At 37.3% G+C, this 72,089-nt stretch overlaps 3 protein-coding genes and 1 long non-coding RNA gene across 4 annotated transcripts; 2 read left to right on the top strand and 2 right to left on the bottom strand.

Annotated features, from left to right (window-relative positions):
- Nucleotides 1-34,606: 34,606 nt before the first annotated feature.
- Nucleotides 34,607-37,322, bottom strand: LOC138873858 (uncharacterized). The gene is made up of 2 exons (XM_070152342.1): nt 37,211-37,322; nt 34,607-35,067 (listed from the first exon to the last, which is right to left on the bottom strand). The coding sequence occupies exons 1-2, from the start codon at nt 37,320-37,322 to the stop codon at nt 34,607-34,609; spliced, it is 573 nt and encodes a 190-aa protein (XP_070008443.1).
- Nucleotides 37,323-40,955: 3,633 nt separating this feature from the next.
- On the top strand, nt 40,956-42,639 carry LOC104230129 (uncharacterized acetyltransferase At3g50280). Its single transcript, XM_009782868.2, has one exon. The coding sequence runs from the start codon at nt 41,040-41,042 to the stop codon at nt 42,435-42,437; it is 1,398 nt and encodes a 465-aa protein (XP_009781170.1). The 5' UTR covers nt 40,956-41,039; the 3' UTR covers nt 42,438-42,639.
- Nucleotides 42,640-50,199: 7,560 nt separating this feature from the next.
- LOC104230128 (sulfoquinovosyl transferase SQD2-like) lies at nt 50,200-56,040 on the bottom strand. Its single transcript, XM_009782867.2, has 11 exons — nt 55,670-56,040; nt 54,176-54,242; nt 53,706-53,776; nt 53,417-53,534; nt 53,223-53,296; nt 52,915-52,970; nt 52,743-52,826; nt 52,458-52,545; nt 52,289-52,366; nt 52,086-52,142; nt 50,200-50,929 (listed from the first exon to the last, which is right to left on the bottom strand). The coding sequence occupies exons 1-11, from the start codon at nt 56,005-56,007 to the stop codon at nt 50,434-50,436; spliced, it is 1,527 nt and encodes a 508-aa protein (XP_009781169.1). The 5' UTR covers nt 56,008-56,040; the 3' UTR covers nt 50,200-50,433.
- Nucleotides 56,041-66,389: 10,349 nt separating this feature from the next.
- Nucleotides 66,390-68,523, top strand: LOC138874204 (uncharacterized). Its single transcript, XR_011401251.1, has 2 exons — nt 66,390-66,880; nt 68,452-68,523. It is a non-coding gene; the product is annotated as an uncharacterized lncRNA (long non-coding RNA).
- Nucleotides 68,524-72,089: the final 3,566 nt, after the last annotated feature.

Raw genomic sequence — 72,089 nt, 5'->3', positions numbered from 1 at the left:
GAAAGTGAAAGCCAGGCTTCCGAGCGAGCTACTCCAGTGTCTGGTGCGTAAGATATTCCAGATGATGGAAAAGGGGGAGAATGTACATTTATTGGGTTGAGCGGACAAAGAAGAAGGAAGCATGGGAAGACAAATTTGTGAGTTTGGCTGTTTTGGCTGATATCTGGATGCGGTGGCCGATGAGATCATTGACACATGAGAGGCAGTTTCTGTTGAGGGATCTTGATAGATACAACCCTGCAGTTTTGGAGCAGTTCAGGACGAGAAAGGGATGGATGTTGTTTACTGAGAAGGTCTAGGATGTCAAGGAGCACCTTGTCCGCGAGTTCTATGCCAACATTTCACACATTCACAAGGGAACAAAGGTGACTAAAGTACGCAACCTTAAGGTGATGTTTGGTCAGCACACACTGAACGTGTACTTGGGTTTTGAGGACGTGGAGCCAAAGGAGTACCTAGAGAAGTTGGCATTGAAAGAAAAGGCCTGGTCGTGGCTTGCTGAGATCTTAACACCGGGACCACCTCTACCATGGATCATGGCTGGTGTACACATTCAGTGGAGTACATTGAGCTTTGAGGCAAAAGGTTCGCAGACCTCTGCGTGAAGCAGGCTTGACCCGTGCTAGAATGTGAACAACTTGTCTATTCCACGTACAGTTCTAGTGGCTTCTATCATGGCTGGGTATCTGATCGATGTGGCCGTCCTGATATTGGCTAACATCACTTTGGTAGTGCAGCAGACTAACACAACTTACCCTTACCCCAACACCATTAAAGAGTACTTCACAGATGCAAAGGTAGAGCCAAAGCCATTTAATACGAAGGTGAGGCCAAAAAAGCTGTTTTATGGTACTCGTTGCAGGATTTGACCAACCTGAAGAAGAGTGTTCAACCTTCTACTACCACAGGCCAGTCTGATGAGCCGATAGTGGTATTTTCTGACACAACTGATATTCCATCTACATCAACTGAGCCCTCTACCAGTGCAACAGTTATGCCTTCGCCGTTATCTTCAGCTCCGTCCACAGCTCCTAGGGCAATCCCTACTCCGACTCTGAGGCTTGTGCCCATGCCTACAAGCCCACTTTCTACTCTGTGAGTCTCCTATATATTGGTGAGTCTCAACAACTGGATGTAGGTAGCTATTTCAAAGCTGTCTAAGATATCTAGTACTATTGCAGTGCAATCATCTCCACAGGCACCGCAGGATTTTACTGATCTTGATGAGCTAGGCAAGATTCTGGACAAGCAGAGGGTGATCATGGACACTCTAGTACATTATGGTTCAGTTATTGAGGACTAGACCAAGCAGGTCAAGAAGATAAGGAAGTCTTAGGCCAGCAAGAAGTCTGTGGACAAGCTACGAGCTAAGGTGACCCGGCTAGCTACAGCTGGGGATTTACTATTTGATATGATGCTTGACACAAACCAGCCCACCCAGATCCATCTGCATAGGTTGCACTAGTTGGCCAGTCCGAAGAGGCATGCGTCGCCGCCGACACTGCTGACATAGTACGTGCGATGTTTGCCACTCCTACCGCTCCCGGATATGATGATGATATACAGTTGGCTGAGCCAATAGGAGTTGATGCTGCTGGGGGCACTGAGATGTCTAAGGATGCTTAGGGAGTTTCTTCGCCCTCTCTCCTTTCACTCTTATTTTGTTAAGCATTAGAGACAATGCTTACTTTTATTTGGGGGAGGGGGGATGGGTAGAGTTTACTAATGATACATTTGACATATTTGGATACATTTGGACTGTAATAATTGGATGATTCTGTTTCTTTTTATTTTATTTTATCTATCTTTAGTAAGTTATTGCTTTCATTAGCTTCTTCAATTGTTTACTTTGATTTTTGTTTTGTTAGTAGCTTCTTTTTATTTAGTAGTTTTCATGTTTTTCCTAGTAGTATGGATAATACGTTATTGATTTTCTTAATACCGCGGTTCTTTTAAAAGGTAGTCTTTTGTGTGAACCGGGTGACTCTTCCCAAGGATGGATGGTGTGACAACTTTCTTAAGGGAATGAGTCCGTTTTTGTATTTTGGTAATAATAATAGTAGTTGTAATTAATAAAAGCCCTAATCAAGTCATTCTCTAAAAAGAGTTATTCATACTTCATTTGGCACCAACACACTTAACTGTGTGCTTATGGTTTGAAACAAGGTTCTTGAAACCAAATAGCTCTAGTTAGTGACTTTGAGCCTCTTGAGTTGACTTTCATAATAATTGAGTGGTTAATTGGACCATAGTGATCTTTAACTTGATTGTGATTGTTGTATGCTTTAGAATCTATCCTCTTTTACGGTCTAGTGGCATGAGGGGTGATGTGATTTTTGTTGCTAGTCCAAGTATTTGTGTGAATGGTCTAGAACTTGCCCTGAATATGCTTCAAGACGAAATCCTAGGTTTGCTTGGTTTGGAAGATGATTATAGGCTTTTCTTGGTCCGTTTGAGCTTTCTATTGCCACCCAATGCTTTTTTTCAACCCCCTTTGAGTCTTTAGCCTTTTTTAATTGGTAACCATGCTACAAGCCTTTACCTGTTTTGTTATAATCTTCTCTTGGCACCCGGGCTTTCCTTAACACTTTTATGAAATAAGTGGCTTAAGGCATAAGTTTAGGGGGAGAGTTGAGGAATTTGAAAGAGGTATCAAGGTACCAAAAAGAGAAAAGAAATGATCTCCATAAAAGAGAAGGCAAGAAAAGAAAAAGAACAAAAAGAAAATGCTAAAAAGAGAATAAAAAGGAAGGTTGATGAAATCAAAAAGAGACAACTATCTCTAGTACAAGAATCAAGGGAGACAAAGAATGAAATGAACAAGAAAGAGTGATGTCAAGTCTCTCTAAACCCCAAGAAAAGGAAATACTTCTAAGAGTTGGTAAATGTAAGCCAAAAAGTAAAAATGTAGAGAGCTTAAGGAAGGGTGTAGCCGCTTATCCCATATGGTATCCTACCCCATCCAAAAGCCTTTATTACAGTCATAAAGAAGTCCTACTTGATTTTGAACCGACTGAGCTTACATTAGTGGTGATATACATGAGGGGCAAGCCTATGGTACTTGAAGCCTTACTTGTGACATTCTTTTGTGAGAGAATAATGAACCTTTCATTTATCTAAAATTTGAGTGCTATTTTTTGAAGTGAGATTGGCAAATAGAAGGTAGATGAGGAAGAGTTTGGAATCCACTATGATCTACATAATTGAGCAAGAGTTCTTAATGACTGAAGTCAATTCTTGAAGGTCAAGTGTCACATTAGAGTTATATGTGCAAAATAGTAATTTGTCACCTTGTTGAAAATACATGAGTATTGTGGGTATTATTGGTCCCAACTGAATATGGATGGCTTACAATTGACTCTTTAAAATGACCTTTCACTTTGAGGAGGTGGGAACTAATCTATTTGTTTGAGGACAAGTAAAGATTTAAGTTTAAGGGAGTTGATAAATGTAGATTTTAACCACTTATTAGTACTTTCTTGCTTTAATTTTAGTCTGAAAGTGTTCATTTTTGTTCTCAAAACTAATGAAATTGTGCTAATTGTAGGCATGTTGGAGAATTGGATCTCAACGAAAAAATCCAACTCAAAAAGGAGTGTTCCGGCTCATAAAGCAAGAAAGAGTGCAGCAAGCCAAAAGTGCAGTCCGCAGAAGAAAGTGCGGACCGCAGAATTACCTCTACAGCCACAGATCTGGTACCTAAAATTCAGAGGATGCTTGAAAAAGTGCGGACCACAGAATGACCTCTGCGGCCCCAGATCTGGTACCTGAAACTCAGAGAATGCTTGGAAAAGTGCGGATTATACACAATTTGTGCTGCCGCAAAACATGGTCGCATTGACAAGAATTCAAAAAGATCAGAGAATGTGCAAAACCATCAAGTGTGAAGCCTCGCCAAAAGTGCAGCCGCTGAAGGAAAAGTGCAGTCACAGAAGGAATATTGTTACCGCAGACTGAATTATGCGGCTGCAGAATCCTCCACTTGCAAAGCTAAGAAAAGTCCGGACCGCATATGGAATTGTGCAGCCGTAGAAGCTTCCGAAGGGTATTTTTGTCAGCGAATTTTGGCCATTATAAATAGACAAGAAAAACTATTTTAGGGTAAGTTTTGTAATTTTTAGTGCTCTTGCCGTTATACTTTACTACGTAATTAGTGAACTTTTTGGATGAAGAAACATTAATTTTATCAATTTTATTTTATTTTATGGCTTTAATTAGCTCTTCTTCTTTGTTTTTGTCACTTTCTATCATGAGTAGCTAGATTTTCTCTAGGGTTGTGACCCAACCCTAGTGTGTAAACTTTATGGGTGATTAATCTAATGCTTGTTTATGATTGAGTGTTTATTATTTAGTCTTGTACATGCATTATTTCTAGAATTAATGGTTGCAAACATTGATTCATGCCTATTTGACTTGGTTCTTACTGAGAAAGAGGGATTTATTCTAGAGAAATTTGGCTAACAAGAAATTGGGCTAGTTAAGGTTTTCGCTAGCCTAATTAAAGGGATTGAACTAGAGATAGAAAATATCCGACTTGAGATCATATCAATTGTTTGAATTGATACCCAATTGAGCTTGAGAAAGCCAATTTGGGCTAAATCACTCTATAACCAAGAGGTATTGAGTGGGTAATTTAAAATTGAGAGTAGGTCATTGAAACAAGAATTAACGTGATTTACCCATTTGGCTAACACTTAGGTGAATGTTACATTTGTAACCCTAGGCCTTTTACCCATTTGATAAAAGTAATAAAAATAATTACTCGTTTTCTAGTCTCTTTTCTTGAGTTGATCATTGCTAGAGTCAATTTTAGAAGTAGAACACAAAACCCCTTATTTGAAAGAGCAATTGAGCTATTTAATTTACGCTCGTCAAGTGTACACCCTAACACCCATGTTTAACTTCCTGTGGAAATCGACCCCGACTCTTGTTGGGTACTATTCTTCCAACGATCGTTTCCACTCACTATTGAGTGTGGATTGGGCGTGGATCAAGGATCAAAGACTCTACCCCACAGAACCTTTTGCTTTTCTTCAAATTAGCCCTTCTCTCTAGTTTAGATAATTCCACCCTTGGCCTTCTGGAGGAACCAAGTTCCTCACTAGTACTCTGCCTCTGTCTTAGAGGCTTCCCTTTCTCTGCCTTCTCTTTTTCCACTTCTTCTCCTCCACTACATTATCACTCATGTAAATCACTGGTTCTCTGTCAGAAACTGCCTTCTTCTATTTAGCAACAATAGTTTTCTTTGAGTTTTTTCTTAAAAATGGAGCGAGTTCCTTAACAGACTTCTCATCATCTACCTCCACTACATCAGCAGGAGGCACATACTCCTCATCAATCAGCCGACCTTTCATAAGTCTCCTTCTCTTCTCCTTTTCCTTATTTACTCTAAAAGCACTATCAAGTGCAGCCTTTTCTATTGTCTAGTGGTGGGGGCATTTGGGGAGAATCCTTTGTGGCCCCCCCAGCAGTTATGAACTCCATTATAGGCAAATTATCAATTTCATCTTCACTATCATCATACTCACCTTCGGATACAGACTTTATTTCTGGGTAAACAATCTCCAATGGAACATTAACAGGGTGGTCAATTTGGGTCCACAAACTTGTGAGACAAAAAAAGACCTTACACAACTAGTATCAATTGTATAATTGTATGAAACACAAAATAAAAAAATTTCTAATCTCTCAAGACGTATGACTTTGTTTTTCTCTATTTGGGGTTTTCCTTTTCCCCTTTTTTTTTAAAGTGGAAGGTGGTGTAATTTCAGATGATAGAAAAGAAAGAAATAAATTTGCAAGTGGACAAAATAATTCAATAATTATCAACAATAATGATTACAATGATAAGGTTGATAATGCACCGTATTAATGAACGATTAGACAGTGATAATCCTGTACGCATATTATTAGTGGGTTTGTCGGAAACCAGACAGAGAGAAAAGGTTAATATAAGAAGATATGTTTGTGTCATTTGTGTGCTAATTAACAACTAATTTTCCAAGATTAAGCTTTTGTACGGGCATAATATGTCCATACAAAGGGGTCAACGGGTAAATTAAATAAATACCTATGCGCCCACCTCTATCCTCAGATGCATGAACCAGCACACATAAGTAAATTTTTTATTTAAATTAATCTTTTTCACTTGATTTCGTCACTCAATCCAGCACATAAAATCTAATGCCAATTGGCACAGTTTTCTTGGGTACTACTGCACAAACCTATATGTAGGGGAAACCGTCACAAATAGCCTAATTTACAACTGGTAATTGAAAAATAGCCACAGTTTTATAAGTAATTGAAATTTAGTCAATTTTTTTATGTACAAATAAAATCTTAACAAAAACACCCTTAAAATCCGAAAAAATTCCTGCATAATATGCTAGAGTTTGAATTTTTTACAAATGAGATTCCAGCATAATATGCTGGAATTTCATATATAGTGCTAAAATTCTAACATAATATGTTGGAAGTTTATACGTAGGAGCTCTATAATCCAGCATATTATGCTAGAACTTTCGTGTGCTGGATTTCTAACATAATATGCTCTTTATATGCAGGAGCACTATAATCCAACATATTATGCTGGAATTTTTCATGTTTCGACAAAATAGTAATTATTTTTAATGACTTTACAAATGCTGACTATTTTTTAATTACCAGTCTAAAAACTGGCTGCCTGTGCTATTTTCACACATTGTAGGGGCGGATTCAGAGTCTAAACGTCTAAAGTAATGAATTGAGCTTTATGTTGAAAGAAACAGGTTTTGAATTGTATGTCTAACTATCTCTATATTTATTTTCGAACATAAAACGTATTGGTAAGGATTCATACATTGAATTTTTCATTATTATACCATTTTTTGGAATAAATTTCTAAATTTAAGATAAGAAATTATAGAAAAATACTACAAATCACAAGGTTTTATAGTTAATAACGTATCTAAAATATTTGAAAAGTTGTAGTCAAATTATAATAACAGTGACATTAGAAGAAAGTGCCATTGTTCTATATATCCAGCTTTATCCAATAACTAGTCGACAGCTATTTTAGATTTTTCCACAAGAATATGACTACCAGTCAATTAGCCATCCCCCTCTTCCGAGTGGGCTTAAAAATTTTCAAGTGTGTAATAACATATAGTTTGATTAATATATGGTATTGCAATGTCTCCTTGTGTGGAAATTACTAGAGTGGGAGATGATAAGACAATTGTTTTTTGTTTAATTATCAGCTAGTTTAACAATTTTGGCCTTGACTTCACTTGCAAATACATACTAAAGTCATTATTTGCCGTTGAAGTTCGAGCATTAGTATTTGCATATATTGAACTTTAGTATTTAAAATATAGGTGAAATGCTGAAAAACTTGTTTGATGATCATTTTAAATCAAATACTAGTTTTCACTTTTCACCCACAAAATTTCAAGTTTTTTTTTCCAACTAAAATTCATATCCAAATACAATTTCACCAAATACTCTTATAGAATATTTATTTCACGTACTCTTTGTTAGAATATGCACAACGAAAGCAGACATAAATACAGGTATCATATACATGTAATCTAGACAATGATTTAATGTCAGAGATTAGAAGCTAGCACTAACCTCTCGAAACTGTTGCACAACTCGTTCAAAGGGCAAGAATCCAGGACTGCAGTCTTCTGCTATGCTCCTCGTAAGCCTTAGACGAAAATACTTGTGTGGAAAAATATTACTACTCTGAAGAGTGAGTTATTAGGTAAAACTAGTCTTCTATTTGTAGACCACAAAATTAAGCCAAAACCCCCCAAAAGAACGTGTAGGATTCTGCTAGGATAGTAGAATCCTAATCCAACCCAAATAGACAACTTTTCTTCCAAGTAACTTCTTTCCCAATTCTGTCAAGGTTTTTACTAGGTATAATAGGAACCACAAAAAATAATAAGATGCTATCAATTATAGTATTAATTTAAAATTTTAGAGTGAATTAATTTCTGTTAATTTTAGTGCTCTTATGAATTACTAAAGAACTTGGTTCTTTATAGTATTCCTTAAACGTGAAGTAAAATAAGCAGTAAAGTAAACATAATGATTTTACGTGAAAAATCACCCGGCTCAAAAGGTGCAAAAACCACGACATATTGCATAGGATTTTCAACTTCAACTCCACTAGAGCAATGAGCCAAAATGTATCGATCACAAGACTGTAATTCAATACGCTCAAATACTCCTACTATGACTATTTGATTTACAAATTACTCTAACCTGTAAAGCAAACACTCACTAAATGTTTGTGACACTTTGATTACAACTCAATTTCCTAAAACACATTCACTAGACTGACTCAAGAAGAACACAACACTGATACTCGACTAGAGTGTGTAAAATGTCGTTCTTCAGTTGATGTGTCAAAGGATATCCTCAGCAGTCCAGATGGATAATATTTAAATTCTTGGTCCAAGATCTTCTAGGAGTCCTATGCGTAGTCAGCTTCTCGTCTGATAGGACTCTTATTATTCTAAGGACTCCACAAGTCCTGGGGCTCTTGTCACTTATTTATTTGTATCTTCTTGGGAAACAACCCTTATCATGTGTAGCAGCTTTCTTCCACCAAACTCGGACCTGGGTAGCTTTGAGATAAAGTTACTGTCTTTCAAGACGTAGAATCGTCAACCATTAGGAGCTGGTCCTTTACCTCGAGGAGCTAGTTCTTAGAATAGTTAAGCAGCTACGTTGAGGACCTGGTTCTTCGAACATTGCATCTGAACAAACTTTGTTAATCATCAAAATCTCAATACTCAACAAATCCTACTATACTTAATCACAGTTTATTTCACTAAAAAAAACTACAGTTGAACTCCTCAATATAAATTTCGAAAATCCACCAAAACTTATTTTAACTCCCCGTGTTAAGATTAGAAGTACCGGTTAATTAAACTAAATCACTAACAATTAAATTTAATCAACTAATTAAATCCTTTAAAATTCTGATTAAATTATTTCATGTGATGGATACAAAATTAACCGTCGGAGTTTTTACATGAAAACTTATAAATTTACATAAAGGGATATTATCAAACTCAAGGTCGAATAATGGATTTTATCAACTAATTATTATTTCAGAAATGTCATTCATTATTGTCCGATCTACTAGGCATACACTAACTCAAAATAGAGTTGTACCTTTTGATAAATCAAAATTATGAGTATGAGCTCATTTAGAGAATCAGAGAAAATATTTTATATATTCAGTACAAAAATATCTTTTTTCTACTTGGTCCATTCAATATACACTAAGTATACTAGCATAAGAAGCTGGAGTAAAACCACTCTCATAATCAAAATAAATTATACTTTAATCTTGTGCTACAATTATCAAGATATTTTGCCTAACAATATCTTCTATTGTGAACATAATTTATTAATTATGAGAACTGTCACGACCCGAATTTCCCACCCTTAGGAGTCGTGATGGCGCCTACTCGTCAAAGCTAGGCAAGCCAACTATTAAGGTTCTACACCTTAACATTCAACCCAAACGGTTATAAACAGTAACTATAATTAAACAAATGAAAAGGCACAAGAGTTATAACAAATCCAAATACTCCAACACATGTCTAACCATGAATCTGGTGTCACAATTTCATGAACATATACGAGTTACTACAAATACTGGCCTGAAAAGAAAAGTACAACTATTCTCGGAAATAAAAGAAACAACAGAAAACTAAAACAGGGAAGGGGGACTTCAGGATCTGCGGACGCCAGCACATCTACCTTGGTCAGCTACTCACCGGGTTCGGTACCGAAATCTGTACAAAAGAGTGCAGAGTGTAGTATCAGTACAACCGAACCCATGTACTGAGTAAGTGTCGAGCCTAACCTCGGCGAAGTAGTGACGAGGCTAGGACACGATAATCATATATACCTGTGCAGTTAAATCATATACAGATAGAATCATAATAACAGGAATCAATAGAATAAGGTAGGAAAGGGACATGATGCGGGGAATAACAGATTCTAGCAATAAGCCAATAAAGGAGCATCAATAAAGGAGCATAATGAACATCATATCTAAATCAACAAAAATAATGAAACGGTAACACGCGCATGACATCACCCTTCCTGCTTTTACTCTCATCCCCACCATATGAAACAACAGAAGCGGCACAACATCACCCTCCATGCATTACCTCACATAATCATGGCACGACATCACCCTTCTTGCATTATTCCTCACAATTTCGATACGGTATCATCCTTCGTGCATTAACTCTCAAATCATGGCACGACATCACCTTTCGTGCATTAACACTCATAATATCGGCACGGCATCACCCTTCGTGCATTACACTCACTCACAATATCATGCACGACATCACCATTCGTGCTTTACACTCTTCCTCACCCAAATAATATAAACAATACGTCCCAGCAAGGGAATCAACAATATCACAATAACATCCGGGCAAGGGAATCAACAATATCAACAATAACATCCCGACAAGGGATTCAGCTATAACCAATCTCGTTTCCAATAATTACCTCACAAGATGAAATTCAACTTGAGCCAATACTCAACAATAATCAATTACCAAGGAACTTTCATAAGCTTTGTTCAACATTAATAATCATCAATTTGAGCATGATCGGTACGTAAAAGATTCACAAAAATCATGATATAAGACTCACGGGCATGCTTGACACCAACGTATAAATATTCGTCACCACACCTATACGTCGTACTCGATACTAACACATAGCAAATAGACCACAACTCCTATTTTCTCAAGCTAAGGTTAGGCTAAACACTTACCTTTAATCTACGAACAAGATTAAGCCTCAACTACCATTTTACCTCTCGGTTCCACTTCCAATTCGCTTGTATCTAGTCATAATTTACTTAATAACGTTAATAAATGCTAAATAAACCAATTCTAATGCATGCAAATCAGTTCCCCATTATGTTTCCTAAAAAGTCAAAAATTGACCCCGAACCCACTTGGACAAAATCCGAAGTTCGAACCAAAACCCGATCACCCATTCACTCACAGACTCAAATATGCAATTAGTTTTGAAATTGGACCTCAAATTGAGGTCCAAATCCCCAATTTGAAAATCCTAACTTCTACCCCAAAACACCCAATTTCCCATGAAAACCCCTAGATTTTGAAGTGAAATCTTATAAAAAGATGTTATAGATTGAAGAAAATAAGTTAGAAATCGTTTACCTATGATTTAGGGAAGAACTCTTTTCAAGAAAATCGCCTATGGGAGTTTAGGGTTTGAAAAGTTGTAAAAATGAAGAAGAATCCTGTAAAATCCCACTTAACAGGACTCAGATGTCGCAATTGCGACCAGGTGTTCTTCGCATTTGCGAAGGAATAGTCGCATTTGCAATGAAGGGAGTTCGCACTTCCCAGCCCTGAGGTCGCAATTGCGATGAGGGCCTGCCCAGGCTTGGTTCGCAATTGCGACACTTTGGTCGCATTTCCCAAGCTTAACCACTTCGCAAATGCGAAGCCTGATCTCGCAATTGCGAGATCAGAGGCCTGGGCAAAAATACCAGATGCCAGCTGCAATTTTTCTAAGTCCAATTCACCCCGTGGCTTATACAAAACTCACCCGAGCCCTCGGGGCTCCAAACCAAACATGCGCGCAAGTCCTAAAACATCATACGGACTTGCTCGTGCGATCAAATCATCAAAATAATATCAACAACTACGAATTTAACCTCAAATTTATGAAATTACTTAAGAACATTGAAATTTTCATTTTCTCAACTAAAGGCCCAATTTATACCAAACCAACTCCGATTCTTACCAAATTTTACATATTCAACTTAATTATTATTTTAATCATGTACCGGGCTTCGGAACCAACATACGGGCCCGATACCATCAAGAACACACATCATTTCATTTCAAAAAGCCTTTATATTTTCTAGCCAATAATTTTCTTTAAAAATTCTTTTCTCGGGCTAGGGATCTCGGAATTCGATTCCGAGCATACAACCAAGTTTCATATTTTAAATACGGACCCTACGGGACCGTCAAATTACGGGTCCGGATCCGTTTACCAAGAATGTTGACCAAAGTCAACTTTAATCAATTTTAAAGGCCAAATTCATTATTTTTCTATAATTTCACATAAAAGCTTTTCAAAAACGCGCCCGGACTACACACGCAAATCGAGGTGAGACAAAAAGAGGTTTTTAAGGCCTCGAGACATAGATTTGACTTCTGAAACAAAAGATGACCTTTAGGGTCATCACATTCTTCACCTCTAAAACAATCGTTCATCCTCGAACAGACATAGAAAAGTATCTGAGTCGATGAAAAGATGAGGATAACGGCTCCGCATATCGGACTCGAACTCCGAGCTCGCTGCCTTAATAGGCTGACCTCTCCACTGCACACGATTTGAAGGGAAATTCTTCGATCTCAACTGACGAACCTGCTGGTCTAGAATAGCTACTGGCTCCTCCTCATAGGTCAAGTCCTTGTCCAACTGGACAGTGCTGAAATCTAACACGTGAGATGGATCGCCATGATACTTCCGAAGTATGGACACATGAAATACTAGGTGCACAGTTGATAAACTCGGCGGCAACCTCTCCCACTCGATCAAGAATCTCAAAAGGACAAAATGAATCCAGGGCTTAGATTGTCTATCTTCCCAAATCTCATCACGCCCTTCATGGTCGATACCCGAAGCAACACTCGCTCTCCGATCATGAATGCCACATCACGAACCTTGCGGTCGGCATAACTTTTCTGCCTAGATTGAGCTGTATGAAGCCTATCCTGAATAATCTTAACCTTGTCCAAGGCATCCTAAACTAAATCTGTACCCAAAAACCGAGCCTCTCCCGGCTCAAACCATCCAACCGGCAATCGACATCGCCTACCATATAATACCTCATAGGGATCCATCTGGATGCTCGACTGGTAACTGTTGTTGTAGGCAAACTCCACTAATGGCAAGAACTGATCCCACGAACCTCCAAAGTCAATAACACATTCTCGGAGCATATCTTCCAAAATTTGAATAGTACGGTCGAACTGCCTGTCCGTCTAAGGATGAAATGTTGTGCTCAACTCGACCCGAGTACCCAACTCATGTTGAACTGCTTTCTAGAAATGCGAGGTAAACTGCATACCTCGATCAGAAATAATAGACACAGGCACACCATGAAGACAAACAATATCCCGGATATAAATCTTTGCCAACCGCTCAGAAGAATAGGAAACTCCACAGGAATGAAATGTGCTGACTTAGTCAGCCTATCCACACTAACCCACACTGCATCGAACTTCCTCTAAGTCTGTGGGAGTCCAACAACGAAGTCCATAGTTATACGCTCCCACTTCCACTCGGGAATCTCAATCTTCTGGAAAAAACCAACAGGTTTCTGATGCTCGTACTTTACCTGCTGACAATTCAAACACCGAGCTACGTATGCAACAATATCCTTCTTCATCCTCCTCCACCAATAATTCTGCCGCTAGTCCTGATACATTTTAGCGGCGCCCGGATGAATAGAATACTGGGAACTATGGGCCTTCTATAGAATCAACTCACGAAGTCCATCCACATTAGGCACACAAATACGACCATGCATCCTCAAAACTCTATCATCACCAACTGTAACCTGCTTGGCACCCCCGTGCGGCACCGTGTCCCTAAGGACAAGCAAATGAGGATCATCATACTGCCGATCTCGGATACGCTCAAATAATGAAAGAACGAGCGACTGTGCAAGCTAGAACATGGCTGGGATCAGAAACATCCAACCTCACGAACTGATTGGCTAAAGCTTGAACATCCAAAGCAAGCAGTCTCTCACCGACTGAAATATACGCAAGGCTACCCATTATGGCTGATTTCCTACTCAAAGCATCGGCCACTACATTGGCCTTTCTCGGATGATACAAGATGGTGATATTATAGTCTTTCAATAGCTCCAACCACCTCCTTTGCCTCAAATTTAACTCCTTCTGCTTGAACAAGTATTGCAAACTCTTGTGATCCGTGAACATTTCACACGACACGCCATATAAATAATGCCTTCAAATCTTCAACGCGTGAACAATGGCTGCTAGCTCCAAATCATGAACTGGATAATTCTTCTCGTGGATATTGAACTTTCATGAGGCATATGCAATAACCTTGCCATTCTGCATCAACACCGCACCAAGTCCAATACGATATGCGTCACAATACACTGTATATGGCCCTGAACCTCTAGGCAATACCAACATCGCACCGTAGTCAAAGCTGTCTTGAGCTTCTGAAAGCTCATCTCACACTCGTCCGACCACCTAAACTGGGCACCCTTCTGGGTAAACCTGGTCATCGGGGTTACAATAGATAAACTGCCGCAATCTTCTTAGGATCCACCTGAATACCCTCTACTGATACAACATGACCAAAGACTGCAACTGAACTCAACCAAAACTCGCATTTCGAAAACTTAGCATATAATTGACTATCCCTCAGAGTCTAGAGAACGACTCGAAGATGTTGCTCATGCTCCTCCCGACTTTGGGAATAGATCAAAATATCATCAATGAAGACAATTACGAAGGAATCCAAATAAGGCTTGAACACTCGGTTCATCAAATCCATGAAAGCTGCTAGGGCATTTGTCAACCCAAATGACATCACTAAGAACTCATAATGCTTGTACCGAGTGCGAAAAGCTGTCTTAGGGACATTGGATGCCCTAATCCTCAACTGATGGTAGCCAGATCTCAAATCAATCTTCGAAAATACTTTGGCACCCTGAAGCTGATCAAACAAATCATCAATCCTCGGCAATGGATACTTATTCTTGATTGTGACCTTGTTCAACTGCCGATACTCTATGCACATCCTCATCGATCCATCCTTCTTCTTAACAAACAACACTGGCGCACCCCAAGGCGGGACACTAGGCCTAATAAAGCCTTTATCAAGCAAGTCCTTCAACTATCTTTCAATTCTTTCAACTCTGGCAGGGACATACGATATGGCGGGATAGAAATGGGCTGAGTGCCCAGAGCCAAATCAATGCAAAAGTCAATATCCCTATTGCGTGGCATCCCCGATAGGTCTGAAGAAAATACCTCTGGAAACTCACGATCAACGGGCACAAAATTCATAGAAGGAACCTCAGCAGTAGAATCACGAACATACACCAAATAAGCCAAGCACCCTTTTTCAACCATACACCGAGCCTTTATATAAGAACAACCCTAGTGACATTATGACTAGAGTCCCTCTCCACTCCAATCGAGGAAAACCCGGCAAGGCTAAGGTCACAGTCTTGGCATGACAGTCCAATACAGCATGATAAGGGGATAACCAATCCATCCCCAAGATGACATCGAAGTCTACCATATCAAGAAGTAGGATATATACACGGGTCTAAAGACCCCCAATAATAACCACACACGAGCGATAGACTCGATCTATAACAATAGAATCACCTACCGGTGTAGACACATATACAAGAGCACTCAAAGAATCACAAGGCATAACAAGATAAGGGGCAAAATAAGATGATACATAGGAATATGTGGACCCTAGATCAAATAGAACTGAGGCATCTCTACTGCAAACTGAAACTGTACCTGTGGTAACTGCATCAGAAGCCTCAGTCTCAGGTCTGGCTGGAATGGCATAACATCGGGGCTGGGCCCTATCACTCTGAACTATATCCCGAGGACGGCCTTCTGCTGGCTGGCCTCCACCTCTAGCTGCCTGACCTCCACCTCTAACACCTTGACCCCTACCTCTAGCTAGCTGAGTGGGTAGTGGAACACTTGGTGCCTGAACCATGTCACGGAAACCCTGATACTGAGAGCTGCTCGGTGCTCGAGGGCAAAATTTAGCAATATGCCTCGTATAGCCACAAGTATAACAAGCCCTCAACTGCTGGGACTGCTGACCTTGATGGCCTGAGTAACCACCCTGAAAACACTGGAGCAGCGGTGCACTGATAGGAGCTGGTGGTGCACTGTAGGGCAACTAATCAGAATACTACATATGAGAACCACGGCCACCTAGAGCACCGTGAGAAGCCTGAAGTGCTGAATGAAACGGCCTGGAAGGATGGCCTCTACCAAAAGAATCCTTGCCTCCAGACGAGGCACCACTGAACCTGCTAGAATGACGGGGCCTCTTGTCAAACCCCTGACCACTATCCTGTGATAGAACTATCTCAACTCTCCTAGCCACATTGGCCGCATCCTGAAAAGAAATCTCGCTCCCCGTCTCCTTAGCCATCTGCAATCAAATCGGCTGAGCGAGTCCCTCAATGAACCTCCCCACCCTCTCTCTCTCGGTGGAAAGTATGATAAGAGCATGACGGGCCATGACAATGAATCTGGTCTCATACTGAGTGACGGTCATAGAACCCTGCTAGAGGCACTCAAACCGCCTCTGATAGTCCTCCCTCTGAGTGATAGGTAGAAACTTCTCCAGAAATAGCTGAGAGAACTGATCCCAAGTCAAAGTCGGTGTACCAGCTGGTCTAGCCAAACAAAAATCTCTAACTTGTTTACCTTTTGTTTTTTTATTTTTATTATTCTTATCCCCTAAGGTTGGTTCGCACATACTGGCATCATCAGCATATCACACTAGATCTAGAGGTCTTCCACCTCCTCCTCCTCCAAGTAATCTGAAGAGCAGAGGAAAAGCTAAGACTGATGACTTGAGTGGTATCCGAAAAGAAAATGCTGAGAATATTGAAACTTCAGACGGTCGGAGTACTCAAGCCCAAAATGATTTGGTCCTCCACCAAGTCTTGGCGGAACCTGACAGACGAAAAGTAGCGAAGTCGACCCTATTGGTCTCCACTATCCCTATGTTCTGAAGAACCTCGTGACAGCTGTCCAAATAGTCCTGGGGATCCTCTAAAGTAGTACCACCATAAGTAGTAGTGAAGAGCTTGGTGAACCTATCCAACCTTCACAAAGCATCAGTAGATATAGCTGCTCCATCACCGATCTGAATCACAACATCTGGCTAAACTACCCCAACTAGTTGAGCTGCTGGAGTCTGAAACTAGGGAGCCATCTGCTCCGGAGTGCGAGTAGCGGGAGTCTGTGCTCCTCCCCCAGCCTGAGAGATGGCTAGTGCTACAGGAAGTAAGCCTGCCTGGGCGACACTCTCCATAAGTCCTACTAGATGGACCAAAGCATCCTGGAGTATCGGGGTAAGGCCCTCTGGGACCTGAGTTGGCCCCGCTGGAACGGTGTAGGCTGGAGCCTCCTCCTCGAACTCTACATGAGGCTCCGTTGCTGGAGTTGCTGCTCTGGGCTGAGCCGTGTCCCTACCTCGGCCTCTGGCACGGCCTCGGCCTCGTCCTCTGCCCTTTGTAGGAGCTGCCATTGGAGCTCGGGCTGCTGATTAACGGATGAAGAAGCACGTGTTCTTGCCATCTGCGAAAAAAATAGAGTAGAAGTTCAATTATCATTGAGAAGTCAAATCGCACGACAGAGAAGAATAGATATGAAGTTATTCCTAAACTCTGTAGCCCTTGGGGGAAAAAGCACAGACGTCTCCGTACCAATCCCTAACACTCTACCTAGCTTGTTCGTGAATTGTGAGACCTAAGCAACCTAGAGCTCTGATACCAACTTGTCACGACCCGGATTTCCCACCATCAGGAGTTGTGATAGCGCCTACTCGTGAAAGCTAGGCAAGCCAACTATTAAGGTTCTACACCTGAACATTCAACCCAAATGGTTATAAACAGTAACTATAATTAAACAAATGAAAAGCGTGGAAGAGTTATAACAAATCCAAAGACTCCAACACATGTATACCCATGAATCTGGTGTCACAATTTCACTAACACCTACGAGTTACTACAAATACTGGTCTGAAAAGAAAAGTACAACTATTCTCGGAAAGAAAAGAGACACCAGAAAACTAAAACAGGGAAGGGGGACTTCAGGCTCTACGGACGCCAGCAGATATACCTTGGTCAGCTACTCACCGGGTCTGGAACCAAAACCTGCACAAAAGAGTGCAGAGTGTAGTATCAATACAACCGACCCCATGTATTGAGTAAGTATCGAGCCTAACATCGGCGAAGTAGTGATAAGGCTAGGACATGACAATCATATATACTTGTGCAGTTAAATTATATACAGACAGAATCATAATAACAGGAATCAATAGAATAAGGTGGGAAAGGGACATGTTGTGGGGAATAATATATTCTAGCAATAAGCCAATAAAGGAGCATAATGAACATCATATCTAAATCAACAAAAATAATGAAACGGTAACACATGCACAGCATCACCCTTCGTGCTTTTACTCTCATCCTCACCATATGAAACAACAGAAGCGGCACAACATCACCCTTCGTGCATTACCTCACATAATCATAGCACGGCATCACCCTTCTTGCATTATTCCTCACAATATCGACACGGCATCATCCTTCGTGCATTAACTCTCAAATCATGGCACGACATCACCCTTTTGTGCATTAACACTCATAATATCGGCACGGCATCACCCTTCATGCATTACACTCACTCGCAATATCATGCACGACATCACCCTTTGTGCACTACACTCTTCCTCACCCAAACAATAAAAATAATACATCCCAGCAAGGGAATCAACAATATCACAATAACATCCGGGCAAGGGAATCAACAATATCAACAATAACATCCCGACAATGAATTCAGCTATAACCAATCTTGTTTCCAATAATTACCTTACAAGATGAAATTCAACTTGAGCTAACACTCAACAATAGTCAATTACCAAGGAACTTTCATAAGCTTTGTTCAACATTAATAATCATCAATTTGAGCATGATCGGTACGTAAAAGATTCACAAAAATCATGATATAAGACTCACGGGCATGCTTGACACCAACATATAGATACTCGTCACCACACCTATACGTCGTACTCAATACTAACACATAGCAAATAGACCACAACTCCTATTCTCTCAAGCTAAGGTTATGCCAAACACTTACCTCGAATCTACGAACAAGATTAAGCCTCAACTACCATTTTACCTCTCGGTTCCACTTCCAATTCACTTGTATCTAGTCACAATTTACTTAATAACGTTAATAAATGCTAAATAAACCAATTCTAATGCATGCAAATCGGTTTCCCATTGTTTTTCCCAAAAAGTCAAAAATCGACCCCAGACCCGCTGGTGAAAATCCGAAGTTCGAACCAAAACCCGATCACTCATTCAATCACGAACTCAAATATGCAATTGGTTTTGAAATTGGACCTCAAATTGAGGTCCAAATCCCCAAAATTTAAAAATCCTAACTTTTTCAAGAAAATCGCCTATAAGAGTTTAGGGTTTGAAAAGTTGTAAAAATGAAGAAGAATCCCTTTAAAATCTTACTGAACAGGTCTCAAATGTCGCAATTGCGAACCCTTTGAAATCCTGTCATCTTCGCATTTGCGAAGGAATAGTCGCATTTGCAATGAAGGGAGTTCGCAATTGTGATGAGGGCCTGCCCTGGCTTGGTTCGCAATAACGACACTTTGGTCGCATTTCCCAAGCCTAACCACTTCGCAAATGTGAAGCCTGATCTCGCAATTGAGAGATCAGAGGCCTGGGTAAAAATACCAGATGTCAGCTGCAATTTTTCTAAGTCCAATTCACCCGATGGCCTACACAAAACTCACCCGAGCCCTCGGGGCTCCAAACCAAATATGCACGCAAGTCTTAAAACATCATACGGACTTGCTCGTGCGATCAAATCATCAAAATAACATCAACAACTATGAATTTAACCTCAAATTCATGAAATTACTTAAGAACATTGAATTTTCCATTTTCTCAACTAAAGACCCGATTTATACCAAACCAACTCCGATTCTTACCAAATTTCACAGATTCGACTTAATTATTATTTTAATCTTGTATCGGGCTCCGGAACCAACATACGGGCCCGATACCATCAAGAACATGCATCATTTCATTTCAAAAAGCCTTTATATTTTCCAGCAAATAATTTTCTTTAAAAATTCTTTTCTCGGGCTAAAGACCTCAGAATCGATTCCGGGCATATGCCCAAGTCCTATATTTTACTACGGACCCTATGGGACCGTCAAATCATGGGGCCGGGTCCGTTTACCAAGAATGTTGAACAAAGTCAACTTTAATCAATTTTAAAGGCCAAATTCATTATTTTTCTAAACTTTCACATAAAAGCTTTCCGGAAACGCGTCTTGCGCACACAAATCGATGTGAGACAAAAAGAGGTTTTCAAGGCCTCGGGATGCAGATTTGACTTCTAAAACAAGAACCGACAATTTAATCTTCTTTGCATGAGCTAGACTCCATACACTAAATCGTCTACTATATAATTAAAAGACTCACATATAACAACTGATTTATTTAAAATAATATTTTATTGAATTAAATAATTAAATAAATAATTGTTCCCTAAAAAATAAAACATAATACTATAGCTAAACCGCATGATTAATATTATATTCCAAACACTCTTTTTTCAACTTTCCAAAATATTGTACGTACAACTGCCTAATTAGATTTCTCTTTAAGAATAGACGCAAGTGAATAGTAGATAATTAGATATTACAAATATTAAACTGAGATATCTCTTGGAAACAGTTGTTTTGTTCTTGAAGATAAACAGACACAAAGGATAGTGGAGACTGTATATAAACAGTAAACAGATATATCTCCTTCTGTCGCACCTTATCTGATTTTATTCTGATGATTTGAGACACCCGAATTAGTTTTTCTAAAATGTATATATGTTACAATGACCAGATAGAGAAGACGAGATTTTTTGTAAAAATAACTTAATAACTTGGGATTTTTTTAGTTTTCTGTGCTAGAGTCGGACAAAGAGAGAACATCTCTAAGTAATCGTCCCATGCGGCAAATTAACCTCATATACTAATTTTAGGTGTTTACTCTTTTTTTTCCCCCTAATAATCGTGATGTTAAGATAGTTTGTATGTATTTTGATTAATTTCACTTAGTATCTTTTACCTCACACCTATACAAATATGGATTAACTCTATTCATCAAGCTTAGAACATATGAGAAAAAATTATCTGTTATTTTTTTGCTTCCGCTGAAATTAAAATTAAGACAGCATGGTTCAAAAATACTCTTCCGTACATTTAAAAGGTGGTTAAACAAAATACCAGGTCTTTTGGTTGGGAAACAAGTTATAGGAGAATTAATTATTTCGAAATTTGTTATTCCGGAATTGTTATCCCACCCTCTCATAGGGATAAAAATAACACTACAATCCAGGGATTACTCATCCTTGAATTAGTTATACTCAGGGGCGGATGTAAAGTTTGGCCACGGGATTCATCTGAACCCAATACTTTCAAAGGAGAGCATAAATTTATGTATACAAATCATTAAAATTGCAACAAATGGTAGGTCTGAACCCATAACTTTAAAAGTACAATGCGTACAATGCCAAAACCTTAAAAATTGAACTCAAAAAATCTAAATCCTGAATTCGCCTCTGATTATACTATGATTTTATGTCAATCAAACGTAAGATAAAATTATTTCAAATTTAATTTCAAAATTAATTATTGATTATCCCTGTACCAAACGAGCCCAAGTCTACAGGTAATTAAGCAACAACAAGGATAATAATGAGCTGTGTCAGGCCGTATACCAGGTTGCTACTTCTATATTTCGAGCATTCCCACAATAAAGGTGGCCTTTTGTTTTTAGCTCACGCTTTTAATTAAAACAGATAATAGTGACGTGCCTAACTACATGATTGATGGGGCACAAACACGTGGGGCAAATGGGTAATAGATCCTCTAATTGCTTTAATTAGGCAATTAAAGATATTAATCATGGAGCAAGATATTAATCATGGAGTGGTAGATAGTGGTTCACCTTGATAGCTACAGCTTATATAATTAGAGAGGCTTAATCTTATGGTGCAGCACTCAGAAGAAGGAAGTAGAAAAAGAATCAAAGAAATTTAAAAAGAAATAAATATATACAATGATAATTTGCGTCTTCGTTACAATTGTAAATAGGAGTGTAAAATCAATAAAGGAGTCTCAACATCCATTTTCCAGGCTTTAAAAAATGCTATTTCGGTTTAGATTTAAATATTCACTAGATTGTTGTATGACCCAAAATTTAGATCTAGGCTTATACAATCAAATTTTATAATAAAGTTGTGTTAATTTTAGTCAATATTAATATTCAAAAGATAGACTAAATATTTTTATAGTAAGATCCCACATGTGCTATGATCAGTAATAAATAACAACAATAACGGTATAATCAATGATCCAATAATATAGAAGATTGCAATAAATAATAATAAATGACATTTACGTAAATAAATGGATATGAGTCACCCTAAAAGGATGAGATAATATTTCTTCTGACAAGGATAGATAATGATAAAGCTTTGAATATTCTGATCCTCCTTGGATCGAGGGAGAAAGTATAGATAAATATCTGAGAAAAAGGTGGACTTTGTATGTGTATGATAAAGTAAGAATCCTCAGAGAATGTCAATGTATTTTTTACAATGAGCGCCCAATCCTATCTATAACTACATATCTTTCTATTATAAGGGTACATGTACCACAAAACTCTAAATAGTACAACTGCGAGGAATATTCACTGGAACATTCTCTGCGGAACCATCAACACAAAACTAGCCGTTACTACTCTAATAAAATGAATGTTCGTCCTCGTTCTCATCCTCCATTAAGCCATCTCAACCTCGAAGACGACATGTTGTTTTCTTATGACATCTCCCTTTCGAAGCCAAATTATTATATCATGTTGACGACACGTGGAAGCCTTCGAAAGCTTTATTAATGTCGACTTGAACCACATATAATTATGATAATTTTAGCCTATACAGTTAGTCCATCCGCTTGTTGAGGTCGTCCCCGTGGATGAGTTCAATAAGCGAATAACAGCGGTCACTGTTGTTGTGAAAAATAGGCAACGTGGCACTTCGCGGACCGCATATCTCAAATATTAAATTTCCCAGGTGATTTAACGGAACCATCTTATCAAAGAGAATATGTGACGTCGTGACATCATTCGTCATGATGACGCCAATTTGCGATGCATTGCGTCGATTCACACGCAGCCCCTGATTGATCTGGCGTTTCGATTCTATTGACAATTATGACGAACTGTTTCGGGTTCGGTGCCCTTTTCTCTATAAAAAGGGGTGGCTTCACCGGAATTCAAACTTTACATTCTCTAAACTTCTCCTTTGAATTTCTTTCTTTTGCTTCATAACAGTTCTTCATATTTCCAGCTTTGCTCTCTTCACTTTCTGAGCTTCCATAACCATGTTGAGCCTTCCCTCTGATGTAAATAAGAAGAACCACTCTATTCCCCTTGGCTGTTGTATTTCCCGTTCACGGGGAAGTCACCATCGCTGCCGCTGAGGAGGAGGCTCTCCCTTCAGTAGAAGAGATCATCCCATGTTATCTTGATGCCAAACCTGACCTCCAACGGCTGCCGGAAGTGTCGATCGAGAAATTCTAATCCATGATGACAGCCAGGCGCTTGGCTGAGTTTAAAACCAAATTTGCCTTCCTGACCACATGGAGAGAGTTCCCGCTGGTAGTGACAAAGTACACATCCACCATCCTAGGTACTATTCTCTCCATGCTTACCCATTTTCCGTCGGTTATTCGTTCCCCCTCCTTACGCTGGTGGAGGAATTTTGTCACTATTACAATGTTTCCCCTACTCAGCTTGCCCCTTATGTTTACAAAGTGATTAAGATGTTGTCGAAGTTTGCCGAACTAGTCGGGGTCGAGGTCACGGTGCGTCACTTGGTGTTTTTTTTCCCATCCCATTTTTATCAAGGAACGATGTTGAATCTTCGACATCGTGGCAAATATTTGATTGTGAAAATGGATGATAAAGGTATCTGGAAGTTCTGGCTCGATTATTTCTTTATTAAGACCGAGGTTGTCGTAGCTGATGTTATTGGTTTCACCCTAGCTTGGAACCATACTCGTAAGTATTATTGTTTTCGCTTTAACCCTTTCAAATATTTTGTTCATCCCGAGCTGGTCGAGTAATCCTTTTTTTCTGCAGCCATTGGTCGACCCCTTCAATTGGTGACGTATCTCACCGATTGGGTCAGGCAGGTTCTCCCCTGCACCGTGGGGATTCGTGATTGGTCGATCTTCTTTCAGAAGTTCAAACGACCCTCCCTTCGATAAGTGATTCCCTTTTTCTGGTCGTCATCGTACTCGTATTAGTTTACGTCATCGTGCTTACTTTTTGTGTTTTCTTTAGGTTTTGTCGGGGGCTAAAAGAAGGAACAAGTCACTTGTGCCCTCATTCAAGAGGTGAAGGGTCGCTACACCTTCCGCCTCCGCCCCAGTCTTATTCAACGAAGATGATGAGGTCTCTCCACGTGATGCGAACCTGAGGCCCTACAAAAGGAAGACCGTGGATGTACGAGGAGGAGTGCCCTCGGCCATCGACTCATTAGGGAATGAGTTCGTGATAGGGAGACAATGACGATATATATTGGGGATGATGTTGGGCCAACCTCTGAGGCCCTCAGTTATAAGAGACCAATGTTGGCGTGTTTTCGCGTCTCAAGGAGGAGAAGGTAGTAGAGGGGACATTTGGTGAAAGCCCCGCGCCTTTAGGGCAAGAGGAGGCCTCTTCCTCTAGGCTGGCAGGGGATATTTTTCTTGTCAATGGGGACAAAGGCAAGGGTGCCATCAACAAGGGCGACAAATTGGGTTCTGACATGAACCATAATGATCTTAAGATGATTGACGAGGGGACTACCCAGATCAAGGTGATGATGGAGGGGGGTTCAAGGACTATCATGATTCCTAGGGATCGTGATCTGTTGAAGAATACCAAGGACGTTGTCAACGCTCTCGGTCCTCTCTGCTCTGAATCTGAGTTGGTGACTCTCAAGGAACTGATTGATGACACCTTGTCGAAGAGCATTGTCGGCCTCGCTCTCAAGGTAAGTATAGTCGTTCCTCATTATTTTTTCTTTGCTTTGACTTGCTTCTAGGCTCTAACTGTTACTTTTCCTTAATTTGCATACTATTATCTGGAGATTGAAAATGTGCGAGGGAGAAGAAACATAAAGATATTTATCATAGGCTGAAGGGCAAGTACCAGGAGTTCCGTAAAGAGTATCGGGACGCCCAGAGGTGGCATCGCAAGGAGGGAGACATATCGGCCGTGAGGGAAGAGTTGAAGAAAAATGATGCGGAGCTGATGGCGGTCGTGAAGAGGTTCAGTGTTCTTGAGGAAGCTTTGAAAAGAAATGAGGAGGAGCTCGAGCTGAGCAAGGGCGTAGAGGCCCAATGCAGCGACCTCCAGAGTCAGGTGGTTCAACCACAAAGTCAGTTGGATGGGTGCCAATTTCAAATGGATGCTCTTTGGGGGAGGAGGCCGAGGAGCAATAGATGTTTGAGCAGGCGGAGTCCTCCCGACTAGATCTAGGAGGAAGGTTGACATTCTAGAGTTGGCAAACTTCTGTTCTAAACGAGATAACATTAAATCAGCGGCATAAGCTAAAGAAGCCATGCTCGAGGAGAGGATTGGAGAGTTGGGTAAGGGAACTCTGAGCTTCTCGAGCGAGTTGCTATTCTTGAGGTTGAAAATGCCCGATTGCTCGAGCGACCCTTTACATCTCATGCCTCTGAGTTTTCTGACATTTACCAAGAGAGATACAAAGACTGGATCCATATTGATTTCTAGTTAGGCGTGATCCATGAATTGAACAAGACGGGGTCTATCTCCGAGACGGCCCTCGAGGAGGCTCGAGTTAAAGCTCGTGAGGACCAGCTTGCCTGTGACTACGATCCTGCCACACCTCAACCCGATTCTAAGGAAGATAAAGCGGGGGTGTGGATCACTTTGTGGATAGCACTTGGTATGATTCCGCTTATGGTCGAGGCGAAGATGGAGAGGAAATTGGAGACCAGGGTGGTGATGGCCACTAGATATTATTCCTTTGTTTTTGTTTAACTTCTTGTACTTTTGTTGGCATCTTCGAGCTCCTTTGTAAAGTCTCTTTATTTAAATATCAAAGTTGGCTTGTGTTTTATACGCACCTTTCTTATCTTTGTGTGTTTTGTATCTGTACTTGTGTCTTTTGCTTCCGTACTTCTTTTCTTTGTTGTTATCCTCTAGGTTGCGATAGTCGTGGGCCGTATCGTCCTTTATTCGAATCAATTGAATATGCCTCTTAGTTGAGATACGGCCAGGGGTCAATATGTGTTTTTTGATCTGATGTAACATGCCCTTAAGTTAAGTCATGGCCAAGGGCCGATAGGTATTGTTCGAGCTGGTCGAATGTACCTTTGATTAAGTCATGGATGAGGACCAATAGGCGTTGTTCGAACTGGTTGAACGTATCTTTGATTAAACCATTGCCAAGGCCGATAGGTGTTGTTCAAACTGGTCGAACATACCTCAAATTAAGTTGCGACTGAGGGACGATAGGTGTTGTTCAAACTGGTCAAACGTACCTCTGACTAAGTTGTGGCCAAGGGCCAATAGGTGTTCTCGTCCGATAGGTATTGCTCGAACTGGTCGTACGTACCTCTGATTAAGTCGTGGCTGAGGGTCGATAGGTGTTGTTCGATTTGGTCGAAGATATATTTTGAAGAGCAGTTTTGATCAGGCATGCACCTTTATTATTTCAACATTATTGTTTCAATTACATCATTTTTCCCTTAGGCGGCTTTTGGAGTAAATTACAAGTTTCGGGTGTTGGCCGGCATTCTGTTCCTAGTCCCAATATATCTAGTCCCTTCATTGTTCGACTTCGAAATTCTTGATGAGTCGGGCAATGAAAAATACGTCTGCTCTTATGTACTCCAACTCGAAGTGTCCCACTCGCCGCCTTGTTAAAAATCTCCATGAGAAAACCTTATTGGGACAAAATTCAAGTGAGGGAAAAATGAGAACAACTTATGGGGCATTTCTTATTTTTCAGAACTTTAAGTACTTGAGATGGCTGATATTCCAATTGTTTAGTAAGAGCTTCCCTTCCATAGTTTCTAATTAGAACGAACCCTTGTTTTTTTTTGGCCTATAATTTTCTATGGATGTCCCATTTGGTTCCCAACTTGCCTTTTCGTGGGTTCCTGTTTTCTTGGGACTTGGTTTTGAGCACGTAGTCCCCGATCTTGAGCAAGCGAACCTTTGCCTTTTTGTTGTAGTAGCATTCTGCTTGTTGTTTCTGAGAGACCATCATTATGTATGCCACGTCTCGTCGCTCTTCAACCTCGTCAAGATCTCGTCTCCTATTCTCATCATTATTGGTGTCGCTTTCATAAGACTACCTCAGGCTAGGTTCTCCAACTTCGACTAGTATAACTGCTTCCGTTCTGTAGACTAGATAATAAGGCATCTCTTTTTTGCTCGGCTTTTGGGTAGTTCTGTGTGCCGATAATACTTCTGGGAGTATTTCCGGCCACAATCCCTTGGCCTTTTCGATTTTCTTCTTCATGATGTTTAAGATAGACTTGTTGGAGGATTTTTCTTGTCCGTTGCCAGTTGGATGGTAAGGAGTTGAAAGTATCCTTTTAATGTGCCACTTCTCAAAGAACTCGGTGGTTTTTCTCCGAGTGAACTGGGGACCGTTGTCACAACTTATCTCTTTAGTTAGGCCGAATCGGTAGATGATGTTTTTCCATATGAAGGGGATTATTGCCCGCGAACTTGGGAGAATGCTCCTGCTTCCACCCACTTAGAGAAATAGTCAATCAAAACTGGAAGGAATTTCATGTTACCCCATCTTGGTGGAAGCGGTCGCACGATGTGCATTCCCCATTTAATAAATGGCCATGGGGAGGTAACAGAATGGAGGTGTTTGCCTGCTCGGTGGATTGTTGGGGCATATATTTTACACTGCTCACAGTTCTTTACAAATTCTAAGGTGTCTTTTTTCATGGTGGGCCAGTAATACCTGGCCATATGAGGCACCTGACAATTGCTCGATCACCAAAATGAGCACCGCGATGAACTTCGTAGATTTCCTCAAAAACGCGTTGGGTTTGGTTTGGGCCTAAACATATTGCCAAGGGGTTTGGTTTGGGCCTAAGCATTCTAGGCACCTTATGAATTAATGAATTATTACACTGGTGGGAACCTCGAGTACGAGTACCAGTCCAGATCCACATACCCAAAGGTCCTGTGTTTGAAGAGAAGCTTGAGCGGCTTCTTTTTTAGCCTCATGCTTACTTTTGCAGTAAAGTCTGCACCAAAGTCAGTGAGCACTTGCGACTTTATTGTTGTGCAAGGCTGATAAGCGATGTCGTGCTCACTTAATTCAATGGCCCACTTGGCCATCCTCCCCCACAGATCGGGTTTGTGCAATATGATTCTTAAAGGGAAAGTGGTGACGACCGAGATCTGGTGGCACTGGAAGTATGGTCTGAGCTTTCGTGAAGCTACATCTAGGGCCAGGGCTAGTTTCTCGAGCTGAGGGTACCTCGTCTCGGCGTCAACAAGTGTTTTACTAATATAATAAATAAAGAATTACGGCCCTTGTCACTTGGCCTAACAGCCCAACCGAAAATGGCCCAGATTTGAAGCTCTTACCCTATTTAGCCCATGTTGTACATAACTTGAAAGAAACTTTTCATCCTTTAGCCCATTATTAAAGACACACTTTTAGGGTTTTTATTATTTTCTTCTTTATTCATTCCCAGCACACAAATTTCTCTCTCACCGCCTCTCGCTTCTTTCTTTCCAACCCACATAGATCCATCATCCTCTCTTAACCTAGCCCACACTATTCCTTCTCCCATACCCCCTACGCAGTTCTGCCATCAATGGCTCGAAGAAGGCCTAGGCTCCTACTCCGTCGTCCATGGTGGCAAACAGAAGAATATTGAAGATTTTTGAAATTGGGTCCGACTCTTTGCAGTTTGAAACCTTAGTTTCCAATGTCTGGTCGAGATCCGAGGAGAAAAGATCGGAAGTTAAATCATTTATTCCCAAGTTATTAATTCGGAAGCTAAATCGGAAGTTTGAAACCTTAATTTCCAAGTTATTGATTCCCGTGATATGTGTGTTGTCCTCCTTGAAGTCTCGAATCTGAAATTGGGTGTATCGTATCTGTGCATTGAATTCTGAATCGTTGGCGCAAAATTGCTAACCTATACACGAGTTGAATCATCCAATACCTTCTACTACAACTCGAGGCTTGGATAAAAATCATAACTATGTAGCAGTTTGTATAAACACTGTACAATAGTGTATAATTGTGTATATGAATATACAAACACCTCTTATACACTATTATACATGTTTATACAAGTTATACAATATTGTATAATTGTGTATAAATGTGTATATTTGTGTATAATGTTGTATAATTATATATTTTTTTCAGTTTATAAGGATGTATATACATTGTTAGTGTGTAAGAGGCCTCTACGGAAGTTTGACACTTCCTTCTCTTCTTCTTTTTCGTATATGTGCTGTATAAAAAAGATTTGTACGTGTTGGAGGGATTCTACAATTAATTTACCAAGTTTTTATTTTTTCTTTTATCCTGTTGGATTGCTTCAGCAATTGCACATAATAGTATATGAACACAACTGGTTGTATAAAGAGGGAGCAATAACCATAGTTGATTATGTGAAATAAGCTGTCTTTCGGGAATTAGCCTATTATTTTTGGGCTATAGATTTGCAAAGTGGTATCTAGGCTATCATGTTGCAAGTCAGGTATGTGAGCTGTATTTATGTGAAATTATCCCTATAATAAATAGGAGTTTGTGTACTTTTATTTTCTCGAACCAGGACCGCACTTTCCGCTACTTCTGAGATGGTGATGTAAATGAAGAGGCACTTCCAGGATGGGACTTTAAGAGCAAGGATGGTGACGACAGATACTCCTTCAGTTCTCATAACGCTTATACACACTCGGGCATCCATTCGAGGTCGTTGTCCTTTTTGAGTACGTTGAAAAATTTAAGACACCTATCAGTCTCTGGACTTGCTTCTTAGTGGTCAATTGTTCTGGTATCCCATCGATAGCCCTAATTTGATCTGGGTTGATCTCAATCCCTTGCTGTGATACCAAGAAGCCCAAAATTTTCCTTGTGGCTATGCCAAACATGCCTTACTCGGGGGTTTAATTTCATCCCATTCTTTCTTAGTATGTCGAAGGCTTCCTTAAGGTGTTCTATATGATCCTCTGCCTTCACGGGCTTGATCAACATGTTGTCGATATATAGGTCCATGATTTTGACGAGTTGATCCTTGAACATTTTCGTGACCAGCCTTTGATAGGTAGCAATTCTTAGTAACTAATGTGAATTTATTTGCCTTTAGCCATGCAGATATGTCAGGCATCCCCAAGGAAATTGCCACGCACAAGATAAATGTCAACCCCTTTTACCGCCCTCCCTAGTAAGACAGGTCTAACGAAAGTTCAACCCTACAATCAATGAGTCTATCCACGAAGAAGTAGAAAAGTTATTGGCCAACGGTTCTATCAAGGAGTCGAAGTACCCCAAATGGATTGCCAATGTGGTGATAGTTAAAAAGAAAAATTGGAAATAGAGGATGTGTTTGAACTTCACAGACCTGAACAAAGCATGCCTAAATGATTCATTTCCGTTGTCACACATCGATCAACTCATCGATGAAACAATAGTACACGGGATGTCAAGCTTTTAGGATGCCTACTCAGGTTAAAACCAAATACTCATGGAGGAAGAATGTAAGGCCCCGAAAAATTTTGCTAAGTAATTTAGGATTTCGTGGTGCCAGGTAGGCCAATTATAATATTTTATGTTCTATTAAAATGATGTATGTCAGTTGGATATGGTAAATAAGTGTATAAGTCATATAATAAGTAATTTGGGGTCCAAAGAAAGGCCTAAGTCCAAGTCAAGTTAGAAAATTACATAATGGGCTAAAATTCCAAATAAGTTTGTACAAGTCCACACTTTGAACGAGCATATCTAAATATATATATATATATATATATATATATATATAAGGTTTTATGTGATGATCAACCTATCAAATGAATGATCTGCGAGTCTAGTTTCTAACGCTTCAAACCGTTCGTCATTTGGACATTCCTACACAAAGTTATGATCAAATTACCAAACGCTGGATTTGCAATCAATTTCGCGATCGCAAAAAGACTCTGCGGACCGCATACGCGCCGCATAGTGAAGCAGAGTCAGGCAAAAATTATGCTATCGTATATTGATTTTGTTGTCGCATAATTGATTATGCTGTCGATTATGCTATCGCATAATGATTATGCTGTAAGTCTGCTGCCCACATATCGATTATATTATAGCATAATTGCACCACATAATTGACTTTGGGGGTCATTTTTGGAAATTTTTATATTTGAACCCACTTTGATAAATAAGCTTTGGGGCTTCATTTGGGGCTATTTTATACTAAATCTAGAGAGAGGTGAGAGCATTTTAGAGAGAGAAGGAGGAAGCCTAACATTATAATCATTCAATCTTTCATCAATCTTCAAGAATCAAGGAAACCAATCACAAGATCTTCATCTAAGAGGTAAGGTTCTATACACTAGACTTTAATTTCGAGTTTGGGGTATAAGCAGTGGCGAAGCTATGTTGGCCCAAGGGTGGTCAACTGACCACCTTTCGCCGAAAAATTATACTACGCATAAGGTAAAATATTACTTGTGATTGATTAAAAATAGACTTTGAACACCCTTGCATAGGCCACTGACACCCTTATTGAATTTCCTGGCTTCGCCACTGGGTATAAGATGGGTTATTGAGGTATGATTCTTGGGTTTAATAGTATTATGTATACATGCATGTACAAATTAGGTTTGTGGGAAGATTGTTGAACACAAATAAGTAAAGATTGGGTTGGGGAATAAAGGGAATCTTGCAGAAGAGCTTTGAAATCAAGATGCATAACTAGTGTTTGATAAAATGCTCAAATAAGCTAAAACCATGAATATCTTCCTAATTCGTGTTCGATTTTGTTATGTCTCGAGGTAGATTAGGATTGCTAAAATTTTCGGAACGTTGTAGTAACTTAAGGAAAGCTTAAACAAGGTATGTTGGCTAAACTTTCTCTTTTAGAATCGAATTCCATAAATATTTTCATAAGTTCAAGTATGGTTGGCTCAAAGTTCATAAATCTTATATTTCGGGTTATTACCCATAAATATGATTATTCCGAAATGAGCTTTATGTATATATATATTCTAAGTATGAGTTGTGTATTTAAACATTACAGCTTTGAGTCGTGTTTCAAATAAAGGCTAGTATGCCAAATTATGTGAGAAAACTCGATATGGTTGATACTCCTAATTGCTCTTATGTATACTAAATGTATTTGATTGATTGTGTCTAGTTGTTGGTAATATGTGAAGATGTTTGAAACAAATTAAATGAATTTGGGAAATAGAGTGTGGCTAACGTGCCGAGAACTTGAATTATAATTGTGCCTGGTGATGCCTATGACATGAAAAAATGTGAATAGATTATGAAATGAGCCTTGACTCAACGGTTTTAAGATGACTTCAAAAAGTAGAATTTGCTTAAACGCTCTATTGAGGTATGTATGGCTAACCCTCTTCTTCTTATAATTTAACTCTTGGTGTCTGAATAGTTGGCGTGAGTTTTGACTTGATCATGCTAGAACTGATTGCCTTAATGTATTGGGTTGAAAGATTTATGTTTCGTAATTGTTCTAAATGTTTACCATGTAATCATGCTATTTGAGAACGTGATTATGATTTCCAAGCTCTTTTCCTTACGTGTGCAATACCTTATGTGATAGAAGTTATTGACATGAATGATACTGTTATTCAAACAAATAAAAAGGGAAAGACTTTAATTATAAAATGTGTCCAAGTGCCAAGAACTACTTAATAAATGGGGTTGTTTGTGCCATGTAATGGAAGATGGAAAGAAATGTGAATTAAATGGATAATTGAAAGAGGTTATGTCCCAAGTGAAATGTCTTAGCCGGGCGGGCCGAGACCAGACTCCGTATAAGAACACGGTGGCATTGTGGATGAAATTGTGAATATGGTTACGTCTCACTTGAGATGGCTTAGCCGATCGGGCCGAGATCGGACACCATGCTGTACACATGGTGGTATTTATGTTGGATTTCTTATTATCATTGTGAATTTGGATATGTCTCACTTGGGATGGCTTAGCTGGTCGGGCCGAGACTGGACTCCGTGTAAAAACACGGTAGCATTATGGGTTGTGACACTTAGCGCTAAAGATTATTTAACCTAAAGAGATGAAAAGATTGAATCGAAACGATGTGGTCCTTATTTGGTGTTTCCTTGTAATCCTGTGAAGTGCTTATTGATTATTTTAACTGCCTTCTATTTGTTTTCACTATTTATTCTATTAAGATTTGTGTTTGCCTTACATACCAGTACTATTCGACAGTACTAATGTCCCTTTTGCCAGGACGCTACATCTTTAAATGGATGTAGGTGGTTCCAAAGCATACAGTGTTGGTCGCAGCTAGTGGCTCATCCTCTTTTTAGCCGACTTGATGAGCCCGAATTCATTTCGGGGTCCTGTATCATTGTTTATCATGTACTTTGTATTTTGAGATATAGCCGGAGCCTTGTTGCCGGCATTTCTATATTACTCTTCAATTGTATTTAGAGGCTCCGTAGAAAGGTTGTGGGTGGTGTTTGGTATTGAAAATTAAATCATAAATATTGGTATTTTACAAATATATTTTTTCTTCACGTCTATAAAAATTGTAATACTTTGGATATTATGGTTGAAACTACTAATGGAAACAAAATGGAAGTTGTTAATGAAATATTTACAAAGTATGATAGATGGAGTTCATCTCCTCTTTATTCATGAATTAGTTTGGGTAGAATGAAACCTCACACGCTTGCTCAGTCGGGTTTACTCGGTTGAGCGTCGGTCGCGCTCCTCGATTTTGGGGCGTGACAAAGAAGACCATTGTTCATCACCCACAGGGGAACATATAGTCATAGAGTCAAGCATTTCAGGTTGAAGAATGCAGTTAACTGGGTCTCAGAGTTTGCAGCCGATATAGGCCTTTTTGTTGAGGTCGCTTTGATCTAGCTGTACGGGGTCAAGGTCTTCTATGGTTGACCCTTCGGCGTCGACCATCTCTGGACCATAATGACTTCTTTGGCTTCGAAATGTGGCGACCTCGACCCTACTGATTACTATTCTTCTTTTTCCTTATCTTTCTTTTGTTGAGTTTTCGTGTCGTCCATGGCAATTCGGTAGCATTCTCGGGATGTACCTTGTTCCTTTATATGCTGAATATTCCCCTAGGTGTTAGGAATTTGATCACTTGGTATAATTTGGAGGGGACGGCTCTCATAGGGTGTATCCATAGTCGTCCCACGATGGCATTGTATGTAGTGTCCTGGTCCATGATATGGAACGTTGTTTGTACAGTTACCCTTTCGGTGAGGACGAGGAGGGTAATTTCTCCCAAAGTCTGTTCAATTGCATTATTAAAACCTGTTAGTGTAATGCAGCAACACTATATTATCCTTGAGTCTCATATATGCGAGGACTCAGGGATGGATGATGCACGCCCTACTTCTGTCATCTACCATAATTCTCTTGACATCGATATCTAAAATTCATAAAGTAATGACTAGTGCATCATTGTGAGGGAAAGTCAAACTATCGGTATCTGACTCATCGAAGATGATACTTTCTTCGAGTCTATCATATTGTTCGTGGGTGATCGATCTTTTGAGGTTGTGGGTGGCGGTGAATTTGATGTTGTTGATCGAGGAATCGTTACTGCCACCGATGATCATGTTGATGGTGCAAGCTGGCGAAGTGGGATTTGGTGGGCCTGGACATTCTCGACCTCTCGCTAAGGTGTTCCTGCCTTTGTCACTAAGTAGTTCTTTGAGATGCCCTTGTTGCAACAAGTTTGCTACTTCTAGTCTTATGTTGATGCAATCTTCTCTTTTGTGTCCACGTTCTTGGTGGAACTCGCAGAGGGCATCAGATTTCTTGGTGCTTGGGTCAGATCTCATCTTTGGTGGCCATTTTACCTTTGTTCTGAGCTTCTCAAGAGCGTAGACCACCACTGTAGGGGACACACAAAAGTTGTGAGTAGATAGTAAGGGAAGCAAACCTCGATCGTTCCTATGAGTGCCTGATCTCAACCTAGATGGGTCGTCTTCATAGCAAAAGGAAGGAATATGTGTCCTAACATAGGTTTGGTGTCGTTCTCTGTCTGGCCCCGATACGAGATGATCCCTCCTTGTATTATCCCTATGCTTATTCCCGGGCTCGATTTGTACCGAGGTGAGCCCTCGAGCTGGTCTATTGAGGTCGTCGTCTTCTATTATAACCTGGCATAGTAGGCATTATGGATTTTGTCCCAAGTGGCCGGTGGGTATTTCATTAGTCGACACAGTAGCCTTCTTGGCCGCAACATGCTGTTACGAGCTTATCGGCTATCTCTTTGAATATTTCTATGGAATAAGCCGACAGCTGTGAGCGAGACTCCGTTAATGCCCCTCCACTGAGAGTTTCACCAAATTTTTCGAGCAAGATGGATGACACCTGCTCTTTGGTGAGGTTGTTGCCTTTCATGACGGCGACGTAGTGGATTACATGGTCTTCCGGATCAGCCATCCCGTTGCAAATTCTGAGATATGAGGGCATCTTGAAGGTTTTTGGTATGGTGTGCGGAGCTGCTTCTTCCCTGTACGGCTGTTCCACAAACCCGTGGCTTCTCTTTTTGGTAATAATTTGGGAGCGTTTGGTATTTTGTCTACCCGTTTCTGGTGCTTTTTCATTTGATCCCTGAGTACCCTATTCTTGATTTTTATTTCTTCCATTCTTTTAAGCACGATGGTGAAGACTCTCTCACTTGCACTATCAGTAATATATGAGTTTATCTAAAGTCGGAGGGCTCGATTGGTCGTCTTATTCATTCCTGCGTTGTGCTGCATGGACTCTCATGGTTTCTGTGGTCGTGCATGGGGCTTGCTTACTGAGCATGCTGACTTGAGTCTCAGTTAGCTATGCTTCGAGGAGCCTTTTCATAGCGGGTGGATCTCCCTCTCCTGTGTACGTAGAGACCCCTTTCCCCTTTTGTTTGTTGTGTTGCAGAAAGGTGCATGTGACCTCTCTCGTCTGGGGGAGGCCATAAGTGTTACCTCCTCATAATGGGTGTCATAGCCTTCGTTGATGGCATTCATTAGGTTGAGAGGAACATTATTTGTTGCCTTCGTTCTGTTTCCTTGGTTACCTTCCATGGAGACTTTTGCTCGCACAAAGAAAAAAGATAAACCTTGTGGTTCATTAGATTAACAAGTCACGCGAGTTATGGATCTAATAGAAACTAAAAAGTTGGCTGAAAAAATCCCCACAGACGGCGTGGAGAGACCTTATTATCTATATCGATGAGTGAAAATGAGGGAGGAGCGGGCACAACAGTTGAGACGGGGGCGGAGGCGGAAGGCGTAGCGACCCTTCTCCTCCTAAACGAGGGCATCTGCGCCATGTTCCTTATTGTAGCCCCTTTGACGGAACCTAGAGAAAACAAAAAAAGTAAGCACGACGACGTAAACCAATACGAGTATGACGACGACTAGAAGAAGGAAATCACCTATCGAAGGGAGGATCGGTTTGAACTTCTAAAAGAAGCTCGGCCAATCACGGATTCCCACGGTGCATGAACCTGCCTAACCTATTCAGTGAGATACGTCACCAATTGAAGAGGTCGACCAGTGGCTATAGAAAAAGAATGATTACTTGACCAGCTCGGGATGAATAAAATATTTGAAAGAGTAAAAGCAAAAACACTAATACTTATGAGTATGGTTCCAGGCCTCTAGGAAACCAGTAACATCATCTACGATGGCCTTAGTCTTGATAAAATAATCAATCCAGAACTACCAGCTACCTTTATCGTCCATTTTCACAACCAAACATTTTCCCCCACGATGTCGAAGATTCATCATCGTTCCTCGATAAAAATAGGGTGCAAAAAGATGCACCAAGTGACGCAGCGTGAACTCGACCCCGACCAGTTCAGCAAACTTCGACAACATCTCAATCACTTTGTAAACATAAGGGGGCGATCTGAGCGGGGAAAACGTTGTAATGGCGACAAAAATCCTCCACCGACGGAAGGAGAGGGAACGAACAACCGATGGCGAATGGGTAGGCATAGAGAGCACAATACCCAGGACAGTGGATATGTACTTTGTCACTACCAGTGGGAATTAGCTCCACGTGGTCGGGAAGGCCAAAGTTGGTTTTAAACTCAGCCAGCGCCTGGCCGTCATCATGGATTGAAATTTCTCGGTCATCACTTCCGGCGGCCATTGGAGGTCAGGTTTGGCATCAAGATAACGAGGGATGATCTCCTCCACTAAAGGGAGAGCTCCTCCTTAGCTGTGGTGACAGTGTATTCCCCGTAAACGGGAAATACAACATCCAAGTGAATGGAATGGTTCTCCTCATTTACATTAGAGGGAAGATTCGACATGGTTCTGGAAGCTGAGAAAAGTGAAGAGAGCAATGCTAGAAATATGAAGAATTGTTAGGAAGCAAAAGAAGGAAATTAAAAGGAGAAGTTTCGAGAATGTAAAGTTTGAATTCTGGTGAATGCACCCCCATTTATAGAGAAAAGGGCACCGAACCCAAAACGGTTCGTCATAATTGTCACTAGAATCGAAACGACAAAGCCGATCAGGGGCCGCGCGTGAATCGACGCGACACGTTGGGAACCGGCATCGTCATGACGAATGACATCATGACGTCACATCTTCTCTTTGACATGATGGTTTCATTAAATCACCCGAGAAATTTAAGATTATCGTGAAGCGCCACGTCGCCTATTGGAGGGACTAACTGTATGTACTAAAAATTATCATAATTATATGTGGATCAAGTCGACATTAAGAGAGCCTTCGAAGGCTGCCATGTGTCGTCAACAAGATATAATGATTTAGCTTCATAAAATGGCGATGTCATAAAAAAACAACATATCGTCGTCGAGGTCGAGATGGCCCAACGAAGGACAAGGATGAGGACGAGCATTCCTTCTATTAGAGTAGTAACAGCTAATTCTGTGTTGATGGTTCCCCGGAGAATATTCCAGTGAATATTCCTCGCAGTTGTACTATTTAGAATTTTATGACCCATGTACCCTTATAAATAGAAAGATATGTAGTTATAGAGAAGATTTGACACTCATTGTAAAAAAAATTATATATTGACATACTCCGAAGATTCTTACTTTATCATACACATACAAAATTTACTTTTTTTTAGATCTTTATCTATCCTTTCTCCCACGATCCAAGAAAAATCCGAAAATTCAAAGACTTATCATTATCTATCCTTGTCAAAAGAAATATTAGGGAATCTCACCCTTTTTTGGGTGACCCACGTCCATTTATTTACTTAAATGACGTTATTTATTGTTATCTTCCATATTCTTGGATCATTGATTATACCGTTATTGTTGTTATTTATTGCTGCTCAAATAGCATACGTGAGATTTTACTACAAAATTATTTGATCTATCTTTTGGATATTAATATTGGCTAAGATTAACCCAACTTTATTATAAAATTCCATTGTATAAGTCTAAATCTAAATTTTGGGTCATACAATGGCGATCAATCAACCACTCTTAAAATTCATACTGATTAATAGATCTCCGTGTCCCGGCAGTTTTTTGCGATAATATTCTTTTATCTTTCACTATGAAAATCTCTACATTAAAAAAAAATTAAAAGAAGAGGAAAAAGAAAAAAACACGTTTTCCATGATGGAGAAAACAATTATAGCTTGGAAGGAGTTACCGACCATCCATGGGGGACGCGGGCATTAACCTTCCTGGAAATTGATGAAAATCCCACGATGTGCAAAATGTTACTCTCTCAACAATCAACTTGAGAGCTAGGATGACTATATATCACATGTAAAGTTTTACTAGGTTAAGTTTGGTAACAAGTCAAATCATCTTTATGTCTTGTGATAAACACCAAAAGTTCAACAATAATGTTTTCTTTAATTTTCTTTCTGCCAATTAGGGGAAAACATACGCATTTTAGGAGTAACATAAAATAGACAAGTGCTGCGTTCGTACACGCACCGTCCAAAATGTTATGTGTAGGAAGCTTCAACCTCAATGCCCCTAGGTGTCAATTTTGCACTTTGATTCCACGAGGTTTAAAAGATAATACAAGTTTATATTTCATAGTTAATTATCATACACAACACACAAAAATACAATCTACAGAATTAACAAAAATAAAATTCCAAACGACTAAAGTATCTGATATAATTCAGAAAAGATTTTTCCAAACTAAGGGGATTTGGAAATGCTAGTGTGTTAGATAGAAGTTCAGATGTCAGCTAGCTATCTAAAATAGCAAGTGTACAAGCTCTATATCGCTGTTGAATTGGCTTCTGCGTTTCACTTGCTCTTTCTTTGATGTATATATTCTCTACAGTGTACACTATACACACGTTATTAATTAATAGTGTCACTAGCGGGACAGAATTCAATAGCTTTGCCATTTATTTATATTTATGTTAAGAAATTTATATAATATGCATCAATAATTTATCTAATAATCCAAAATCCAGTAAGTTGCCTTCTCTAGAATTCAAAACATATAAACTTAAAATTTTGAATCCGTCTCTTTCCATAGGTTTGTGTTCTCAAGATTAGGACGAAGATAATGACTTTGTCGTGATCAGCAATAATGCTCCCTAGCTTGTTTTTCTCTAAAGATGGACGGAGAGATAGCATTTAGCATAGGAATAGATAGACTCAATTATTCCTCTAGGGATGATCAACTCCACAAATTATATTTTTTGCTAATCACTCATTCAAAAGTAGAGGCTTCAGTCTTCACGCCTTTGGTTGTGCTAATATGTTTTTTCCTGTGAAACCAAAACAAATTTTTCATGGAGTGAACATTTAGTGATTATTAAGCATGTAATCAATGGACTCATTGTATACTTGTTCCCATCCTCACGGGTTATCGTTTTCCAAATAAAGTTTTGTCTTGTATCCGCTCTAAATAGACGAAATTTGGCAATATCACATTTAAACGGCTTTAGGACAGCAGTGTATGCCCTCGCTATCTTTGACTTGGACTATATATGTCTATATCTACGTATGAATATGAAATATTATTACGTCCTTACTTATTGTAACATGCTATGTACAAAAGAATAGTGACTGCAATGATATTCTAAATTTACTACCATAGACCACATGAAACTACAAAGAACTACGACCTCGAACGACCTTGACCACCTAATATGGGATGGGTCAATGTAACAGAAAGCCAGTCATTAGGAAAGTTCATTGGACATAGTGTCTGGCACTACTGATATCTAGTTTTCCAACTTATGAAGAAAAAATCATGAGTATGTATGATCATGATTGTACAAACTCCGTAAAACCACCACTATGTCCATTACTCTCTTCATCATTCACTTGTACCGTGTGCTCATCAATATATATTGGAGAAGTAAATAAAGAAAGCCGACCAAGGAGTGCAGCACACCCGAAGTCTTAAATTTGAGTTCTTGGGAATGAAAAAGCTTCTAGTAGACCTCCCTTTAATGATTTTATGCGGCGCAAATCCAAATTAATCGGCCAATAAACTTCCGGTACAAGATGGTTAGAAAAAATATATAGAGAAGGTCCAAGGATCTCATGATCAAGTCCAGGCATACGCACACATTACTAGGTGATTTTTTCTTATCTTCTTAAGTGTTGGTGCTTAGATTTACATGATTTCGGTGCTGCTAAAAGATAGTAGGTACCCAGCATAATATAGAGGTGCGCACAAGTTAATCTGGACATCACGATCACAAAAAAATAAAAAAATAAAAGAAAGGAAAGATCCGAGGGTCAAATTAAGTCCACTAACCACCAAAGTGCATGAACCAAGCCTCACTCCTAACCTCTATATATACCTTCCAACTGTCCTACTTCTTTCCCCATCCCCTTCTCCCATTTCCCATTTCCCATTCCTTCTCACCATAACAATCAATAAACTCACTGCAACTATGCCTTCTTCTTCAGTTTTTGTCGTTTCTAGATCCACAATATACCCAGAACATCATGAATCTGTTAATAATTCCTTAAGACTCTCTGTTTCTGATCTTCCTATGCTTTCTTGCCAGTATATTCAAAAGGGTGTTTTGTTAACCCAACCCCCAACTGAATTAACTTCCACTCATCTTATTTCCCATCTCAAAATTTCCCTTTCTAAAACTCTCTCCCATTTCCCTCCCTTAGCTGGCCGTCTGATCACTAATTCCGATGGCCACGTGTACATCCTCTGTAACGACGCTGGCGTCGACTTTGTACACGCGAAAGCACCCCATCTTACAATTGCCACTCTAATTCCACCAAATTACTCCGATTTGCCACTTTACTTCAGAAAATTCTTCCAATTCGATAGTACCCTGAGTTACGCCGGACACTATAAACCCTTAATGGCTATTCAGGTAACTGAGCTAAACGATGGCGTTTTCATCGGGTGCACGATGAATCACGCCGTCGTTGACGGAACTTCTTTCTGGAATTTCTTCAACACTTTCGCTGAATTTTCTAAGGGGGAGAAGAAGATTACGAGACAGCCGTTTTTCGGTCGTAACACGGTGTTTGATTCTCCGGCGGTTCTTCAGTTCCCGGAAGGTGGACCGTCGGCGACTTTCTCCGGCGACGAGCCTATACGTGAGAAGATCTTTCATTTTAGCAGAGAAGCTATTTTGAAGCTGAAATTCAGAGCCAACAACAAAATGGCAGTTAACGGTCAAAACGGAAAAACTAACGGGAAGATAACACCCGTTAACAACGAGCCGGCTTTGCAAAACGGTGCGGCTGTGAAGGGTACGGCTTCGGAGATTTCATCATTCCAATCGTTGAGTGCTCAGTTGTGGAGATCCGTGACGCGGGCCAGGAAGTTGGACGGGAGCAAAACGACGACGTTTAGGATGGCGGTGAACTGTCGCCATCGGCTCGAGCAAAAGATGGAGCCGCTCTATTTTGGAAACGCGATTCAGAGTATCCCAACGGTTGCTTCCGTTAATGAGCTGTTAACTAACGACTTGAATTGGAGCGCGAATCTGCTACATCAGAATGTAGTGGCGCATGATGATGCTACCGTGCGCCGGGGTGTGAAGGATTGGGAAAGTAATCCTAGGTTATTTCCTTTGGGAAATTTCGACGGAGCTATGATCACTATGGGAAGTTCACCTAGATTTCCAATGTACGATAACGATTTCGGGTGGGGCCGGCCCCTGGCGGTCCGAAGTGGCATGGCTAATAAATTTGACGGTAAGATCTCCGCCTTCCCCGGACGAGAAGGAAATGGGACCGTTGATCTTGAGGTGGTTTTGGCACCTGAGACAATGGCAGGACTCGAAGAGGACATGGAATTTATGCAATATGTTTCTTAAATATTAGAAGTGTGAAATTTCAACTGAACAACGGTGATCAAGAGAACATTTGAAATCATTATAACCTCTTGACGACTAGGGTGTTTGTTACGAACATGTTTATTAAACTTTGAAAAGAAAGAAATGTTTCCAACTTTTCTTTGGATTTATTCTTGTGGTAAATTGAATTGTTTATGATAATAATATCATCAAGGTGAATTTATATAGTCTTCTTAGGGTTCCATATTTTTGTTTTTCATAGCATAAATAAAGCTATACAAGCAAAGAAAAAAGAAATTGAAGGGTCCAAAGTGATATATAAAGTAGAACATATGGGCCATAAAACTAGTGGAGCTTGAGGCCTATAGCTCATTCCAAGAATTCATATTCTTTCTTTAGTGAAAGTACAAAAGAAAAATCTTCCTCGTGAAAAAAGTTCAACGATTAACTATGTAAAAATTTAACTGTATTTCGAATTTTAACATTGTTCAGGAGGCCTCCTATTAACTATGTAAAAAAGAGTACCAAAAATTGTTCTTCCTTTCTTTTTTTCATTTAATGCATCATGCTGCAATGGTTGTCTTCGTATTACAAATTATATTTCCTAAATATCCTCTGTCCATCTATCTGTCCAAAAAAACCACACGTTAATTCTATTAATAAAATTACTCCCGCAAGTAACAGGAACTGGTGGGCCTACATTTAATGACGTGTCATTTTTCTACTGAGCCACGTGGCAATCTCGAACTAAAATAAAAAATAAATCTTATTTCGGTCCACTTAACTGACTTGACCCAAAATTTTGTTAAAGTGAGAAGTTGCGGCGGAAGAGGTGGAGTGAGAAGGGGAAGACATCTTGTTGTAAGCAAATTTGCCAATGCAGTAGATGGAGAAAGCGATGACGGAGATGCCAAGGCCAAGAAAAGCGTAGCTAAATTGATTAGTCAACATGGGATGCTTCCTCCCGTCGTCCCTCCTCCTAAAGAACTCTCCTGTTGTTTCCAATGGCTTCCTCACTTTCTCGATCTTCTTCTTGATTCCACCCAAACTCTCTCTTCCCCATTCATCTTCTCTCTTGCGCAACTACTGCCATTGGGAGTTGACCTCCACCATCATACTAGCTGCAACACTATTTTCACCACTGCAGCGGTTGTCTCCGCCACTCCATCACCATAGCTACTGCTCCCACCACTATAGTCATTTCTCCCATGAACAACACCCTAAAGTTACAGAAAACTAAAGGAAAAGTGAGGGAAATAATTCTTATTTTACACTGGAAAATTGGAAAAAAAAAAAAAAAAAGCTTATATAAATCGTTGGCATCTTCAACAAACTAAGTTAAGAGTACTTAATTGAGAAACAAAATTTTCTCATGGTGGTGAGATATCTAAATTTAATTTTGGTAGAATCAGTTAGGTGGGTTAATGAAATTTTATGACCCATGTAACAAAACCTTGGATCGAATAAGGTAAATGGGTCGAAATAATATCCATTTTTGTTCCAATCAGAGATTATCACGTGACTCAGTAAAAAAAATTACACGTCATTAAATTTTAGGCTCACTAGTTCTGCAGTTGGTCGCGGGATAATTTTATTAATAGAATTAACGTCGTGTGATTTTTTGGACGAATAGATAGACTGAGGGTATTTATAAACCATTTAGCAAACGATATAGATAGTTTAGGCCCTTTTCCGTATTTCCTTAAAGCATCATACATGGAAAATTTTCCGGCAAAAAGAATTTAATTGAACAATCTCCCAATTAAAGGTATCTCTGTGTGACCTATAGGTCATGGGAGCCTTGAAGCAACGGTAAAGTTGTCTCCATGTGACCTGTAGGTCAGGGGTTCGTACCGTAGAAACAGTCACTAATGCTTGCTTTAAAGTAGGCTTTCTACATAACACCTTGGGGGATGCGACGGCGGGATCTTTGTGAACCAGGTTGCCCTAACCTCTCGAGTCTCGCCAACATAGCTCCGCCAGTGTTTATAGAAACATCCCACCAAAAGCTTACATAAATGTTGGAATAAAAGCCTCAAGGGTCGAATCTAATAGTATATTACATCCAACTTGAATGTGCAAAGTCAAAGAAAAGAAGGATGAAAAGGGGGTGTAGGGGTTTAACCGGAATAGGTCATTTACAAAGTCATAATCGAAAAGGAGATGATGACAGCAGCTCAAATTTGCAGTCTACAAAAGCTCTCTCTTTTGGGTTTAAATAGGGCAATCACCACGAAGGTGTGATATTTGGTAAGGTATGTGAAACGCTACAAATTTAGGAGACGGATGCATGTTTAAATCCTTTTTAGTTTCAATATGTGATTATTTGAAAGGCAAGTTTTTTCAGCCTTTGTCCTAGTCATGTTCATCATATAGAATTATTCATCTAACTTGGGCCGCTTATTCTGGATAATTTGGATAAACATTACTTTATCCATCAATTCTAATACAAAATATCATATACCTTTTTTAAACATCAAGATGCGCTTTTCAACAAAATTAGTTTTAGTGTACGTGTGTTGCACGTGTATATCGCGTCAATTAGTATTAGGGGCGTATGCAGGAATTTTTGTAAGTGGTGTCGAAATTTATAGAAGAACTGGAATGTTACTTTGATTATCATACTTTTAGACAAGAAATAACCTTAGTTTATTGGTTTTGTTGAGTCTTAATTTAAAAAAGATTTTGAATTCAATTCTACTTCATCACAATTTTTAACTACAAAGGCTCTCTCAAATATTTACAAAAGCAAAAAGTGCTAGTTGAGATTTGAACCTTTGACCTCTTAGAGCAAAATCAAGCACAAAACTAACACACCAAGGCACAATTTATGTCAAGTGGTGTCATTTTTTCTTACTTATCCGTTTCCGTACAGTATTAATACATATATTTAGTAAAATTTTCCGACGAAGCGGTGTCATGTCGCATGACACCGCTTGAGGAGGTGTGCATCCACCCCTGATTAGTATAAAACGTGTAAAAAAATTTTATTGAAAAATAACAATTGATGTTAAACTAAATGCGATATTTGTCAAATGATCAAAATAAATATTATTACATTAATACAATAGTTGAATACAATATCTTCAAAATATATAAAGATGATGAATTTAGTTGAATTAGTTATATAGTATTTCGAGTTTTGAGATTTTATTATCATTATTATATAAGTATATGGTAAGTTGTTACAATCTCACGCAACATCTCTTTTATTAATGTTATAATCATAATATCATAAAACAAGAAAATAATAAATTAGTTATTACTTAATTAATTGTTACTTTTGGACAAACAAGTTTTTTCAACGCAACTAAGCACACAGTCTTTCAGTTGGTACAAATGAAGCATAAAAACTTTATGTTAATCATCGTGTAAGGAGTAAATTAGTTTTCCATTTTATTGGATGATACAAAAATAAAATCTAATTTTAATTTATCAAGATTCTAAGATATATATTTTATGTAGAAAAATGAGGTTAAGCTACTTTATAACAAAAGATATTAAAAGTTTAAAAACGTGTTATACTCTTTTCTTTTTTTCTTTTTTTCTTTTTTTGACTAACATTAATTTTTCTTTATTTAAATATTTATATGTCTGTTTTTAGCATGTGAAATTTATTCTTTGTAACTTAAGTACGTAGAATTCTTATTTGTTCTGGTGGCAATCATAACACCACTTCAGCCTCTTCATGTTTCACTAATAATTCTGACTTCTAGAAATGTATACCTATTAAATCAAAACTCTTTAAAATTAAAAGAAAAAAATTAACATGCATTGGTCATGTATTTTAGGTAATCAATTATTGAAAGTATTTGTAAAAATAATACTAACAATTATATACATCAGAGGCTAAGAATACACATTAAACTCCAAAAGCATATTTAAAGTCTACAAGGATATAATGTTGGTTTAAGGAAAGATTTGAAGTTAAGTAAATTTAATTGAATTTGAAATCCTAAATATTAGGATATTCTATGTAGTTTAAATAAGACAAAAAAAAAAATTTAAAAAAAATATTTAGTTGATTTTGAACTCCTAAATATTAGAAAAATAATTAAATGACTGTTTTATTTAGTATGAAATCTATTTTTAAAAGGTAAAAAAGAACGAACAATATTTCGCTAAGGACCTTCGTGCTTTAATATAGTATAGCTAGATAGATTACGTGCATTACGCATGTTTCTCTCTGATTGAATATTTAAAAATTTAACATTAATATTATTTAAAATATGTTTGAATTGTAAAATAATTTTTTAAAATTATAAGTTTCTAAAATAATGAATGCTTGATAAAGAAACCTTATATAACAATTTTCTTTTCTTTCCTACAATCAAACAGTAGAATACAAGTCCGCTTAGGCTTCAAAAATTAGAAGTGTAGAAGGGCTTATATTGTACAATCAAACGGTAAAATACAAGTCCGTTTAGGCTTCTAAAATTAGAAGCCTAGAAGGACTTATATTCTACCATTTAATTGTGGGAAAGAAGAGGAAAATGTTCAAAGTTTCCTTTTTTTTTCCCCCTTTTTCTGTTTAATAAGCAACAAAATTTTTGAAATATTCTTACATAAAATAGACAGTTTCCTTCATACGCAGTTTTGAAAGAATTGTAGTTAAAAAATTATAACTCTAAAATATTAGTTTAGTCCTAAATATTAGAGTGTGGTTTTTTTATTTAGGTCAAAGATCTAGAAAAGTCAAAGTAGTGTATTTATAATAAACACCTAAAGTTGCGTCACATAAATAAAGTTAAAAAACAAATAAAAGAGAATAATAAAATTTTTAAAGATTAATTGTTATTACGAATCCAACATAAGTGCGGTTACGAAAGGTTAAAAGTTGATTAGCTATGTTAATTTGAATACCTTCGGCTTCCAGTATTGAATATGAAATTCACGCGTCACCGAGTTTGAAAACTTACAAGTAGTTGTAGCTACTGTTTATCTTTCTTTCTAATATTTAGTATAACTACTTATAGTTATGTAAAATAAGAGATAAAGAAAAATCGGTTTCCTAAACCTAAAAGAAAGGGAAAGTGCTCGATCAATAAGAATTGTTTATGAAAAATATGTGATTTTCGTGTACTATTAATATTGGAGTATATTTTTTTTTTTTATATTACATAGTTCTAAAAAAGGGAAAAATTTAATACAAGATTTAGTTGATTTCGAAATCCTAAATATTAGGAAAATAAAATGACTATTTTGTCTGATGTGAGGTTAATGCTTAAAGGGTAAAAAAAGACGAACAACATCTCGCTAAGGACCTTCGTGCTTTTAAAAAAATCATAAGTTCCTAAAATGATGATTGTTTTTCTTATTTATCTAAGCCAAGGAAGAAACTCGGTTCGCAGAAGTTTTCAATCATCTCAATCAATATGTTCGACTTAAATTTTATTCCAATTTTATAATCTGATTACTTAAAGTTTACAAATTACCATACTTCTTTTTTAGTTTCAACAAGAATGCTCCTTTTGATTTTTTCCGGTAATTTAATGTTTTAAGTTTAATTGCAAAAAATACAAACAAGTTGTACTAACTGACACACGATGTTTATTTTTTGCTGTCAAGCAAAATACAAATTACTCTATTTATTGATCAATGACAAATATTATGGGAATTGTTTTATTGCAAAAGTAGAAATGGCTAAATTTTGATTAATTTAAGTTTTTATTTTTTATTTTTTATTTTTTATTTTTGAGAGGGCTTTCATGCTCTATACAAGGACATAATTATGTATTCAAAAGTTTTCTTTTTATAGAAGAGTTCATGCATGTTAAAAACAGATTTAGAATTCAATCCTAGAATATGAGTGAAAATATGGGTTCATGCATGTGAATATCAGATTTAGAATTTAATTTTTATCAATTATCACAAATGTAGTGTTTTAATTTTTGTGTGTCTATAGTCAGTTCACATTTAATTTTGAATTGAAACTTTTTAAAAGCAACTTCGATTTAATTCCAAAAAATATTAAATTGTCTAACGTTAAGGTGTATACAAATTAAAAGGAAAGGTATATATTATAGCTAATTTTACATATTATCCTAAATATTAGGAGTTTGTACATAATTCAAATTTGAAAAATATTTAATAATCTAAATTTTAGTTGATTTCAAATTAGTCCTAACTATTAGTAGTAAATTAATTAAATTGTATGCTTACAACTTTGTCCAATCTAACAGCTATTTTTGAAGGGCAAAAAGATGAGCTAAAGTATAGATATAGATTACGCGTGTTGCGTATATATCCTATGTCGATGAGTAATAAGTTCTTAAAAACCATAAATATTATTAAAAATTATCTATTGAGTTATAAAATAAAAGTTTAAAAAGTAGTTTAAGTTTCTTGAAATGATGAATGTTGATTATATTTAGCAAACTCGATGACCAATATTTTTGTTTTGTTCCACAAAAGTCATCATAGCCCCAACTCAAATTATTTATTCATTTATTATTTGATGGAATAATTTATTTATTCAAGAGAACGACTTGAAATCAGAATTAGACATATATATCAATGATTCAGCTCTGCATTGTATTTGTTTAAGTGGGATTTATATTTAAAAAATTCTATTAGTATTAGTTAACTTCAAATCGTAAATATTTTTTCCTACAAATTTTGGATTTTGAATTTGTAACTATGTCATATAGTAGATTCTATCATTCCATATGCTTGAAAACCGTGTAGATATTTATGAAATATTAAATCAAAACGTACAGTAGCTAATTTTGCAAAGAAATCTCTATTTGTTTTCTTATAAATATGGTTCTAGCAAAGAAATATTAACTTAGAACATATGATATGTACAAACATGTAATTAAAATCTTAACAATATAAATTAAAAACAAACTTCGGAAAAAACTTGCCTTTAAAATCTCATCTTAATCGGCACTAAGTCTCAATCAGAGGCTCCACGTGAGTCTTCCTTCAACTGCAAAAGAATATTGAATAATCGACCAATAATTACTCATATAAATTTGTTAAATATATGTTGTTATAAAAAGCTGAGAAATCTAATAACTTGAAAAAAACAAAACAGATATCGATAAGAAAAAAGGTAGAAAACGAACATCAATATTTATAGAACATTAGATATCTCGAAGAATTAGCTTGTTTTACACCTTAAACTCATGTTGATAGGGAACTAAAAATCGGATGAAATGTTCCAAAGAAGTCAAACCTAAAAGAAAGCCACACACGTTGGTAAAGAATTCTAATCCTAAACAAAGAATGCCTAAAGAATCCTAAACGTAAAATAAAGCAAAGTCATAGCCAATAGAAACTGTAATACACGATAGTTTTGGTGTTATACCAAAATAAGAAGAAAAAAATAGTAGTGAACAATTACAATTATATCCAACGTAAAATACACTTATGAAAGATAAAAAAGGCGAGCGACATTTTGATAGGGGTTTCGTGCTTTTAATATAGTATAGATATAGATATAGATAGATAGTATTAATAGACACCTCAATAGAAAACTTTCTAAGTCGTATGAAATTCGATGTATCTATTAATTTCATCAACGAAAAAGTCCCTTAAATCTTAAAAAAAAGTCAATACACGATTTGAATTATATATAAATAGGAAACTACTAGATGACCTATGATAAGTCTCGCCTAGCCTCCCCTGTCGCGGTTTTACAATTGTTTAACCGCTTCTCTAGGAGATAGGAGATGTACCACTAACTACATAAATGTATTCAGGACATGACCATCATCCGAGCCGGTTGCTCGCACTTCTTCTATTGAGAACTGTAATTTCATAGAGTTGATTCACTGGGTTTGCAGCTCACTAAATCCAAATCTATATGAAAGTAAACTTACATGTACATAGGTCCAATTTAATACATAACAGCACAACAGACCAGGTCTTTGAGGTCTACATTGTACAAACAATGACAGCATAATACATTTTCAGGTCTATATTCTACAAACACAAGCTATGAAGGATACAACTTGCAAACCATTAAAAAAACTCTATCCTTTTAGACAATAAAATACGAGAAATGGATCGATCACCTATAGTCGACTTCTGGAACTGCGAATATACACCTAAACATCCATTGAAATGGTCTCAGGAATACTGCTCTCTGCTTCTTCCAGAACCAAATGGCTGCACTGTACTGTTCGTTACGAATCGTTCTTGTTGCAGCTTTCCAGTCATATTTCTCCATTTCTACGCGTGCAGTTTTCCCCATAGTTTCTCTCAATTCAGCATCGTGCAAAAGGGGCACTAGTTTGCTCATGCAGTCGTCAAGGTCCCCAGGATTAAACAGATATCCAATCTTGCCCTGCTGATCGTCAGGGATGATATCTGGAACTCCACCGGCACGGGCAGCAACTACAGGAAGCCCTGATGACATGGCCTCCAAAACGACGAGCCCCAGTGTCTCTGACTCTGAAGGCATAAGAAAAACATCTCCACTGGCATATGCTTGGGAAAGCTCCTCCCCTAATAACATGCCTGTGAACACGGCAGGCATACCTTGGAACATTTTCTCCAATTCCTCCCTACAAGAAGTGAAGAGAACGATAATTTTACAACTACTCTATGTAAGGATCGTAAATTATGTCTCATTTTAATGTTGAGAAAACATGAAACATTTCTTCTCAAGGACACTCTCTTATTATAAGAAACAGCAATGGCTTCCAGTTACCAGTTATAAACATTCTTAGTTAATTCAGCATTCAATAGTAGATTCCTTTTTATTTCTTTAACCGAAAAATACGTTATTTACAGCTATGGAACTTAGTGGATAATGGGCCTGCCTTCTACCCGTCTATGCTTAAATACCACACAGTTCACAGCAGGATTCAAACTCATGGCATGTGCTTACCACACATTCAGTGCCATGCTACCTTTACCATCAAACCAAAGACCTGGGGACCATTTGACAGTAGATTCTTGCTAGCAAACAGCAATCCTATCAAAAAGAGCTGCTGGCTTCGCATTGTAAGATACTATTTATTTCTCAGCAATATATAACTATATTATTTATGCCAAGAAGGTAGATAACTAACTTCTGACAAGGAAAATCCCAGAAAATATAATTTGACCTAAATAATGATAACACATAAAGTATCTGCAGTGCACATGAGAAACGTAATAAGCGCACCACTTGCATTGCTAATACCAGAGTACTTCCCAGCCACTTTCAAGAATCTGGGATTAGTCAGAGTGACTGAATAATGTGGTGAACTCTACTTCTTACACAGTTCTCTATCGCGTTGAATTAGTAAACACATGTACTCCTTAACAAACTAAGAAATCTTAACCAATTAACCAAAAAATGGAAAATACTAGTTACTGTACCATTATAAATTGAGGAAACCCCCGCATGTCAATAGTTAAAAAATTACTATCATAATTTCGACACGTAGGAAGTTTCAGGTAAGATTTATGGGAAAGCTTTCCATTTCTTAAAATTGGAAGTGTCCTTTGAGTTTTTTAACACAACCTAAGTAACAATTCTGGCAATATTAGGACCAGGTAAATACCCCCAAAAGAGTCCAGTCATGTTCTTGCATGCATAATATAGTTACCTCATAAAAATTTAGACTGAACACTTTATGGTACAAGATTTAGTGTACTTTCCTAGGCAAAGAACGTGAAAACATTCATGCTGATGTTCGGAAATTAAGAAGCAAAACAGTAATTGCAACTAACCTGTATGGCCCATCTCCAATAAAAGCTATGCGAACATCTGGAAGTCTATCCATGACCCTGTTTCAAAACCATTCTCAAATGTCACGTGCAACTTACCAACATTATCATATTAGCTTAATCAAGCACATAATTTGCTTGATAATATACATTCTCCAAATATTCCAAGTCTTTTTTCCCCTCTATCAATGAAGGAAGAGCTGTACCTTTTGAGGAAATCCAAACTCTTCTCAACTCCAAGTCGTCCAACATGGACTATCAAAGGTTTATCGGATTCTCCATTACTAATTGTGAATAGTAGCAGGAGCAAAGGAGAAGAATTATCAGCACATACTAAAGATAACTTCGTACTGGATCCAGCTGAAAAGGTCCTACCTTAATCTTAGTCGCATTTCATGAGACCGATAACGGGGGTGGAAGCTCTCGGAATCAACACCCTTATTCCACAACCGTATTCTGTTAGCTGAGAATGAACAAAAAAAGACAGAAAGAATGATCAACTTGTTAAAAGCTGAATGCTTTAATGGGTAAAAGCATCTGAATCCAGCAAAAAACTGCTTTGACAGAACAGATAAGATGGAGGTTTTCTTTTTCTCCTATCGCTAATTAATAAAATCATTATTGGAGAGCAATTGACTAGTTCAAGTTTCTGCCTTTTACCTTTTGTTACCTTATAAGCTTCCAGATCCTTTGCAATAGCAGCAGATGGAACCAGCGTAAGATCAGCAGCTCCATGTAGAAACTCTGGTAAAGCAGTAAATATATCTTAATTAGTATCGAGAAGAGAAGTAAGACAAGAGCTAATTTAGAAGATATTGCTCAACTGACATACTTATCACCATCCACATTGGTTGAACCAGCCAACTAAAGGTGTATCTGGGTATGTACCTGAAGAACAAGAATGAGGATTAGAGTAGTTATTCAGAGAAAAAAAAGGGAAAAGTAAATAGGATCAAAGTAAAGACATCCAGTGATATATCGTAAATAGTTCTAGCTTCATATACTTTTTGCTTAGTGTTCTCCATCAGGAAGATCAATTTTCGATAAACCTTTTTTTTCATGGTTAAAGTTGTATATTTAAGAAATCAAATATTCCAATATAGAAATGAGATAAGAAGCAGAAGGAAGGAGTGAACTTACACTGGCACATGTGTGTGGTAAGACATTACAATCGGCACAGATAGAAGTTTCGCAATGATAAGAGCACCAAATACCTAAAACAAGGAAAAAGGTTATCTTAGATAGGAAGCTGGAAAATTTTAATTCCCCTTAAGCTTTTCACTAGCAACTACAGGAACATAACTGAAAGAAGAAAAAAAGAACTGAAAACTTACCATTATACCCGGAGATGATGCATGTATGATATCAGGCTTGAACTGTACTACCTCGGAGATTATTCTAGGGCTGAGAGCAAGTGAGAGGGGTACTTTCCGGTACCAGGGGCAGGGAAAACTGCAAAGAAAGTAAAAACATCAGGAAGAAGCTTTTTTTAAAGGGATGGGAAAAGCATCATAAGTTGACAATTCTTCATTATCATGGAGTCCTCAACCTCTAACTGTTTGATGTTGACATAGTAGAAGAAGTGAGTTAATTCATTAAACAAGGAAAGGTAACAGTTGCAACCTCTGTGATCCTATCAACTTTGCCCCATAAAATTCTTGGGGTACTCCTTCATGCGTCGTCACAACCATAACCTGCACCACAAATTCACAGAGCCTGTTCAGCAGTTGATCATCAGGTGTAAATCATCAATCATAATAGTTTAACATGTAACCAAGGGGTGTATTTATAACAAATAAAAATGGATATCTCTGAGGTAAATTACTGCTTGAATAAGCATTTACTCCAGTATGTGCAGAAAAAGCATATCAAAATTGCTTGACATTGATTCAGGTGAAAGGAAATAGAAGAGATCAAAGGATATTAAATTCTTTATTGATAAAATATCATAAAAATATTCATTGGATTTAATAATATGAAACATGGCAATTTCACAAGTAGATATACGATATAGCACGTCACTCAGGCCCCTACCGAAGTAACACCAACAGACATCATAAACTAATAACATCATAGTCAGACATAGAATATACCTCATCCCCCAGTTCGCGGAGATACTTTATAAAATTCTGGAACCTGTTCTTATATCCAGAAACATACCTGTATATTGCACAAAAAGGAAAAGAGTGGTTGTCATCAATATAAGCCAATTCACGGACAAAATATAATGGGAGTAAGATGTGATTGAAATCATGCATAAATCTTGATCATAGAATTAGAAAAATTAGGTATAAAGTTAACTTTATAAAACTGACAAGCTCTCTAATCTAAAAGCAGATTTGCATATGTTTGATACTGGAGAGTGGAGACCCTAGCCCCCCACCCCACCCCCACACACAAAAAAAGGAAAAAGAAACTAACTAAAGGATGAAAGAAGTCATACTTATAAGTTTCTGAAAAGGACAGCAAGAATGAAATAGAAGCAGGAATTTCACTTAAGTCTATCCAAGGTTGAAGTTTATCTATTTTGAACACAAAACCGTTCCAAAATATGACATCAATATGACAGTTTGATATTTTGTAAATCTCGTGTGATCCCTCTAGCTGAATAAGCTTAAGGAACTACGCAGGGAGAACGAAGAGCCAAAATGCAGCGAAAAGCAATTAGGTTCAAGTAGTGAAGTGGTAATGAGCATGATGAGAACTAGAAAAGTGAATTGTACCTAAGCTGTATTTGTTCATAGGAAGAAATGAAAAAAAAAACTACAGCATTATCTAGCTTATGCTAAAATATATTAAACGACAATTCCAATACTACCTTACAAACAACAACAACAACAACAACAACAACAACCCAGTAGAATCCCACTAGTGGGGTCTGGGGAGGATAGAATATACGCAGACCTTACCCCTACCCCGAAGGGATAGAGAGGCTGTTTCCGGGAGACCCTCGGCTCAGAGACCAATACTAACTTACAGAATCTTAGCAAATCAATGAAGATAGTTGAAGACCATTCAAGTAAAGCAAAGACAATCACTTATACTTTTGAATAAAAGTTACTCAGAAATCTGCAAATTAATCCATCAACACCACATTGCATGACAGATTGATACTTGAAAACACATTACAACAATCGAATTAGTTAAAGTAACATTCAATTTCTGATAGGATCCAAATACAATGACAATATGGTGATGCAAAGAAAAACAACATAAGAAGATTTGATTGCAAAAAATACAAAGCAGAGTAATTGCATTTCCCTGAAATATATTCACATAAGACATTAGCAAAGCTGCATATCATAGGAAGAACAAATGGTTAATGATCAACTCATTAACTGTAATATCTGGCAGCAGCTATACATAGACTTGCACATAAAAAGCTAAATAATGAAATAATAATAAAAGCATAACACCCCAGATCCAAAAGTTAGTGGATCAGATAATCAAAAGTCAACACATCAAACAAAAAGTAAAAGAAAAACAAAAGTTTAGTAGCAACAGCATCTATAGCTAACAACTTGCCAGAGAATTATACATGTAAATATTGCACAAAATCTATGTAAAGAATATAATTAATGACTCACGCAAAAGGAGAAGGCTCAACAAAGAGAGCAATACGCCTAGGCCTTGAACTCATTTCAGATACAAGCAAAGGAGGAGGATTCTCTTCCTCTTCATCTCTGTACTCAGTAATTGTCATCTTATTACTAGCTTTTGGAGCAATTAAGGATCTTTTCTTGAAGGGTCTTTTGTTAAAACTCTTTTTACACTGTAAAAAATTGATCTTTTTGTAAATTAAAGTAATGGGGTATGTTCTTGAAGTAGAAAAGTAAGAAACTTTATGAAAACAAGAGGGAGGTAAGGAATAATTAAAGGGTGTAAAGGAAGAAGAATTTATAAAGAGAGAAGAATAGCTGGACATGTTAAGAGCGGTCTAAATGATGTTAATATAGTATAAGGGGGTTGGGGGGGGGGGGTATTTGAGTTTAGATTATTGAAGGCAGAAAAGGAGAGTGCGTGTGAGATCGAAAGAAAAGAATCTGGGGCCATAGGGGAAGGGACTCTAACAATGGATATTCTTTAGAGAAAGGGTGGAAATGGGGAATAATTGGAAGCTATGAAAAGCATATGCTATTTACAACTTTCTTTTGGTTTTTTGCTCGGTGGTCGGTACATGTTTTTGATTGATTGAAATTTTATTTTATTTTAGGGATAAAACACTTTCTGCTAAAAATAACTTCATACTAAAGGCTTGAATTTCAAACATCTAACTATAGATAAATAAGTAGTTACTAATCTATCATAACCTTTAATGGTATGCTATTTAGAACCAAAATAAGTGGCTTTCGTTCATTTTTTGGGTAGCAATATGTTATTTTCTCTCTTTTGTGGGGTCTTCTTTCTTAAATACTGAGTACTAGTATAAAATTGAAGCAAGAGTAATTGAAGATCTGGCCTTTAGTGAAATATCTGATTTCTTGTATATGCTAGTGTGTGGGGTGTGGGGTGGTCGTTGATCATTTTGATCAATGGTCCAGGTTTTCCCTTTCCTATTTAAACTAACCTATATCCCCCCCCCCCAAACCAAGTAAATCCTATTAGGAGCATTGTGTTACTTATTCTCTTTTGTGTGGTTTCTTGTCTCATACTATATAATTGAAGCAATGGAAATTGAAAATTTTCCATATTTGTCTTTCCGTGTATGCTATTAAGTTTCAATGGTCAAGATTTCAAGTACTTAGAGATGGTTTGGTATCTAACCCAAACTGTCATAAATATGTTTGTTTTTTCTGGTCAAACATTTTAAGTTTTTAGTATTATTTTTTGAACTGCACGAATTCATGACTTTCCATAAATTGCAATTAGTATGTTGTTGATCTATGTTTCCAGTCAGGGAATAAAGAGGAATTTTCACCAAATTGAATTGGTGGCATGAGGTGGATTTGGGGCGGGAAGGGGGACTCAACTTCTTCTGTTATAATCATTTCTTTCTTTCTTTCTTTTTATTCTCCCTAAATCGTTATTGATTTGACACACCTCTTAAGAAATAAGTAATAAATAATATGGCAATTTAAATATATCAATCATATTTATTATATGTTAAAAAAATGAATTGGAAATATGTAGTACTTAATAAGCATGGTAAAATAGATATAAAATAAAAAATTATCTATTAATTTTTCAAACGGAACAAGTAAAAATGAACATTTATTTTTTAGTACGGTGGACGAATAAACTTGGAAGGATGAAGTAATAGTTATAATCCTCTTTCAATTGTATCCTGAGAATGGACTAAGAAAAGAACGAAAGAAATATATTTCCTTTTTTTTTTTTTTTTGTTATTTTCCCTTATTTGGCAAGTCCAATGATTGATTTCTAGTCTCGTAAATACAATGTTAGGCTTCAAAATATCTATAATCAGTCAACAACAATGTGGTATAAATTCATATTATTCTCATATATTTTGATGTAAATATCGCAAGTAGTTGTTTTTTTTTTTTCTGACTAAGGGGCAGGGGTTGGAAGAGAGAAGCTGTTTAAGCTTCAGCAGCATGTGATCATCTGGTTGTGTTGTCTATCTCAGTTCTCAAAGATGTCCCTGTGACTGATATGTAATTATTTTTTGCTTTTACCTGCCATAAAATTTTCCTCCAATTGCAACTTCTTTTATACTTTTGTTTCTCCAACTTTCAACTCTGCAATTTAATTAAATTTCAATCTTTTTCCCTTAATTTTTATATCAAGTCTCATGAAAATTCATGAACAAGTACATATACAACTTTTAATATATATCCATCTTGCTTTTAATCTGTTTAATCTGTCACGACCCAAATCGATGGGTCGCGACGGGCACTCGTTATGTTACTCAACTGAGTACCAACATAACGTATCTTTTCATGTCATATTATCATAAATAATTGAGCCGGAGAGGCCGCCGTGAAATAGGTAGAATACAACAAGTAATGTCAACTTATACATAAGATATATGGGCCTCTAAGACCAAAATAACCACTTGAACACTAAACATAGGCTGACAAGGCCATACAATCTTTTATGTACATGACCATCTGTCTACAAGCCTCTAAGAATACATAATTTTCATAAAGGTCAAGATAGAGTCCCGCCATATCAAACAATACACATCTAACTCATACTAACCAAACAAACAACTCCGAAGCAAATGGAGCGCACCAACATCTTTCGCTGAGCCCATAGCCTACTTGGAGGACTCTCGACCTGTCTATCGGGACCTACGGGCATGAAACGCATCGTCCTCAGGCAAAAAGGGATGTCAGTACGAATAATGTACTGAGTATGTAAGGCACATAAATAAGTACATAACAGACACGGAGAAAATATAGAGTAAATGACTCCACCTATAAGTCTGAATAACTTTGTAAATCATAAAATAATTATAGTATCATGCATATGCGTATGAATGTCATGTCGTGCATAGGTACATGTTTCATAATATCATCAGCCTCTGAGGGCATCCCATCATATCATCTTGGTCATTGTGGGCAAAATCATCAACGTATACCAGCTGATCAGGTGGTGGTGCATATATAACGTCATAACCTTTCCCATATCTCATATACATATATATATACATACATATATACGCGTATATCATGCCATGTGGTCATGGGTCAATGTACATGAATGCAATGCATGAAAAATACGTTAATAAAATCTTTCGGAATGTCATAAGACCATTTTGCCTTTGAGTAATATCATAAAGTAAATTCTTTTCAGCTTTCGTATTATTTTTTTTTTCTGTGACCCATGAACAGATGATAGAATATTATGACACATGGAAATTCAAGAACATAGATATCTCTAATACTTCTATGAATAGAGTCATTTATGGAATTTGTGCATTTGCTCGTTTTGTTTGTGACCATTTTGCCTTTGAGTAATATCATAAAGTAAACTCTTTTCAGCTTTCGTATTATTTATTTTTTTCCGAGACCCATGAACAGATGATAGAATATTATGACACATGGAAATTCAAGAACATAGATATCTCTATTATTTCTATGAATAGAGTCATTTATGGAATTTGTGCATTTGGCTCGTTTCGTTTGTGTCATCCCAAGAGCAACGTGGGGAGTTCTTGGAGGGAAGGATGCCGAGGGTCTATTTGGAAACAGCCTCTCTACCCCAGGGTAAGGGGTAAGGTCCGTGTACACACTACCCTCCTCAGACCCCACTAGTGGGATTATACTGGGTGGTTGTTGTTGTTGTTGTTTGTGTCGTACAGATCATGCCAAAAGAAAGAAGGGATAGCCTTAACATACCTGGAGTAGGAAAACTCCATATAATATTGTTGGTGAAGATTGCACCGTACTCTTCTAGAACCGCAAAATTCCACGTTGCTACTATTCCAACAAATTCTCATTGGAAAATTTGCTTCTGTTTCTAACGTTTTTGAAGAAGATCTAAGTGAGTTAATTAGCTTCTCTTTGTAATGTCTCTTTTGGACCAAAGACAACTTTTTGAAGCCTTTGAACTAGGAAGGTTTTTTGGATAAAGTATCTTGTTTTTGGGATTTTTCACGTTTTTTGGGTTATGCTTCTTTGTCCAAAATGAAAATGTATCAAGACTTATCATAAGTCTTGATTTGGTCACATAAATTCTCATTTATCCTTAGGTAGACAGCTAGGCATAAATGACTGCTTAGTCATTTCTTGAATTGTGGCTTTTTGCCACGTGTAATTCCTATACTCGGTAATTAATCAATTACCCGTATAATTTAAAAATTGTCTCAACTTAATTAAAATACTACTCTTTTTTAACATATCTTGTACACCTTACTAGCATGGTCATGTAGTACCTTGTATGGCACTAGTCCATAAATACCGGGTATTTTAGCTCGGGTCGTATTTTATCCCAAAATGCAAAACTTTGACAAAATTTGTTTTTTTCGATTTTACTTAACCTCTTACCTTCATGAATTTACTCATCACTTATAATCCTTATAATCCCCAAATAATCTTTTCCTTTGACTGATGTCAATTACCTTACGACAAATTCAACGTACAATACTACAGGGTGCAACATCGTCGTAACTTATTACTGTGAAGCGTAACATCACCGTAATGTAATACTGCAAGGTGGAACATTATCGTAACTTAATATTGAGAAGCATAACATCATCGTAATGTAATACTGCAAGGCGTAACATTATCGTAATATAATATTGCAGGACGTAACATCATCGTAATATTGCGGGGTGTAACATCATTCCCCCCTTTGGAATATTCATCCTCGAATGTTGACTGATGCTCTTATCATTTTCATAACATATAGCTCTTGTGAATACCTTAATTCTTTTCTTGCCATTTAAGCAGTTGCTCTGTGAATAAATTCAAAGTCTAGGATATTCTCCCCCCCCCCCCAAGTCTTTTTGCTCATATCATGACTTATGGCCGAAATCTTTCTAATCTCGCAACTGCTGCTACCTCCTGTCATGCAACATGTATGACTCTGACCTTGTAATTGCGCATATGCGACTTTTCTCTCCTTTTTCCTCCAGCGTTTAGCCAATCTCTAGGACTCACTTTGTGAACATATACAGAGCTTGATAAGATGTGCCTCTGGGCATCTATAAGTATACTGAAGTTCTTTGCTCAGTACTTTGTCGAACTTATGAATATTGTTATATCTTATTTCATAGACTCGATTGTCCATTTGTATGACTTTACTACATCTAAGTAGGTTAGTATATCGTCTCTCTTACTTCGATTTATCGTTACTGAGATCTGCTACCAAGCTCTAGGTTACTCTCGTTGCTTATCCTATATGCACAAATCCAAGTCCTTTAATGCTTCTTCTTTACCGTTCATCTTAAGAATGATTGCCCAATCTCATCTTATACTTTGTAACTTTTATCCATCCATTGTGGATTCACCTCAATATTGATCTATAATATACCACTGATAACTTAACACTTCTTATGTAATACCTTGCCACTAGGGCTTACGTCTCATCGTGGAACATTTGAAGCAATTTTCTTGATCCACCTGGGGGCGATACGACACTATACTTCCATAATCATATTTCGTAGCATCCCAATGTGATTCACCTTATGGGGGTATCCTAATTTCGTGCCGCCAGCGAAAAATTTTCTCCTTCTCTTTTTTTTTCCAAATCATTATTCAAAAGAAGGCCCAAATGTCATCCTTTATCTGTTACTATTGCACCCTCATTTTATTATCAGGTAGCATTTCATTCTTTCTAAATGCTATTAATCTTAGACTCTTTTGAGTTCATTCAAGCTATACTGAACTTTCAATAACTTAGAGAAACCATTATCTCTCTTGTTTTCATGGACTTAATCCCGAGGACTTATTCATTCTCGTCACCCTTTCACTTGCCTTACCTTACCCTTACTCATGTTTTCTTAAAATTTCATCGCATTACCATACTTTAGCTTGCAACCTATACATATCTATTTATATTACTCGCAACTTTCCTTCAACTTGATTGCACCATAGATTTCCTTATGTCATTTGGAATATCAATCGAGACATCACATCGTCTCTAACTCTTCTTTACTCTCTTAGTCAAGCTTTTCGATACCTATACTATAGGCTGGAAGGTATGCTACTGACGATGCCGCTATTATTCCTAGATAATGAATCCTCGTTCTTTTGGCCCTTTTATCCGAAGTATGGACTATTCACGATCTTCTGCCTTTGAGTATCTCATACGTTGTTCATCTTTACCTTACTTACCTTAAAATATCACATTGTATCTTCTATCTCTCTCATGACCTCCCTTCCACCTAGGTATAATTCACGTCCATATCTTGAAGCTCTATTATAATACTTGCACCTCTGGTGCATACACAATCCCCTAGGAGTTTCATACTGACTTCTTATGAGACCGGTACCCTTCTAACTGGCTTTATCGTTGAGCCATTATAGAACATAGTTGGTGTGCTATCTCTCTTGCACCTCTAATATTAAGAGTGATTCTGTTATGTTCTCAATCATGATTCCTATAACTTCTGGGTCCAATAATCAGATTCCTGATATACTTTGTTGATTTAACTCTTTAGTTTTCTTTTTCTTCTGATCGACCTTTATGCTGGCTTAAGTTATCTTCCAATCTGCGGCTCATGTTATTAGTTATTACTTTAGCCCTCCATGGATGTTATGGAATATCCATGATACAATCCTCTAACAATTCATTCCTTTGTATATGATATGAGCTTAATTCTTTCTTTTAACTTATACCGGAATCTTTTATGGCTGTATGATTGTCAACATATGTGCTGCATGGATAATGCTCCAAAATCTTGAGTGTATGCATAATGTACTAACTATGTATCATTGATCGAATAATTCCTTTCATTCCATTTTAGCTTTCTTTCAACGTAAGCTATTACTTTTCCTGGTCGTTCTGCCTCCTTGTTGCATCCATACTTAGCTTATCTTAGTGCCCATACATGCCAGAGTTTTCGTGTAACTCATATGATTTCGAATATTACTTTTAATTTTACTTCCCGTTCATTAGTCACGGTAGGTGCCACTTTCCATTGGAGTGCTATAATTTTTTTGTGAGACTGTTGTTACACGACCATTTCCTCTTTAGGTCGTTGTACTTAAGTTGAAGCCTTCTTCCTTATTTCCATAGCTAGTCTTTTGTTGTCGTACTTAGGGAGAACCCTTGACCCTCGTAAATAGGTGATCTTATTACAGACCTTTTGATGTCTTTCCTTGCCTATAATTATTCGTAGTTGCTTACCTCCGTGCCCTTTGTGCTTGTAGGGTTGCTTCTGAACTGATATTTTAATTCCCTTCCCAGTGCCACTATCTTTCATTCCCACAATACTCATACGGTACCTTTAACAACCTCAACTCATATCTGAATATTTCTTAAGTATTACAATTACGTTACTGCAAGGCTGAGTTCACTATATTGAGTTTTACTATGTTTATCTTGCACGATCTGCTGGCTCATCTGTAACCTCTTGTTTGGCCATAACTAGGCTCTTCCTTAATCAACTACCAACTACTCGTCGGCCCATTCTCATATCAATTTTTCGCGTAATCTTTCGTGGGTTATTTCCTTTGTTTTAACTTACCGCTCGTACCGGCTCCTTATCTATTACTAACATTTCAGGAAGGAACCTTTACTTCCTCTCATTAACGTCGTATTTGCATAATTTTCTAGAATCGTAACATATACGTAGGATTCAAATAATTTCAATCTCATCCCTTTTTATTTTTTTCGCATTCTTCCTTTACCATTCCATAATTACTAGAACCACTTAATTCTGGCTTAACGCCATATCATTCCATATTCCCCCCTTTTGGGAAGTACTAAAAAAGTGGAGCTACGATGACCTACCTATAGATATTTTAACTCTTCATCTTTGGCATTCTTTCACATCATCGATGACCCTTACTCGCCTTACAGTAATTCCTCCGTACCAAGGATAGAAAAATTCCTTACTCACGAGGGTGAAACTTAGTATAACTGGCACATACAGTCCCTTAAGCTGAACTTTGCTTACATTGCTTGTTGTAGGGAAGCGTCTTCCTGAATGACCATTCTCTGAATTTCTCATGAATCTTTTTTTGTCGTCCGTTCTATTATTGCCGGAATAAAATATGAAATTCTTATGATGGTGACTATTATCAGTCACTCAGTCCCTAATTCATGTTTAGTTTATCTTGTTCACCAGCCCATACTAGTTTCTATTATTCTGGGGTTTAATTCTCCCTTCTGGTAATCACGTTAGAGTCACGAACTTATTCCTTGTGATGAGGATATGACTTTATAGCATATACTCTTTTGTTGTCCTAAGGCCTGTCACCTCTCGACTCTTCATTCACTTGATTAGACTCTGTAATACTGTCATTTCTTCTTCTTCTTTTTCCTACAGTCGTTATCCATATATCACACCTTATTCATAATGCTTCCTTATCTCTCTTCTTATTACACTACTAGTATTTATGCATATCTCTTTTCTTGTGAAAACTTTAGCACGACATTCTTTCGCTTTTAGCTCTCCTTGCTTCATTCATCGGCTCTTCGGGTTGCTCAACGTCCTCGGTCTTCCAGGGACGAAAGTCACACTAAGGTAATATTTATCCCTTCTAGGCGTTCAGTGCCTATCATCTGATTTTTTTTATCATGCTAGTATTCACATCTAATTGTAATATTCTAGAGTGCACCATCTGGGTATCTCACAAGGAGATCTATTAGCACATTTGCAAAATCCTTCGGCAATGTCAACTGATACAAGCAATCCATTCACCAATTTGGGTTACCCTAACCCCAGCCGGATCTTAATATCCCATCCTTCTCTTAACTATACCTGTTAGCCCCCATAGGGCATAAGTGAAATGGGTGTGACCAATTGTACATACCTCTGTTATTATTGAGGGTAACTCTTAATGCTTATATTTTTCTGCCAGAACTGTAATACTAATAATCTTCATTAACTGGGCGCCTCGTACCCTTCTTCACCTTGCTTCTTTTACTTCTTGAAAGCATTGTGTTTCACCATAAAGACGGATAAATATTCTTGCCTTAAGGTTCCTTATCAAGAAGAGGCTTACACCTTTCAGTACGCACATGATCTGCTGAAGACCTCTCAGTTACTCATCATAAGCATGATGCAAAGTCGAGTTCCTCTGACTCAACTCTTCCATAGCCATGCCTTTTACCAACCATCTTTGTGGATGTAGGTATCGTCTTACTACGATTAAAATAGAAGTTAGGAATTTGAATTCTTACAACTGAGTTTTACCACACGATCTATAGTAAGAAGAAAGAGTGACATTCTTAAATGCCCTGTAGACTCCTGCTTATAAGTGTGGTGCACTACACACCCATAAACAAGACTCTACTAGACACGGCTTGTAAACTCCCTAGGACAGAACTACTCACTCGATATATTACTCAACCGAGTACCAATATAACATATCTTTTCATGTCATATTATCATAAATAACTGAGTTGGAAAAGCTGCCGTGAAATAGATAAAATACAACAGGTAATGCCAACTTATACATAAGATATATGGGCCTCTAAGACCAAAATAGCCACTTGAACACTGAACATAGGGCGACAAGGCCATATAATCTTTTACGTACATGACATCTGTCTACAAACCTCTAAGAATACATAATTTTTATAAAGGTTGGGATAGAGTCCTGTCATACCAAATAATACGCATCTAACTCATACAAACCAAACAAACAACTCCAAATCAAATGGAGTGCATCAACATCTTCCACTGAGCCGATAGCCTACTTTGAGGGCTCTCGACCTGTCTATCGGGACCTATGGGCATGAAACGTAGCATCCCCAAGCAAAAAGGGACGTCAGTACGAATAATGTACTAAGTATGTAAGGCACATAAATAAGTACATAACAGACATGGAGGAAATATAGAGTAAATGACTCCACCTGTAAGTCTGAATAACTTTGTAAATCATGAAATAATTATAGTATCATGCATATGCGTATGAATGTCATGTCGTGCATAGGTACATGTTTCATAACATCATCAGCCTCTAAAGGCATCCCATCATATCATCTTGGCCACTGTGGGCAAAATCATCAACGTATACCAGTTGATCAGGTGGTGGTGCGTATATAATGTCATAACCTTTCCCATATCCGATATACATATATATGCATTGTAAGCACGTGATTTTTGCCCAATATGAGAATTACTCCCAAAAAATCCAAAAATAAAATGATTTTTCTTTGGTGTGCAATTTTGTGATATTTTGTGATATTTTGAATAATTATTTGTATTTATTTGTGCATGTTTATTTGCTAAATTAATAAAAAATACAAAAATATGTCGCATTTTGCATATAGGATTTAATTCTACAATTGTTAGTAATTAAATTTGTTTTACAAAAATTAAAAATTACAAAAATAGGCATCGTTTGCATTTTTAGCATTTAATGTCCAAATATACAATTTTATGCTTAATTAATACTTAATTGTGCGTTAATTGTTATTGGGAGTTAATTTGCGCTTTTATAACTTAATTTAGTTCTTAATAATAGTTTAAGTATTTTTATAATTTAGTTTTAGAAAAAATAAAAGAAGAAAAGAGAGCGAAAATATAAAGAAAGTCGGAATTAGGCCTCTTCTTCAATTTCAAGCCACAGGCCCAAAAAATGGCCCAATCTTCCCTACGACCCAGTCCATTTCGAACTGGGTCGACCCAGTCCATAACCCAAAAGACCCAATACCCCTATCTTGCATTTCAAAGACACAAAACAAAACAAAACAAAAAAAAAAACCAAAAACCCTAAAAATGACCTAAGTCATCCGCCCCCCCCCTATCATTCTTCTTCTTCTTTTCTTCTTTCTTCTCCAAACTCTAAAACACACATCCATGGCTGCCATGGCTAAGCTCCAGCAGCTTAATCTCCTTCGACACAAGCGCACACACCACCAAGAAGCCCATCTTCTCCATGTCAAGCTCAAAAGGCTCGTCCATGGCTGCGTCTTCGTCGTCAACCCATCGCCATGTTTGTTGCTTTTTCTTGCTGCCTCTGCGTCGTCCATGGCTTCCCGAACTGCTGCTCCATTTTCTCCATAAGCTGCTGAACGCAGCAGCAGTAGACGACCAGCTGCTGCCCGTGTCCAGCTGCGACGAGCAGCCATGGCTGTCCGCGACGCTGCCGCTGCTCCTCCTTCCTCCGCCGTTGCTTCTACTTCTTCTTCGTCTTCGTCGTCCTTCGTTCGAGCTTTGGTCGAGGCTTGGACAGATTTATTTACAATCAAAGTTCGTCGTTGATTCATCTCCGGTTAGTTGTTTTTGAGTTTTATTTTTGTTCATATTTTGTTTGATATTTTCCGGATCCAAAATCGTTAAATGATTTAATCCTTGTTTTGTTCGTTGTTCATCTTTGAAATAATTTTCTATTGTGTTCATGTTGTTTGTTAAATTAATTTTCAGATTTCAAAATAGAAGTTTAATTAGTTGTTTTCATGTTTATTTCATGTTTGTATTATTGTTTAAGTAAGTATTTGTTAGTTTGATGTTTGTTAGATTCAAATTGAAATTTAATCAACTATTTCTTCAATTTGTTTCATGTGTTTATGTATTGTTAGAAATTGTTAATATTGTTAAGTTCAAGTTTAAGTTCATAATTGTTTCTTCGTCGATCTTGTTATTTGTTTAAAGAATTTAGTTGTATTAAAGGAATATATTGTTTTAATCGTTTAATCCGTCATGTTTGTTGTCTTAAAATAGATTCATTCATGTTCATACTTTGTTTGGATGATCTTGAATCCGAATTTTGTATAGTTTGATTTCTTGTTTACCATTTATGATTATTGCTTGAATTGTTCTCATAATCTTGTTTTAAGTTTAATATAAGAATTGTTTGTTGTAATGTTGTTAGAGTTGATTTTAAGTTCAATATGATTGAATTTAGAAATCTTCATACTTTGATTGTTGTTGTTGTTGAATCCGAAAATAGGATTGTTTGTTGCTAAAATATTGTTCAATCAAATTTTAGTTGTTCTTTGTTGTTCAATTCGTGTTCATGTGATTTGTTGTTGAAATGTTGTTAAAATCGTGTTCATGTGATATTGTTGTTATGATGTTCATCCATGTTCATATTGTTGTTTGAACATTGTTAGAAATTGATCATATTGTCTATATTTTGGTTAAGTTTGATTAATTGATGTGTTATAGCTGATGGGTAGTTTGGTAAATTTGTAATACGTTCAGGGGTAGTTTGGTAATTTCAGTAAGGTCGGAAGGGGTAGTTTAGGAATTGTACATTTTGAAATTGTTTATTTGAAGCATGGGGGACAAAATGAAATGGGGTGGGTTGTGATATGATTATTTAATATAAAGGGGGGACAAGATTTAAATTAAAGGGGAATCTTGCATTATTTTAATTAAAGCATGGGGGACAAAATATAATGGGGTGGTGTGATATGTTTATTTAATGTAATGGGGATGAGTGGAAAGATAATGGGTTGGGTAGAGAAAAAGTATTGATTTAATTGATTAAAAGATTTATGGGATGGGATTATATATATGGGAAGTCTTGAAGACAAATGGGAATAACAAGAAATACAGATAGAGAAAAAAAACGGACAGAGAATAGAAGAGAGAAAAATTCCGAAAAATATTTAAGCTTTCAAAATAAAAATAAAAGCTAAAAAAATCTACTGCTTTCTTTCTTTGTTTGAAATTAGTATTAATGGTTGTTGTTACATTTAAAGCTTAAAGCTTTTGTTTTTGGGATTACTACTCCACCGGTCTGTTACTGGGTTGTTACTGTTGCTGGGCAGTTGTTGCTATTGCACTGTTATTACTGTTGCTGATTTTCATCTTCATTTTCTTTTGCTTCAATATCAGGTACATATCTTTTAAACTCATGTTGTGAAGAACTTCAACATGGCAAGTAAATGAAGTTTGGAATTATAAGGATGTCTTCTACTCATTTAAATTTTATTAGTTTAAATTTCAGTTTTGTTTTAGTTGGTTAATATAGTATTAAATCAATTAGTAGATTAGTTCTCTTTCTTAATAACTAATGGCTTAGTTATTTTAGGAACGCGATCAACTCATTTCTTTTAATATATGAAATAATGTCAATGATTTTTTTACAAAATATAGAGTTAAGTGTTTGCAAATAGTCGCATAGGCAGAGAATAAGAATTGGTTTATTTATCTCAAACTCAATCTTTGTAAACAAATTAACCAAACAATTATAACTTTGGACTAAAAACAAGTATATGAGAAGGATATGGGATTTACAAGCACGAATTGCAACATTTTATGTCAAGGATATGTAGAAATAGAATTCGCATTAAATGTAACAATAAAAATTCTTCAGAAACTATTAATTTGTTTATCAAATTAATTCTTTTTCCAGTTTTATATGCGATTCAATTTTTGGATATGTTAATGTTGTATCCACGATAAAAATGGTAGTATTTTTAGTTACATGTTGTTTGTTTCTTTTTCATATCATTAATTCTTTAAAATTTGAATAGTTTTGAGGTATATAATTCATACGCGTAAAATAAGACTTGTAGCAACGCCTAATAAATTTTGAATTCTTTGTCAAGAAATTTGGTGGCATCCCAATCGGTAATTCTCCACGATTCTTACATTTAAAAATAGATAGATGCAATAAACATTTATGGAAAATCTATACTACTATTAAGAATCTTTTGCGTGATTAGGGATGCGTTCGCGTAACCTGATTATATTTCTAAAAGCAATTCGGATTATGCGTTCGCGCAACTTCGAACGAACATTTAATAAAAGGGGGCTCTTCGGAGAATATCAATATTAATTTCATATAACTCGAGATGTGCGGTTCAATATTTAATTATACAAGAGCGACGATCGTTCTTAATTTTATTTTTAGCACAATTTCGAACTTAAGTTTTTTTTATATAATAAAAAATTTCGAAAAAAAATAAATAAATAATAATTATTATATTGTGTATACGTACGCGTGACACGATTTTCACGTTAAAAAATATTAATATATAAAAACGAATACACGTACGCGTGATTCGATTCGAAGAAGGGTCTTTAATTATAAACAATTTAAATAGAAGCGGTAACAATAAAATCATGCAATAAAAATGTATTTAATAAATCAAAATAATCAAGCCAAATATAACAGTTGAGCGACCGTGCTAGAACCACGGAACTCGGGAATGCCTAACACCTTCTTCCGGATTAACAGAATTCCTTACTCAGGATTTCTGGTTCGCAGAATAATAAACAGAGTCATATTCTCCTCGATTCAGGGATTAAAATTGGTGACTTGGGACGCCTTAAAATTCCCAAGTGGCGACTCTGAAACAAACAAACAAATCCCGTTTCGACTGTCCTTTAATTGGAGAAAACTCCCTTGCACCCTCGCGGGTGCGGAAAAAGGAGGTGTGACAGCTCTGGCGACTCTGCTGGGGACTTAACCCAGAACCACTGGTTCAGGGTTCAAGAATTCGAGCTTAAAATAATTGTTATAGTTGGCTTTATTTATTATCTGATTTTTTTACATGATATATGCCCAATGTGCTAAATGACACTTTTACCGCTTTAATATTATTTGAATTATGAATATATACAACTGCTACGAAACCCCCTTCTTTCTGAGTCTTCTAAATTTATGGTGCACACGTGCGCGTGACCCACCTTTCTGTTAAAGTCATACCAAATAAGACGAAGTTGGGACAAGTAACTAGGCCGGGTAGACTTTCGTGCTCCCGGTACGTTGCCCCCGCTTCGGCTCAAACTGTCCGTTTGGGTAAGCCAGGGCTAGATCAATATGCCTCAGGTTTTTTCACTTAGAATAACTCAGCTTCATGCCGGATCCCTAGTAGGAGCGATTGTTTGCATCACGTGCATTTGACTTTGGAGACTCAACACAGGGGTTGGGTCTGTCTAGGACAGGTGTACCAAAAAAAATGACCATCCTGATGCATCTTACTTGCTGCTACTTGCGCATTTATTTGATCCGGATTTGTGTGTTGACTGACTTTTGAATATCATGAATAATATTTTAAAATTGAAAAAAAAAGAAATAGCGGTTAGGGAATTGACTGTTTATTTTTGAAAAAAAAAACCAATGCCCAAATACTGTCAAAACTCTGCCGAAATTTTGAGAAAATGAAAAAAAATGTCTTATTAGTTTGTTTTATTAAAACCAAAGAAAAAATAGAAAGAAAAAAAATTGTTGTTTTGTCTTATTTTTCAAAATAATAATAATAATATATATATATATATATATATATATATATATATATATATATATATATATAAAGGAAAATAGTTTGTCTTCCCCTGTAAATGACAATGAAAAAGAGTCTTACTTTTAAAATAGTTTTTTTATTCGTTTCGGAAAAATTCAAAATAATAAAATAAAAAGAGTCGCGTTGAAAGTGGTTTTATTATTTGTTGCAAATATATATATATATATATATAAAAATCCAAAAAGTTTTTCTTTATTTCCAAAAATGTATATATATCTTTATTTGTTGCAAAAATATTTGTCCTGCCAAAAAGTCTAGAAAAGTGTTTTTTTAGACTCCCAATTTTCAAAACAAAAAATCCAAAAATATTTTCCATTATTGACTTCTTTAAGAAAGTCTTTTTAATTATTAATATATATATATATATATATATATATATATATATATAATAAAATAAAACAAATTCGAAAATATTTTCCTTCTTCTTTAAAAATTGAAAAGAAAATTCAAAATTCAAAAAAAAATATTTTTTTTAGAAAGCATTTCTTTTATTAAAGGTAAAATTCCAAAAAAAAAAAATATTTTCTTTCTTCTTAGAATAAGAAAAAAAAAATCTTCTTTTTACTTTTGAAATTCTCAAAGTTCAAATCAAAAGAAAAGGAATTTTTAGAAGTCTTTCTTTCAAAAAAGAAAATCAATCAAAAATTCAAAAAAAAATATATATACTTCATTTCTTCTTTCAAAGCACTTCTTTTACAAATTCAAAATAATAATAATTTAAAATTAGTTTACTTACTTTATTCATGACCTGCCCAAACTACGCGGGTTTGATTCTCACCGGATGTGAGATACGTAGGCAACCCTCATCGGGTCCAACCCCCCTTTATTGCTAAAATAGCCAAAAACCAATAAATAAATAAAAAACGTGTCAAAATTTTAATTTTTGTCATAAATACGTCGGGTGGTGTCCAACCTCCCCATTTACTAAAAAATAGCCAACAAAAATATATGTCAAATTTTAATTTTGTCATAAAGAAGTCGGGTGACGCTCTTTTATCAAGACATAGCCGAATGTTCCCGAAAAGGACGCCGGAAGGCTGACTTTGCATAAACAGCCACCTTTTGGGTCATGTTTAGTTGACCCACACAGCCTTGAAAATCTTCGTCCCCGAGGCGCTGAAGGGCCGTGTTTGCAACACCTGGTTTTTATTGCAATTTGAAAAAAAAAGAGTCAACGTTCAGGTGAATACCGTTTGTTTTTTTTAGTCAAAATAAGTCGAG

Source organism: Nicotiana sylvestris, chromosome 7, assembly GCF_000393655.2.
Source record: "Nicotiana sylvestris chromosome 7, ASM39365v2, whole genome shotgun sequence".
Lineage (NCBI taxonomy): Eukaryota > Viridiplantae > Streptophyta > Magnoliopsida > Solanales > Solanaceae > Nicotiana > Nicotiana sylvestris.
Note: the sequence above shows the minus strand (reverse complement) of the source record. Positions and strands in the feature narration are given on the sequence as shown.

Coding starts and splice junctions, on each gene's coding strand:
- LOC138873858 (XM_070152342.1), bottom strand. CDS start 37,322: ATGGCCGCCGGAAGTGATGACCGAGAAATTTCAATCCATGATGACGGC. Junction 35,068..37,210: donor CGTGGAGCTAATTCCCACTG/GTAGTGACAAAG, acceptor TGTCCCCTACAG/TGGTGGTCTACGCTCTTGAG.
- LOC104230129 (XM_009782868.2), top strand. CDS start 41,040: ATGCCTTCTTCTTCAGTTTTTGTCGTTTCTAGATCCACAATATACCCA.
- LOC104230128 (XM_009782867.2), bottom strand. CDS start 56,007: ATGTCCAGCTATTCTTCTCTCTTTATAAATTCTTCTTCCTTTACACCC. Junction 54,243..55,669: donor GTTGAGCCTTCTCCTTTTGC/GTGAGTCATTAA, acceptor TGCAATATACAG/GTATGTTTCTGGATATAAGA. Junction 53,297..53,416: donor CATCATCTCCGGGTATAATG/GTAAGTTTTCAG, acceptor TCCTTGTTTTAG/GTATTTGGTGCTCTTATCAT.